The 71,478-nt window shown below is 43.5% G+C and overlaps 2 protein-coding genes across 3 annotated transcripts; both read right to left on the reverse strand.

The window, feature by feature from the left end:
• Positions 1–12,496: 12,496 nt before the first annotated feature.
• Positions 12,497–52,627, reverse strand: ephb3a (eph receptor B3a). 2 transcript variants are annotated; one of them, XM_006786853.3, is made up of 15 exons: positions 52,051–52,627; positions 46,277–46,341; positions 43,481–44,153; positions 41,237–41,392; positions 37,588–37,923; positions 36,715–36,839; positions 32,294–32,450; positions 31,999–32,107; positions 31,638–31,690; positions 29,937–30,059; positions 29,012–29,259; positions 18,917–19,132; positions 18,476–18,625; positions 15,830–16,023; positions 12,497–12,867 (listed from the first exon to the last, which is right to left on the reverse strand). In XM_006786853.3, the coding sequence occupies exons 1-15, from the start codon at positions 52,112–52,114 to the stop codon at positions 12,756–12,758; spliced, it is 2,781 nt and encodes a 926-aa protein (XP_006786916.2). In that variant the 5' UTR covers positions 52,115–52,627; the 3' UTR covers positions 12,497–12,755. The 2 variants fall into 2 exon arrangements, with proteins under 2 accessions (XP_006786916.2, XP_006786917.2); XM_006786854.3 differs by lacking the exons at positions 46,277–46,341; positions 52,051–52,627 and adding an exon at positions 45,480–45,586.
• Positions 26,304–27,202, reverse strand: LOC148097762 (uncharacterized). The gene has a single exon (XM_087832255.1). It carries the CDS (start codon positions 27,200–27,202, stop codon positions 26,507–26,509), a length of 696 nt encoding a protein of 231 aa, XP_087688381.1. The 3' UTR covers positions 26,304–26,506.
• Positions 52,628–71,478: the final 18,851 nt, after the last annotated feature.

Below are 71,478 nucleotides of genomic sequence, written 5' to 3' on the forward strand. Positions count from 1 at the left end.
AGGATTTTGTCAGGCTGTGGTGGGCTGTGGGTTTTTTCTGGTTTCTATGCTGAGGATGGATCCAACTCCACTCATCCACCCAGCCAGCCACCTCACTCTGGTAAACATCTCTCTCTGGATTATAACCTGCCCGCTCATTCCAAGGTACCACCGGATAACAGCCCGCCCTCTGACCACCCCTCTCTCGAGTACCTTTCCCTGGACTGCAAGTAAGAGATCCACTCAACCCACACCAATCCATATGGCCCCTTTCCATCCACCCTCTCTAACCATGTCTCTCCCATCTCCACAGACCCTCCCCGACCACCAGTTTCAGAAGTTTCTGCTTCTGTAAATAAAACCTCCAACCTTGCTCACCGCTGTCATTGTCTGCTTCTCAGGTCAGTTGGCGACATCCACGCACGGGAAAGAAGAGCCGCTTTGTTTCTTGTATTTGGCCCAAACAAACAAACAACAACAACAACAAAAAAAGCTGAAGTGAGGAAAGTGAGAAAGTGGTGTGTTCGCCCACTCCTGGTTCCCTCCTGATGATGTGACCTCGCGGAGGAGTTTGCACGGCCGCAAAAAACTGGAAGGCAAGCAACTGTCCACGCAGATCTTTGCACTCGCCATCTGATGATGAACTGCTAATATGTGTGGCTGCAGCTCAGTAGGCAGAGCGGGAAGGTTGGTAGTTCGATCCCTGGCTGCTCCAGTCTGCATGCCAAATATCCTAGGGCAAGATACTGACCCCAAGTTGAACTCTGGTGCATCCATCGGAGTGTGAAGATGATTAAAAAGTGCTTGTATATCTGGGTGAATGAGGGAAGCTGTACTGTAGTAGTCGAGTAGAAAAGCGCTATAAGACTCAGTCCGTTTACTATTTAATGCTATTATTAGCATCCATGCTAACATGTGCAAAATGATTGTGTTTACATGTTGGACTCAGAGCAGGGTGGGAAATTAATTAACCAAGAAGGCCACATGAGTAACTAGAACTGGTTTGAACCAGAACTGCACCAATAAGCTGAACTCAACTTTCTTCAATATTAATTTAATCTCTTTATAAACTGCTACCGACCGGTAACAGAAGACAGCAAAGCCAGGCACTAATTGTGCCCCGTTTGGAAAATGAATGACCCATCCTTGATGTAGATGAGGTGTTAATGTGCTAGTTAACTCTACAACAGAGAGCTGAGAGATAACTTCATCATGTACTTGTTCAAACACTGTTGCCTCATATTAAATAGATTAAATAGATTTTCTGCGCGGAGCACATTCTCCCCGAGCCTGAGTCACTGGCTTGACAGTGACGTCTGCTTTCAGACAGTGGTGATTATGCCCATCTTTTATATACAGTGTATGTTCTCATGACAATGGTGGCAGAAATGGCACGGCAAAGAAGCAGCAACTTTGAGTTCAGTGTCATTCTCCTCCATTTCAGTATGTGAAAGAGGCCGGGATTGAACCAGCAATTAATGATCGCTCACCTTTAGGGTATTTTCACACCAATAGTCCATTTCCTCCGAGCATCTGCACAAATGAACTGCACCAAGGGGGAAAACAAACCAGAGTTTGACTTAAACAGATTAAATGGGACTGGTGTGAAAACACCCTTAGAGGAACATGAATATCTGCATCAAACAGAGCTGAAACTCATCCATTTCTCCACTATAAGATCATTTGTTTCTCCCCCCCAAAAAAACATAGATGGACAGTTAAAGCTATTAGCAAAGGAAGCCTATTTCATAAGCACAAAAACACAAAAACTTCTGCACAATAGCAGCATGTGAACATGAGTTATTTTGAGATGAGACCAAATCCCACCTAGACTGATCTGTAGGCAGAAAGTTTCTGTGAAGCGAGAGCTCCAACCAGCCTGCACTAAGGGTATCGTGGTGGATGAAGGTGGGAACAACAAAGTCTGGTGCTGTTTTTCTTACAGCGGTTTAGGTGAACTTGTATTTATAGATGGAAGCATAAACTCTGAAGTGTTTAAGGATAGCAGCCACACGCTGAAAGAATATTTTCCCTTCCGAGAGAAATTCGATCCTTAGCTATGGGATTTAGGCCAGAAACGAGATCTGAACCACAAGGAGCATCTATGTGCCGCCATGGATGGAGAAAAATCTGTGTTTGTGGATGCTGCAGTGCGGGTGAGCTGAGGCTTTGTTGACTGAAACGGCTTGATCCCCTGTCCACATGTTTAGTGTTTATATATTTCAGTCCGAACCAAAGTGGTTGACCGAAGGCAGGCATTGCATATTTCTTAAAACCGCACCGCTTGCAATGCTAACGAGGAGTGGAAATTAACACGCGACACCTATGACGAGGGGTGGGCAGATCGATCCAAGTATGGATAGTATCGATGCATCGTTGGTATTGGTATCGGGTTCAGTGCGCTGTTCCTGTTCATCAGAAAGGAGACACGTCTGCACAAACTCCTCTGCTCTTATGCAGGAACTAGAGGAGGGCTGATCGATACCGACACTGGTACTAATATCGGATTGTTACTAGGGCGATAGGATCGATACTTTGTTTCTATCCTCCAAACTTCAGCATACAGCCCACTGAGCCCTTTAAAAGAAATTATTTTTTGGAAATGAAACGATATACCTCAAGCATGCATAATGAAAAATGTCTGAACCCTTTTGTGTTGACTGTCACCTCTATTTTAATTTATAGCCTACAGCACTTTCAAACCACAGAAGTTGACCCAAAATTCTTTACAGACAGGCACATTTTTGCCCTCCAGGTCTCTAATAACACCCATGTTTCAAAATACATGAAAAGCTGAAAGGTGTTTTTTTGTCGTATTAAGTAATTATTGTGGAAATTGCAAAGTCATCTCATAAATCATGACACACTGCTCTCTTCTACATAAATTGCCTTTTAGTTGAAAGTATGTGCAAAACTGGACGTATAATTACTTGATATCAGATCACTTCACCGCTGACTAAAACTGAGCGCGGTCCAGCGTCGACATAAACCCTCCAGGTCTCTACATCTGTCCCCTGGAGTGACGAGAAGATGTGTATGACTACATCCCACAAATATTTCCCCACGCTCGCTCCTTTCCTTCATCCCGCACCCCTTAGCCCTTTGTGAGAAACATCAATATCTCTGACAGATGGTAGAAGCACAGCAAGAGTGAGGGAGGGGGAAAAAATAACATCTTCATACAGTCTGACTATTTGTGCCGTGCGCGCATCCTCATCCTGTTTAATTTAAAGCCAAAGAATTTCCATTTCTGTTTGTATAAATGCTAAATGAAGGCCTGCTTTCTCGGTATCCCCCGCTGACTGATGTGAACCGTGGCGGCACATGAGAGTCAGCTCCATCTAACAAATTCACTTTCCCCCTGTCACGTTAGCTCTAACGACTGACAATTAATGCCAGGGGAAGAGCATGATGCAAGGCGACACGCGTGCGCGGCACATCGTTAGATTTTGAACGCGTCATCATGCGCTGACATGTTTTGTGTGGCTACTTGTCAGCGGCTGGTATAAAAAGTTGACTCTGACTTGTTGTTGTGAATATGCTGGAGTTTATATGGGCTGCATGATGAATAGCTGGTGTCAGGTGTTACCATGGGGATGATTACTTGAAAGCAGCCAAGGCAGTATAAGCATTTGGGATTTCTAGCCAACCCATCAACTGCTTGGCAGGCCATTTATTTCGAATATACAGGTAGTTTCGGGCGATAAGAATCAGCCTGTGTGTGTGTGTTTGTGTCTCTTTGTGATATAGGCAAAAAAAAAGAAGAAGAAAGAAATGGCACTGAATTTCAAACAGCCTCTTGCCATTTAATTACAAACCCACAGTGACACCCATCACTGTCAGCATCGGCACCGCTGACCCCGGTAACGGGACGAGACAGTGTGACGTACTGGCTCGTCGCCGCTCTCTGCGCGGATTGCGAGGAAGTGTTTTTGCTCCTTGTCTCTCCTCATCTTTGCAGCGAACTGTAAAGTCGTCCACATGTAGGGGGAAGAGTCCCCGGAGCCAGTCGGCCTCTCGGCCTTCTCACTCTCGGCCTTGTTGCTAACACGCCCCACAGGCCACAACAAAAGCGGCTCTGAAAACAAGCTCTCAAAACTTTGACTGGCAGCCTGGTGATGCGATCCGCCCTGATGCTCCGCGCAGACACTTTGCAGATTCACTGAGATAGGAGTTAAGCTCGGGAACCACCAATCCTTTTTGGTCTTCTTTTCTTTTCTTTGCCAATTTGGGACATCTGCTCTGAGACCACAGCACTGCACACCCCCTCTACGTTTACTCAAAAGCCTAAAGTCGGTCTCTTCCTGCTCCTCTCTATCCATAGCCCCTTTCCTCCCCTGGTGGGGGATTTGTGATTCAAACTGGGTTAAGGGACCTAAACCCCTCTATCTCATCGGCAAACATACAAATGCATAATCTGCTCTTTCTTTCCATCCATTCACATGCAATGCTAATGATCTCTGCTGGCCTCTCTTTTCACACAGAGCTCACTGCTTCAGGGCTTTGAAACACACACGCCCTGGCAGTCAGATGTGGTCTTTCACATGCTGCATCAGGCTTGGTTTTGTTTGTGTTTGTGTTTTCTTTATGCTGGACAATGGAGATTTGTTACAGTGTTCCCTGTGATGTTTCATCTCATGGCAACGTGACAGCGCAGTCACGGCCGCTCAGTCAAACACACAACTGAGCTGTTAAATGTTAGATCGTTATCCATCACAGATAGCAGCTAACAATTTAGGAAATACAGTTATTTGTTTTTGTGCTTAGATGGAGAAGCTTGTCATGCATGTAGGGCTGTGAGGGAGCTGGTATTCAGTTAGCCTAGCGCTGCATAAAAACCAAGCAGCAACGCCTGGAGCTAAAAAAATTAAGTCCCAGAATTTTGCTGCACTTCCTCTAGTTCTTCTAAAAGTGAGTCCCATTTACAAGTTAGCAGCATTAAAAAACATGTTTACAGCCCAATCCAAAAAATGGAGGGTTAAAATTGTCAACATGCCGCATTCCTTTTGAAGTGGGAAGTCGGAAATCTTGAGTTCCAAGTCAGATTTTCTTTTAGCTAGAATGCTCTCTCAAGCTGGGACTTGGGAAGCCGCACGACTTTGCTGTTCAGTTCAATTCATTTTGTATAGCGCCAATTCACAACAGTCACTTCGACAGGCTTTATATTGTAAGGTAAAGACCCAACAATTATACAGAGAAAAACCCAGATACTACTCCTTATCAGAAAGCACTTGGCAACAGTGGGAAGGAAAAACTCCCTTTAAACAGGAAGAAACCAATCCAAGAGAGCTGCAATAATAGTGGGCAGGGAGTGTTGTTAAGCAAACACAACAGTTATTGTGTTGCATTATGAGTGGATGAATCACTTTAGCCTGCTAGCTTGTGGACTCTAAAACCAAGTGGGTTATATTACAGTGGCAATGTATTGTCAGTGTTTTATATAAAGTATATCAAAAAGTCATAAAAAATCTACTGATTATATTTTTATTTGTGTAATGTAACAGGAACCTTTAGTTTTACGGTTAAACGCAGTTAAAGTTGTGTTATTTCTAGGTTTTAGAAACTATATGTCACCTGTAATTTAACATTTATTTGAAAGCCTTTAAAAAATGATAAAGCATGGTTCTGTCTTATGCCCGGCAGCTTCAACATCCTTTGCCCAGTATGTCCACTATCCCTCCTCTGCACGTGCACACATAATGGTAACCTTCCGGGCTTACGAAGAAATAAGTAACATAATAGGAACCTTATTTGTTTATCTTGCCAGATGGAAAAGATACTTGACTTCAACATGTAGCTGCACTTAAAACAGCATGCACTCGTTTTTTACTGTGCATGCAGAATATTGTGTGGCAATTGAAGTATCTAGTTTTCCTGCCAAGCTAGGGTGAATAAAGCATCACACGTAACAGACACAATCAACTTTCTGCTAGAGAGTGAATAAGCGTGAGTCTGAAAATGTTTAATACGGCGCAGCTTTAAACTGCAGCGATTTATCCCCAATCCCTCCTCATCCTTTACATTTCCTCCCCTCCTAAGTCTTCCCTCGCTCCCTTCCTCCTCCTGACCTCGTTCGCCAGCTCTGATTCCCTTCAAACTGTGGCGGCTGTGGCCCAGAGATCAGCAGCCCTGGCAGCAACAGCAGTGGAACGGGGGTGGTGATTGTGGAGGTGGCGAGAGAATGGGAGGGGGGGTTAGCAGCTAGCAGGCACTTTTCTAATGCACATGCATCCCGTCCTTCAAACCCAACAGGGTACTGACACCCGTTAATCAATGGCTGGGGCTTCAGAGGCCATTTAATGGCTCACACTGCAGAGATAGAGCCAGAGACTGGCAGAGGTGGGGAAGCCTTTCTGTGCACAAAATGCACTGTCATGCTAATCACCCGTCCCTGCAACACTGAGGGCTTTTATAGGGAAAGTGCTGGGAGGTAAAGGCGAAATTGGAAAGCATTATTTACTATCCCAGATGTGCATGTGTGTGTACGTGTGAGAGTTTCTGTGTAGCTCTTTTTTAATTAAATGTGAACAAATCATTTGAGGGGAAAATTGAATATTTCTGTAATGAGATATTCTGCAGCTCCCCATATATTTTTCATTAGGTGCGAGGCTGCAGCTCAGATTACAGTTGCATTTAGCGCCAGCTGCTTTGCAGAAATGTTCAGATATAATGGGCTACTTGAAGACCAGGGTGAGGGATTATCTTTAACAAGATTACAATAATCTGGTTACAAGAAATGTTAAACGTAATCCATTAATTTGGATTAAAAGAAGACGAATGTCACATAACTTTATAGCTTTATAATGAGTTTCAGATTTCGGTGTTAAATTGTGGGCAGATTGGGAAATTCTGTTCGTTTTCTAAAGGTTCTTAATGATGAATTAGTGTCTATCAGTACAGAAAATTTCATGCCTAGTAATACTGTTGAAATACGGAATGTGTTGACGAAGCATTTCTTCGTTTTAATCATAAAATATAACTGCAGCTATCAAACAGACCTTTAAGGATTTTTCTTATTTTGTGTCATACACAGTCAAGTAAAAAAGAAAGTTCTACACAAGACTCTATGAAGTGAAAAACTAACTACACCCCAACTGCTTTCATAGGAATTAAGATGGTAAGTAGCAGCCAGGTGCTGCTACTGTGAACACCTCAATAAAAGCAAAAGTTGTGTGGTCTGGAGCATTCAGGCTTGTTAGCATAAGGTCACAATCTTTGCCGGAGCAGACATCCCAGCAAATTCCCAGCAAAACCCAGAGTAACATCTCAGACTTTCCAGGCCTCAGTTAGCATGTTAAATGTTAAAGTTCATGACAGTACAATTAGAAAAACGCTGAATGTGTACAGCTTGTTTGAAAAGGCTGCCACGAAAAAACATCTTGTCTGTAAAAGAACATGGCAGCACAGCTTAGGTTTGAACCCCCCCACAAGACTTCTGAAAGAATATCTTTTAGACAGAGAAGACCAAAGTGGAGATATGTATAGCACCATTTGTATGTATAGCACCATATTTAGAGAAAGCCAAACACATCATATCAGCACAATGGTCTCATACCAACTATCATGCATGGTGGGGGAGGAGTGATGGAGTTTGTCTTGCAGCCACAGGACATGGGCACCTTGCAACAATTGCATGCCCTCCTCTGTGCTGATGTTTTGCAGACACGTGGCTGCTAACCACATGAGACTAACTTCTGTCACGCAGGCCTTGTGACCAGACCATGACTATCTGGCAACCACATGTTGCTGGGAAAAAAATATGTATTTCCAGCTGGGTGGTAAAATCTGTCTTGGGTTTAGTTGCTAGCATATTGCTGTGGTCATAGTTTGAATGGTAGTGAGTCTTATCTACAAACACCCGGCTGCTCTTCGAGGTGCAGTGAAACTGTGGAGACCATTTGCCTTCAACACATTTTTAAAACACTTTAAAGACAAACCTCCTCACTTTCTGGTCTGTGTTGGGGTTTTTCGAGCTTTGCTATTGCTTGGCTAGTAGTTAGCAAGCATTTGCAGACAATCATGACAAATTACAGGGATATTACAGGCAGCCATGGCAAACTGCTAGCAACCAAGTCAATAAGCAGGAGGTTTTTAGTGCAGCAACTTTTTTTGCAACCAATTTCACCCACCGACAGTCAGAAACCTCAAGAAACCACCGCCAGGAAGTCGGGAAATACATATTTTTCCCTAGCAACCGGTCCTTGTATCACGTCTAGTATGGGTGACGACTCTTGAGCAACGAGCGCATGACGTAACGTGAGAAACTTCAATACCAAAGTATGTGAGGCCATCTGCTCGACAGATAAAGCTTGACTGCAAGTGGGTCATGCATCAGGACAATAGTCCCAAGCACAGCAGCAAATCTGCAACAGCCCAGTCAAACTCCAGACTTTAACCTGTCTGAAATGCTGCAGTGGGACTTTAAGAGAGCAGTGCACGAATAAATGCAAATTCCAAAGATGTGTGACACTAAGAAAGTAATACAAAAAATAACTTGTCTTATTTGCTTGTTCTTAATTTTTCACAGGACTGCTTAGAAAACTGCTGCTGTGAAAACTTCCCTTTTCACATGGCTGCTATAATCTTAGAATAGTTGATGTTCATGATAAAAATATCCAGAGCTTGACATAATGATCTTAGCATGTGTACAAGTAATCGCTGTGAATGAAAGCTCTAATTGCGCCATCTCAGACATTTTTTTCTACTTTTGGATCTGTATGATGTCAGTAAGAGCACATATCCCTTATATGGTCATATCAGAAGCCCCGCCCACATCCAGTTCTGTTTTGTTTACTAGGAGCTGTCAATCAGAGGCAAGTCTGAACGTCACCAAGACTCAGTGTGAGATAAGAGATATGAGATTTTGCTCTGTAAATCATGTAAAGCTCTTCATAATAGGCCCCCTTGAATTTTTTATTGCAGATGGTAGTGCACATTAATAATATGGACATGGATTAGTCAAATCTACCACTGTGTGATATATATATGTACATACAAACAGGATATAGCTAATCCGTTTAACTATATAATTTGAAAAAATCAAATCAAAGCCAGTTTTAGTATAAAAATATATATATATAACTTTTGGGGAGATGAAAAGTTCTTTTTTTCCTTGACTATCATATATAATTAATGCAGCACATCCCGTGCTTCGTGTCAGTCTTATGCCAACTATCTTATCCTCTTGCACCCATTCCTTCATTTCGCTCCCTTCACACCCTTGACACTCTGCTGTACAGTATCAATTAAAATAGAGCCCGTTTTACATCCAAATGGCTGCTGAAAAGACTTTGATTTCCGTTTGTGCTTGCGGTGCAGAGATGCAGAAATTCCTCCACGCAGAGAGTGTGAAGAAACAGCCAGCAACAACTCGTTAAAAAGCCCGAGATTTCGTCTTCTTTTTTTGTCCTTTGTGTGTGTGTCTCCTCACAGTTTTGGCTTAGTGCTGCATGCGCTTCACCATAAAGAGGGTAGTTTTCCATTGATGAGCCGGCGCAGGCGGCTTCGCCACCACCAGCAGCAGCAACAGCAGCAGCAAGCAACAGCAAATCACTGCTCTGTTAAAAGGCCCTGATGCGTAGCAAACACTCCTGCCAAGCCGCCTCGCTCCAAATCTGCCTGCTTGCAGACCCCCTGTAATTGGAGGCATTAAACTTGCTTTGGACAGGATGGCAAATGAGTGCTTTGAGCTTGGAAGAGAACTGACTGCTGCATTCAGAAGGGCTACAGCAGTAGATGCAGCTAAATCTGACAAATCGCTGCCAATCCAGCAGATCTGAGCGTGAGCGACGCGGGTGTATTTGTAGTGAGCCTGTGTGTTTGTGTGTGTGGTTTTTTTTCATGTCTTCTGTGGGTCCTGTCTTGGCTGGTGTTCTCGTGTGATTATATACATCCAGTATAACGGCCGGGCTGGTGTTAATCTTTCAGTAATCGTTGGGATCGCTGCAGCGACGCAGCGATTTGATGTTGAACCGCAGACGGTCGGGGTTAGTGATGAGCAGCGAGCAGCCTGCGAAATAAAAACCTGCCTGTCATCCTGCCACCGCCCCCCCCCTTCCACAGAGCACGCTCATTAAAATCTCTGTGAGGAAGCGTTTCAGCTGATGGTACGACAAATCCAGATATTTTCCTTTAGGTTTGCTGCCGTCCTGCGTCGTCTATTAGGACCCCGCAGCAGCTCTGCTGTGATTGGAAGGGACGTGAAGGCTGGTTCATAGCGAGCAGCAGGCTGAAGCGGCCTGCAAAAACTGGAAACGCTTCAAAGGTTTTGATGATAAACAGGATGCAAATTCTCACTTTTGACACCGTGTCAGATCTCAGATGTAGCGGTGAAAACCAAGAGACCGTGATTAAAAGCAAGGCCCCCCCCAAATGCAGCTTCCCCCCGACAGACTTCCTCCTCTGCAGGCCCGTGTGCAGAACACTGCTCCCCAAGGTCGGGCATTTCTATTTCTTTGTTTTCCTTTTTTGATGTATCCATAAAAACCCCACCACAAAGCATCTATCTACCTTATCTACCTGAGAATCTGACGCACTCGATAAATGCCACGGGGCTGTGTGTTGACTGCTGTGTGCACATCCTGTGGGAGCTGCAGAGATGATTAGAGAACATGTGGAGAACACGGCAGCAGTCTTCCCTTTGGTGGCTGATCATACAGCAGCAGCCTGAGCTGTGAGTCAGAGATGGTTAAGTATGAACCCCCCGACAGTCGAGCTTCCTCTCAGTCAATAAAAACAGTGGGTGACAGCTTCACTCAACTGCGGCGGTACGCAGGGACCCGGTTTGTGTCCTGGCAGACAGATTAAAGCCAAATAACGCTGACATTTGGTGTGAAGCCAGATTAACTTTGCCTCCTTGAAGCCTCTCCAGCAGCAAAAGAGACTGCAAAATCCCCAGAATAGTCCTGTGGTCTCGCTAATTGGCGAGCTGTGCGGACGGGGCTTTGATTAATCTTAAATCTTAATGAGTTCATCCAAAGCCGCTGTGATATTCCGACGGAGGAGGTAAAACACGATCGCTTCTCGCCTAGTTTCATCCCACGGCTGGATGAGAGGAGACCGGGAACTTCGGCCTAGTGAACCCACGGAGAAATCAAAGAGAATACCAGAGATCCATTTAATAATTTATTTGCATATGATTATCGTAAAAATACTGAAAGAGAAATGCTTATTTTTGTTCTAGTTTTTCTGGCAAATTTTTTTCTTCTTTACAATCTAATACACCTTTACTTGCACAGGAAAAAAAAAAAAAGAGTCTGCCCTAACAGACACATTTTCTTTCAGCGTGACATATAGTTTCAGATATTTAATGACCATTTAACTGTAATTTTCCTCTATTTGTCTGCTCCTCAACATTAAACAAACAAGCATATAAACGAGGGTCATAGAGAGGCCAAAGTCAGGTCAGATAGTTGTAAATGCCGAGCAGGTTGGTCTAATACAAATATAGTGTTATATACAGGCAGTCGTTTTAATAGGAAACTGCGCTGAGAGCCGGCGTGCTGGAGAAAACACGTGAGGAGAGATGAACCAGCGAGCGGTCGATTTTACATCCGTGTTTGTAGGTCTGGTCGCTATTAAGGTCACCAAGCTATCATCTGGATAACGACCTTTTAGATTCACACTGACCTGCAACACCAGAGTTTAATGTACAACACAGCATTACCACAGGCGCTTTTAATTTGAGGAAAAAAAAAAAATCCCAAAATCCAACAACAACCAAAAAAAATGAAAAGACAGGCCCTTGAACATGTCTGCTCAGTGGGTTTAAAGGTAATGTACTCTGTGTGAGCAGAACTATTGATTCCTAATTCACCCATTCACGTCTGTCTGCTTTGTTTATGTCAGAAAACAAGTGATTAAAAAAAAAAAAAAAAAGCTAAGTCCAGGTAGGAATCACCTCTTCGCCAGATAATAAGTTAGCATTCAAAACAATGCGTCCGTGAGTCAAACAAGATTAAGAAAAAACGTGGACGTTAAAGCCCATCCAGCAAGATGCCGACAAAGCAACAGTTAAGGAGGACCGTTATTCATCCTTTTCTCGTGAAGACGTTTCCACTTTGGCATGCACATGACGTGTCCCGCACAGTGTCAGCTACGCCTCCCCTCGGACCGAGAGAGAGACGGTGTGAAGACTCGGATGCTTTGTACAGGTTTTGTAACGTCTCCCGTTACACACGGAAGACGGTTTTTAAGAGGAAGCGGATGAAAAGTGTGTTGTCTTTTTTTCTTGTTTCCAGAAAAAAATAAGAATAATAAAATATGCAAAATGAATGAACATATTTGGTTGGATTTTTTTTTTTTCTTTTAAAAAGAAAAGGAATCGCTGATTGGAGAGATGGTCCACAGCTGTCTTTGAGCTGGTTTTAAGCAAACGATTGCTTTATCTTGGCACTGTTGCGTCATCTGCGTGAAATTGCCCGCCCTGTCCTCAGTCGGAGGGTGAAGAGAAGGAAAAGACTGATTCCCCAACCAGCAGAAAACACATGCAGACATGCAAACACAACCTGAGAGGGAGCAATAAGAAGTCTGGCTTTATGTCAATAGTCACAAATCCACAAGTGTCAAGTAATGAACACACACACTGGAATGGAGAGTTCTCTTTAAACAGACACTGAGTCTCCAGTGGGAAAGAAATCTCCAGAATGGTCCTCTTTCGCTGTGTCGCCGGAGCTTCCATCTTTTTCATTTACTTCTTCTTCTTCTTTTTTTAATTTATTTTACATCAGCTCTTCGTCTCAAGAGTTTTTAGGTAGTTTTTAGCTAGTCCTTCCAGCTCACACCCTGATCGGGAGAGTTTGGCTCATCTGTTGCCGAATGATTTCCTGACTGTTGTCCGGACTCTTCCTGTTGTGTCCCGGCAGCGTTCCTCCCAGCCGCAGCAGGTCCCTGCCAACACAAAGCCACACAGGTCAGCGCCAAGTTCACGGCCACTTTAAACAAAAGGTGCAACTCATTATCGCGCCACTAAGTGCTCTCGCTGAAGGTGGATAAAGGCCTAATCCATCTTGGTGTCAAGCGTAGCTAAATTCTGCAGAGTCTATACACTTAAATCTCCTGGTTATGGACAATGAAAAAATACAGCGCCAGGAGAATGAGCTCAAAATTGCTGATCCGGAGATTCGTCTGCTACAAACAGCATCCAACTCAAATGCCAAGCCTGAATCTATTCATCGCATTTCCAGTTTTAATAAAAGTTCAACACATTTCTCGGCTATCTTGGAAAAAGCCCCGCGAGCCTCCGAGTGTCCTTTGTTCCTCGGCCAGTGTCCTTGTTTTTAAGGCCCTCGTGGCACAAGATACTCCACAGATAGCGCCGCATCTCATATCCTCTCTCTCCCTCCGTTATCTGCCCCGACATCACTGAGCAGCCAATGGCAGGTGAGCAGCAGCGAGCGTTCCGACGGCTCGCGCGCGCACGCGCAAACACGCGAGACGCTCTCTAAATCATGCTCTGACAACATGATCCGTTCCCTCTCCTCCTCTTCCTCCTGCTCCTTCTCCATCTATCTCTAGCTGCTGCATACAGATGAGGCCATAAATTAATCATTGGCATGTCATCGGAACACAACAACAGCACAACATGCATACACACACACACACACACACACACACACACACACACACATTGCCTTCCTATTTGCTCATCACAGCATTGGGTGCACCCTCCCCTGATGCATTAAAAAGCTCATTAGCAACCTAATTAAACACATTCCTCTCTTTTAGCTTCTCCTCAATCTCCCTTATTACTCACACTTCATCACCTCCTGCTTTTCCACATCAGCAGCTCTGGCTGCTGTCTGTCCTATCACCTACATTCCAGCATCCAGCCAAGTATAGGGGGAATTAAACCGAGGTCAGCCATTACATTTCCACACACAATTAGCTTCGCCGAGCCCAAATCCTGGCATAAGACTCGCCCTTGGGGCTCAGTGTTAGAGTGAAACTGTGAGCCAAGAAGCTGGCATCAGACCCGGATCCTCTGCGTACAATTTCTGCCTCATGTGACTCTGAAACAGGGTGCCATCGCCGACGTCAGAGGCAGGGGCTCGAGGACGTGTGCTCGTTTCGTTATGCATCGGTTAAGATGTAGGGATCTGGTACGTCCTAAAAGAAGTACTAATCATTAAAATTCAACAGTGAGAACAAGCTCGAAATCGAAGACGGGCGCCTACGAGTAAGCGAAATCTTTACACGTCCACGGGAAATGTCAGGGAAAAGGAGCAGTCTGCTGTCTGCTCGCAAAGGCCTTCAGCTCAAAGAGGCATCCTCCCAAGTCCCCCAAAAGCATAAAACAAAACCGAAGCCAACAAGCATGAACCCTGTTGTGCCTTTCCTTAGGCCAGCCATAATTTTCTTTACTGTGACATCTCATTCCCACAACCCAGAGGCGCGGCGCTGCTCGTCCCTGCACCAGTCTTCATCCTGCACTTCACAGCCGTCATATGCAATACAGAGGACAATTTCGCACAAGGTGAAAGAGAAGGAATTGCATCACTGCTTCCTTGTGTTTGCACTATTTCTGCTCTTTTTGCAGAAAGACCTCAAAAGCATTTTATGCCTCGGTTATACATCAGGTGCCAAGTCTGCCACAACACAGCTGGTATCATTTCTAATTAGAGTCCATGCTTCTGCATTTACTGTAAACTGGCTGCTGCTGCTGTGACCCGGGAATCCTCAAAACGGACACGAGCTGGATTCTAAACTTGCAGCCCCGAACACTCGTTTAGAACTTCCTGTGCATGGAAACCCACTGATATTTTATTTATTTTTTCTGTAGCAGCTACCAAGAAAAGTAAATTCAGCGAGTTTCTCTGAAGAGTTGCTAAATCTCGCGGCAAACTTGCCAAGGTGGTGACAGTGAAGCGCTTTGCTCTTTCCATAAAGGACTGAGACGCAACACTTTTCTAAAAGCAACACTCTCCATCCACTTTGCAACTTCTCTTCATCTACTTTAACATTAACTTCAACTTCAACATTGATCTTTAGCTAGAAAAAGAGAAAACTCTGTCTCAAAGTGCTCGCTGGGTGGTGGGGAAGTGTCTGAAACCTCCAGCCTTCCAACAAGGTAATCACAGTGTGTGATTATAACAGATCTATGACATCTCTGGATGGAAGAGAAAATTTAACCGAACTTACTTGTCTTCCTATAACCGACGGAAAAACCATACTGAAATCAGCCTGACTCTGACATGTCACATGGACATCTACTTTAAATTTATCCTGCATATACAGTTAGATTTGAAGAGCAACCTTTCAGATTTAATTCAAGAGGTTTTTACTAAATATTTGAATGAACTGTTCAGGAATTGCAGCCATTTTTATACACAGCCCCACATTTTTAATTGGACGTTTGACTGGCAATCAGTTTTAATAGGCGGGTGAGACCGGTTCTCTCCTTGTTATTTCACGGTAAATGAAGAAAACATAATAATAATAATAATAAACAAAATTCATTAAGAGGGAAGAGAGGGAAGCCATCAGTTCACTGAAGAACAATCTGGTACTTTCTTAAAAAGAAAAGAAGAGACTGGTCAGCTCAGCAAGACCAAAAGTGAACTAAAGTGGATGATCGCAGAGTTATTTACATGGTTAACAGAAACATCTTCAAAACATCTAAACAAATCAAAAAGAACTAGTTATTTCAATCACTATAGAGGATTCACAAAGTGCAGACCACTGGTTACACTCAAGAAACAAGAAGGCCAGATTAAACTTTGTAAGGGAAAAATCTAAAACAACCTGCACAGTTCTGAAAAAATAATCTTTGGACAAATCAAACCAAGATGAATTGACTGTTTGCCTTAATATATTCCACTGCAACAAATCACGGCCCTAACTGTAGACTCACCCTGAGTAGGTGCTGGTCACCACCTTGAGGCTTGCGGCGTTGCGAAGCAGCTTGTCCAAAGTGCTGACGATTCGGGAGAATTTGGGCCTCAGGTTTCTCTCCTTCATCCAGCACTCCAACATCAGCTGGTGCAGCACCATGGGACAGTCCATGGGTGGGGGCAGCCGGTAGTCCTGCTCTACTGCTGTCATCACCTGAAGGCAAAGGAAGTCAATCTTAACAACAGGCTTGTCCACACAGGGAGTGTTTCACTTGTTGTGCATCACTTTGAAGCTGACAGTTTACTCCTGACTGATGAATGGTAATCCTCTCATTTATTTACAATATCCAGTATGCTGCACTGTCATTGGTAGTCGCTTCGATCACTCAGCTCTAAGTTGAGAAAAGTTTATACTGGAATTGTCTGTCTAAGTCTGGCACTTAAATAATTTTAACCGTGCACGTAACTTAATGGTCACAAAAATTTGTATCTGTAAATCTGTAAATCTCTAAATACTGAATGAAGCTAAAAGCAATAATATAAAAGCAATAATATAGTATATTTGATGTCAACACTGACAAGGGTTTTATTACAAGTGTAAGATGGTGTAAAAAACTAAGGTGTAAACATGTTTCATCCTCAGTGCTTGCCAAGCTGTCTCCAAGGTAGGAGAAATGTGACCATCAACCAGTTTTCAGCCAGTGGGAGGGCACACCGACATCGCTAAAGTTAGCTAGCTAGTTAGTGCCAACGCAAGCTAGCTAACATTGGTTTGTTTTTGTCAGGTATTAATATTATACTTGTGGCATGATTTGATGTTTGTGGATGCTGAAGTATCTTGATGAAGTCTTTGATGTAAAAAAGGGTCGGAGGCTTGACGAGTTGTAAAGTTCTGCAAAATGAAGCAGCTAATGTTGATAATGGTCATTAGCTGCAATCGCCATTTTCAACAAGCGCATTACGAGCCGTCTTTGGATTTGAAACAACACTACCCTGTTCACGTACTATGCAAAAAGTACTTTGTACTATGCAGAAGTGTACTACAAGAGATAACTGAAAGAATACACCATAATAATGTTTAAAATGTTTAGGCTGTTAGCATTTTAAGAGGAGAATACCATTTGTTTTGCAAGTTTTTGATCATTTGCTAAAGAAATCTGAAACTTGTTTCAGCTATTACTCTTCATCCTTTGTATACTTGTAAGAAATTTTAATGGAAACCTATCTTAGAGTTTTCAGAGATGATTGCATTAAGGGATAAAGTTGAGGGGTCTCTGAAATCATTAAATTTCATCCTTTGAAGACAAAGAACACCGATATATTTGGACACATTTTATGGCAAGCTTTCTGATAATTGTAAACCTGTCTCACTCTGAGCACAGAGGTCCACAATCATTTCCGCCACAAACACATTCAAATGAAGATTAAATTTGAAATTTGCTATGCTAAATAAATATCAACCCAGAAGACTGTGCATAAGGATTTAGGCAAATTTCATGTGGCGCCTCTACAGAGTGTTACCATTTGGCTCTGAATCATTCGTATTATGCTCATTTTGTTTGGCCTTTGTTGTTTTGGTGTGAGAATAATCGGCAGTTCCTGTATTATCTCCTGCATTAGACAGTTCCTCAGCTCGTGCTGTCACACATTCCAATCTTTCTTTCAGCGTCTTAACAAAACTATAAAAACAATATTCTCAAATTTGTCACTTCAGAACTGGCATGATTGATGGGAGAAACAATAAACTGGAGGAAGAACACGTCGGCTCACGGATGCAAGTTCGCCTAGCAACTGCATTTGCCTCCGTAAGCTGCGTATGGGTTTTAACTCCCCACAACAATAAAAAAATGTCATTTGGGAACAATAAAACATTTCTGGAGCGCTTCTCGTCTCCCGCTGCTTGTTCCTTGATTTTTATGTCGTGCTTCTAGTCTGCGAGTACTTCTGTTTATATCTCGTATTTGTTGACTCTGTTGCTTATTGAGCGATGACTGTGGCACAAAGGCTATTGGGAACAATAGTGGGCTTCTACTTTGATGCTTTCATTACTGCATGTGGGTTCTGTTGTGAAAGTTATACATACATTACTGCCATTTTTTATTTCTGATCCTTTTTTTTCTCCTTTGCTTTATTGGTATCAGCGTTATAAGTCGCTTTTTTGAAACTCAGTACAGAGCAGATATTCCTCAGAGACTGAAGTGGAGGTGTACACATTGCTTCAGTACTTTGTTCAAGGAGGAGGAACCAAGAGATTTATTTTTTCTTTCCTTCAAGCTCACTGCTGCAGTTACAATGTCTGTGCAGTGCAGATAGCCTACAGGTACCAACGCACGTAAAGAAGAAGGAGAGAAAAAGCCAATCCTGAGTATGCCTTTGTGAGTGTGAGGAGGGAGGCTTTGCAGTATGGATTTGTAGGGGGGTGGGAAGGCCAGGGCCGTAAATAAGGTGGTAAAAACTAGAACATAGGCACGCAGCTGCAACCAGCATCTGCAGTGAGGAGATAAAGACAGCAGAACAGGCTCGAGTCCAACATGTCACGCTGGAAATCAAAGCCACAGCAGCCCGGAGAAACTCTCAGCCGGCCCTAAACTTAGACATGAAACTCCTTCCATGAGCTTTCAGGCTATAGATATACGTTTTCTCGTGAGACTCTTGTGCTGACTTACATCCTGGTTGCTCATGTCCCAGTATGGCCGCTCTCCATAGGAGACCACCTCCCACATGACGATGCCGTAGCTCCATACGTCACTGGCGGAGGTGAACTTCCTGAAGGCAATGGCCTCTGGTGCTGTCCACCGAATGGGAATCTTACCGCCCTGCACACACAGACAGGGGGGGATGGTATCAGCACTCTGAAAGATACTCCAATCCTATAAGCGCAGGCACAAGCAGCAGCACACAAATGCAAAAAAAAACAAACAGCAAATGCAAATTTCACAGATGGTGTCGCGCGCCAACGTAAATATTGGCACACGTGAACAGTCACACATGCATTTATGTGTACATGTGAAACAAGTGAGGGGGGGATCGAATTAAGACGCCCAATTAAACAAGCACAGCGTACACAAACGCACAGCGGCGCACACATTCACGCGTATTTCACCAACCAGAGAGCTTGTGTAAGTTGGGTCAGCGGAGGTGTCGTCCAGAAAGCGCGACAGGCCAAAGTCGGAGACCTTGCAGACCAAGTTGCTGTTGACCAGGATATTTCGGGCGGCGAGGTCTCGGTGAACATAGTTCATGTCTGACAGGTACTTCATGCCTGCAGCGATGCCGCGCAGCATCCCGACCAGCTGTGTCATTGTGAAGCGCCCGTCGTTCAGCTGCAAGCGAGGGAAAAAAAAAAACCCACACATACACACAGTCAGAGATAGAGCGGGAGAAGCGGGGAGGGTGCAGCAGAGGAGGCGGTTAATGAACAGGGAGTGGAAAATGAGAAAGAGAAAAGATGTGTTGAAACAGACGATAGGGGCGAGTACGGGAGATAAGAGGAGAACCAGAGGCAGGAGATCAGTCACCGAGGCCACGTAAACATGACATCTGTCATAGTGCTTCATGGCTCCTGCTGACAGTCACTGACAGCTGACCTTTTCATGCATGCTGTCCAATTAGCTGATTAATTAGAGTCTTTACTGTCGTACTAAAGCTGGTATGGCTCGCCATTGACTCAACAAAACAATATAATAATGGGAGCCAAAACACTGCAATCGAAACCAGACCACTGCAGGTATTTTCCCCTCATTCACTGACTGACAAACTAGTAGCAGTTAAAGGCTGAACATGGCTTTGCTTCTTCTTCCTGTGGACATGAGAATAAAATCAGCCTGTCAACAAAATCACTATGTCATGTTGCTCAAAGATCATTTGTAAAAATGGCAAAGTCTTCGAGAAGCAGAGATTTGCCCTCTCGTGCAACATTTGAGAAGCATGAAAGTAATCTTAGACGAGGGCTTTCAGGGTTTAATTTACAATTCTCCGCATTTGTGACGCGTGTCACATACTCGAGATCGCAATATATCAGTGCTCCTGACTCGCGAGGGCGCGTGTACCCTGATGTGTGGGAGCTGAACTAAAACTAATCAATTAAACTGTTAAAAAATGATCTGAAATTTCTGCAAAATTGAACGAAGCTACGGTGGGAGGTTTTCTCTCATGACCTGAATATCTAATCCGAGCGAAGGGAGTCGCAGGGGTGGGGAAAATAAGATTTTTTTTCCCAACATAATCAATTCCTTCTTTGGCTCTGCGATGAGAAAGCAAAGAACACAGGACGTGCCATCGCAAACCCATAAACATCCTGCCTTGTAGTCTGCACACTCCAATGAAGTCTGACAGGCAAACAAGCCGGGATGGATGGATGTGTAAACAGCCGTGATTCATAGCAGGCCTTCAAAGCCACGGTGGCATGACTGCATGTGTGTTATTTCTGTGTTTCTATAAAGTTTTCTACATGTGCATATGTCCACATGTCCGGGGGGAGTCTGAAGCTCCACTGCGGGTGACACGCTTGGACAGTTTGTGCATGTGTGCGTGCACGTGCACGTGTGTGTGTGCATTAACTCAATAGTTTCCTTGTTAGAGCAGGACTCTGAGTTCCTCTGAGTCACAGGCAGTGTGACATTGGCGGGAGAGCGGGGGTGAGGAGAGCACAGAGCAGGCACTTTTTTTGTTATCTGTAGGACAGCTGGCTGAGAAGAGTGGGTGAGAAGGAGGGGGAAAAAAAAGCTCAGGCTGCACTATCAGATGTGGAGCTGCAAATAATGAGTGTTGGCGTTATCAGTTCATTATTTATAAATTGAAAATTAACTTGAAAATTGTGAAAGTGTCCAAAATGCTTAGAAAGGAGACGGCGAGTTGACTTGATGATTGACAAACGAATAAAAATGACGAAATACAATAAAAACATATATCCTAAAACCCAAAGATTGATACATAAAAACATCTGAAATTGTCCGCAGTAATGATACAGATGATTACTTGATAACTAAGATAAGAACCAACAAATGTTATTTTAACTGAGCAACTGAGAGAAAGAAAAGAAATCAGAGCCTTTGATTATGAAAAAAAAAGACTGTAAAGAACAGGTTTAGTAAATCTCCAAAAAGCTGATTCTGTTCATCTGGACGTAGCGTTTTGTGGGAGAAATGTTTCGTCACTCACCCGAGTGACTTCTTCAGTCTCAGCTGACTGCAGGTTTCCCCAAATCTTATAAACAGCCCGCTGAGGAACAATGGGCTGGGAGGTCAGTTCCTTAATTCCCCAACTCTCTGTGAATGGTACTCATGGCCATTGATCCATTGGTCAGTGGTCTTTGATCAGTGCGTTTTGGTCAGTGGTTGTTGATTAAAGGTCATGAGAATTTGCATAATTAAGATTAAGGAACTGACCTCCCAGCCCATTGTTCCTTCAGTGGGCTGGTTTCAGTCATTATGCAAATGTACTGTTTATAAGATTGGGGAAACCTGCAGTCAGCTGAGACTGAAGAAGTCACTCGGATGAGTGACGAAACGTTTCTCCCACAAAACGCTACGTCCAGATCAAGGTTATTATCGTTAACGAAAACTAACGAAATAACGAAAACTAGAAGTGAAAAAACATTTTCGTTAACGAAAATAAAAATAAAAACAAAAAAAGGAAAACTAACTAAAACTGGAATGAGTGTTCACAAAACTAACTAAAATTAACTGATTTTATAGCAAAAATGTGTTTAGTTTTCATTGATGTGTGCGTGTCATACAATAGTCAAGGGTGAAAATGAAGTTTAGTTTACAGATTTTTTTCTTGCTGTGTCTCATTATGCCAGCAGGTGGCAGTACGTTAGTCGAGTCGTCTGTGTTGCTGCTCCGTCCACGCGCAGAATCATGTCAGGAAAAGTCGGAAGAAAGCGCCAATTTGGGATTACTTTGAATATGACTGTGTTTTGGATAAAGCAAGTGTCTTGTAGTGGAAACAGACAAATTATGAGGGACATTTCTAAAGGGAAAAAAATCCCACAAACCTTAAAGTGCACTTGAAAAGCTCACACAAGAAGGCTAACCTAGCTTACCTTGAGAAGGTAAGGGAGCACACTCAACCCTCATCCCCAGAAAACAGAAGCTAACCCCAGGCAAGGCAGCGTGATGCATCCCGAGACAACAGGACGGGGATATCTACATAACTGTGTGAGTCAATTCACTTGAACCACAATTACGAACACCCGGTGCTGCAAGAGTTAATAGTCTCATTGGGGCCAAGATAAACGTTTTATAGTTGCCTGGTATCAATGGTTGTTCATCTGCCTTTATTTATTTATTTATTTATTTAAAGAACCCATAGGTGGGAATGTGAGTTGTCGGTCTCTGCATGTTAGCCCTGCGACAGACAGGCGACCTGTCCAGGGTGCAGGGTATGGTAGCTGGAATAGCAACATACCCAAGGATAAGCAGGAGAGAATGACTGATATGATGAAACTGGGATTTTGTTGCACTTAATTATTGCAAACACAACTAAAACTATAACTGAAACTAATCAAAACTAAACTGAAACTAAGGATTTTCAAAAAAAATAAAAACTAAACTAAACTAGCAAACAATTGGTAAAAACTAATTAAAACTGATATGAAATTGAAAATCTGAAGTCAAAACTAAATAAAAATAAAAACTAATGAAAATTGCAAAACTATTAAAACCCTGGTCCAGATGAACAGAATCAACTTTTTGGAGATTTACTTTCCTGGATGATTGAGAATGCATCAAGAGGTTTAGAAGATATTTGTCACTATTTTCAGGTTCATGTACTTAAAAAGTGGTGCTGCACAAAGTAAATCTAAAGTATTTTAATGATATGCCTAAATTATTGACTCATTAATGTGCACATCGGTTTAATGTGGCAGCTGGACAGGAGTTTAATCACCGATACCCTGCTGAAATGCTTTATATATAATAACACAGCATCATATATTAGTAGATTTACAATCTAAAATCAGCATATTATATCATATCAGTCTGATCTAGATGTTGGGTAATGCAAGCTTAACAGCACTCTGGTCTGATAGCATTCGTGGTGTCACAATCATATTGGAGTGTGACTGTCACCGCCCAATGCCCCCTTCCCTTTATAGTAGTAGTAGTAGTAGTATCTTTATTTCAGACATATACAAAAACAAAAAAAAAACACAAAACAATATATACACAAGTACACATACTTGGATTTACTCTGTGTACACACACGTATGTGCTCAGATAAAACAAAGAAAAGAAAATAAAAAAATATATATAAAAATAAAAATAAAAATAAATAAATAAATAAATCAAACAGAGTCTCAATTACATGAAATGACAATTATTAGGTCTGAAATGGAGTAGGAAGAAGTATAACATACTTATTAATCCCTACCCCATGCTTAACGTTCTATTGAATCCCACTATTCACCTAATTCCCATCATCACTTACCCCACACAATAAACAAGGAGAACATGTATAAACATAGCTACAGTGATAGATATAATTTAGATACAGTTTAGCATAGTTATATATACAATGGGTGATCAACTTTATCAGTTTCATATTCTTCCAAAATCAGTTTTCGAAACATCTTTATAAACTGACTAATGCTTGAACATTGCTGTAGGTCCACAGTAAAACTGTTCCACAGTTTTACCCCATAAATAGTAACACAAAAGGTTTTAACCTGTGTCCGTGCTTTAAGAGTCTTCAGATTGAATTTTCCCCTCAATGCATAGTCCCCGTCTCTGTCAAAAAACATCCTCTGTACATTTCCTGGTAACATATTGTATCTGGCTTTGTACATAATTTTTGCAGTTTTATATTTTATAAGATCCATAAACTTCAGAATTTTTAATTTCAAGAACATGATGTTAGTGTGGTCTCTAAATCCTGCTTTAGTAATAATCCTGATTGCTTTTTTCTGAGTTTTACATAGTGGTTGAAGTGAAGTTTTGTATGTATTTCCCCAGATTTCCACACAGTATTCTAAATATGGCAATATAAGTGAACAGTAAAGTACCCGGAGTGATTTGGAAGGCAAAAAATGTTTAACTTTACTCAGTACAGAGATGCTTCTTGACAGTTTAGCTTGTATATGCTTTATTTGAGGTTTCCAGCAGATTTTGTTATCTATTATCACACCCAGAAATTTTGTTTCAGAAACTTGCTCTACTTCAACATTGTTTATTAACAATTTTGCTCCGGCATCTTTTTTACAATTTCCAAATAACATAAATGTAGTTTTTTTCAAATTTAGTGATAACTTGTTTCTGTCAAACCATGTTTTTAGTTTAATCATTTCTTGTGTGACAATTTCCAAAAGCTGCTGTGAATTCTCTCCAGCACAAAAAATATTTGTATCATCTGCAAATAAAATAAACTGCAATATATCAGATGTTTTACATATATCATTGATATAGAGGATAAACAGCTTTGGTCCCAATACTGACCCCTGTGGAACTCCGCAAACAATGTCCAGGCACTCTGATTGATATTCACCAATCTTCACAAATTGTTGCCTGTCTCTCAAATAACTTCTGACCCACTCTAGCACCACTCCTCTAATACCATAGTACTCCAGTTTATGAAGTAATATTTCATGGTTAATTGTGTCAAAAGCTTTTTTTAGATCAATGAACACACTAACTGTGCATTGTCTTTGATCTATATTGTTGGTGATATTTTCAATTAGTTCCATTAATGCCATAGATGTTGATCTATTTGGTCTGAAACCATACTGACTGTCCATTATTATTTTGTGTTTATCTATAAATTTGTCAAGTCTATTAATGAAAACTTTTTCCAGTATTTTTGAAAATTGTGAAAGTAGAGAAACAGGCCTGTAATTTGTGAATTGGTGTCTATCTCCATTTTTAAACAGTGGTATTACTTTAGCTGTTTTCATTTGTGTTGGGAATGCACCAGTTTGTAGAGACAAATTGCAAATGTGTGTTAAGGGTTTGGAGATGCCACTGATCACTTTCTTAACGATTTCCATGTCAATGTCATCAGAGTCTGTAGAATTTTTTGTTTGTGATTTCCCAACAATATCAATGATTTCCTTTTCTTCTACCACCGTTAAAAACATTGAATGAGGATTACAGTCAATGAGTTTAGTTTCTTTCTCTGCAGAATCTGTTATATCAGGAATTGTACCAGCCAAATCTGGCCCAACACTTACAAAGAATTTATTGAACTCATTAACCACATCACTCATGTTACTAATATTTTTATCATTGTTAACGAAATACGAAGGATAATTTGACTGCCTAGAACCATTTTTAATGATGGTATTTAATGTTTTCCAAATCCCTTTAATATTATTTTTATTCATATTTAATAATTTCTCATAATATTCCTTTTTACATGACCTCAAAATACTAGTTAATTTATTTTTATATTTCTTGTATTTATTTTCAGCTTCTGTACTTCTGATTGTTATAAATTCTCTATATAAGGTATTTTTCTTTTTACATGCATTTTGTAATCCTTTTGTGATCCATGGGCACGCAACATATTTTTGATTTTTACTATATTTTTTTACTGGGCAACAGCTATCATATAACAGTTTAAATTTTCCTAAAAAAATCTCATATGCTTTATCAATATTTTTTTCCTCATACAGCATCTCCCATTCTTGCTTAAGTAAATCACTTTTAAATGCATTTATGGACTCCTCTGTTCTCACTCGTTTGTATTTTGTTGTATTTTCCTGTTTGGCCTTCCTGTAATTGCTGTTATACACTACAAAAACAGGTAGATGATCACTGATGTCATTAATTAGGAGACCACTTATAGATCTGTTTTCTATTTCATTAGTAAATATATTGTCTATTAAGGTTGCCGACTGTGCTGTAATCCTGCTGGGTTTAGTAATCACTGGACAGAGTCCCATGCTATACATTGTATTAATAAACTCATCTGTCATACTATGTTTGTTTGGATTTAATAGGTCTATGTTGAAATCCCCACAAATGAACATAACTTTTTGATTTGTCCTAATAAATGTTTTATCTACCCACTCCTTAAATATTTCAATATTAGAACCTGGTGTTCTATATATACAACTTACAATGACATTTTTCTTTTTTTCCATACTAATTTCTATTGTTACACACTCTAATATGTTATCCACCACCACCGTCATTTTTTCCACCACCCTGTATTTTAAATTTTTATCCACAAACAAAGCCACACCCCCACCATTCTTATTCTTTCTGTTCATAACATTTAATTCATATCCGTCTATTTCAAAGTCCACTCCTTTCTCCATATTAATCCACGTCTCAGATACTGCAATCACACTGAATGGATGTGCAAATTTGCTTAAGTATTCTCTTATTTTGTGAAAATTGGCATATAAACTTCTACTATTAAAGTGGATTATGGACATTTTGCAGTCAGCCTTGACAGTTTTATTGAATTGATCTTCAGTATAATAGCAGCTGATGTTTCTGATGTTAAAAAAGTTCAATTCTGGATCAATGTCCTGCTCTGTGAAGTGTGTATTGTATTCCATGTTTTGTGGTGCATTTAACTCCAGATTCTCATAATTAGCAATCCTCTGTGATAGCAGTGTATAATTCCCAGATGTTAAATTAGTTGATTGTTCCATGATTTAATATGTTGTGCTTTAGCTTCCGTTGTTATCTTCTGTTACCTGCTTTGATGAATGTTGATTGTTTGTTCAGCTCCTTGCATTTGTAGTCATGTTAATATTTTTCCAGATCCTGGATGCGTTTGATGACCAGCACTTTGGCTTCCTCCGGTGTACCGTTGAGTTTAATAAATATTTTACAGTTTGCAGTCCATGTATTTTGAATTTTACCCAGTTTCTTTAGGTGTCGTGCTTTCTTAGCCATGTCAGCGTTGTATTTAGTTAGATGGTCATTCATGTAGACGTTCGATCCCTTTAGTTTTCTCCCCTGCTTCAGCAGTGCATTCTTGTTTTTCCTGTTTACAAATCTTATGATGACAGCTGGTTTATCACTAGCGTTTCTCCTGGGCAAAGGGTGGCATGCCTCGATGTTATTACAGTCCAGGTCGATCCCTTTTGACTGCAAGAAACCAGCTACCTGTTGCTCTGCAGAGCTAACATCCAGTTCTCCATGGTCCTCTTTGCTGTCAGCAGTCACAGCCCGAGCATATGACCGGGGTTTTATGTGTAGCCCTGTGATGATCACATCGTTCATTCTGGTGTATTGCTCCAGGTCCGCGACCCTGCTCTCCAGATAGACAATCCGTTTCTCCTTCTCCGCATTCTGATTGCGAAGCGACTTTATCTCCTCGACAATGTCCAGGATATATTTCTGCTGTAGCTTGATAGCTGATGTTTCTTCAGTTAAAAAGTCCAGTGACTTTTTGATGTCCTCAATTTCCTCAGCGGACGGCGTTCTCTTAGGCCCCATTTAGTTTGTTGTCTCGCTCGCTCCGTTTCCGTGTGTGTTATCGAAATATAAACCAGCTAGCCCCCGCTCGCCAATTTTTGGCACTGCCGAGGTTAGCTGAGCTCAGTAACCCACTCTTAAAGAACCGTTAAAGTGTCACCAAACGTATTAAGTTCAGATGAATAAGTCGGTCTCTACCGACTGGTTGGAGAAAAGCGTGGAAATCAACTAGAGCCAGCCGTTCACCGCCAATACGACGGTAAACTTGCCCCTCAAGTCAGCGGTTTCTGTAAAGCTACTTATTCAGACAACTAACCCAACATTTATAAATGTTATTAATTAGTTACACAGCGACTAAACGTAAAAAAGGAACAAAAAAAAAGGCGAACAGATTTTGAGTGATTAAATTTCAGAAGCTACGACTGATGAATATTTATCATTTATTCCATCTCGACAAATAATTATCAAAACTGATTAATTCCCCGCTGATCCAGAAAAGGAAGCGAGGGCTCTCGTGTGGAGCTGCAGCTATTATTCTTATTGATGATAAACCAGCTGGTTTTCAGGTAATTAATGAATCCTTGTAAACTCCGATAGATCTTTCACAGAGTCAGAGACGACCACGTCAAACTGCTTCTTTTTAAAACAAATATATTAGCGCTCTAAAATCCAAAAGGGTTTGAATTGAGAAAGATTTTTAAAAAGAGATCAAATTGTGCTTGACAATTAACATCCTGAAAACTGAAAAAACTGAAAAAAGTGACATTTTTGATTATTTTATTTTGTTTGAAATTCAAAAATATTAACACGTACATAAGTATTAAAAGTACTGCATTGATAAGTATTGAGAAGTTTGAAATTCTCCCTAGATCTGGCCACTTGACCAGTCCGAGCGATTGGGGTAGAAGGACCTTTTCTGCAGCACTCCACCAATCAGGCCTGTTTGGTAGAGTGGCGAGACTGAAGGTTACCTGAAGGGCTTTAAGACCATGAGAATCAAAATACTCTGGTCTGATGAATCAAACATCGAACCCCTGGCCTGAATGCCAAGCATCACATCTGGAGGAAACTAAGCAATACTTTTGCTCAGTACTTTTTTAAACTGTGTGACGAATTCTCTTTAAGAGAGAACCGACATCACACCAGGCATCAAACCCACCGAAACCAGCTCAACCAGCTGGTCAGTGTCGCCTGTCTTCAATATCATTAACAATATCCCCCGAAAACTGCCATTAATACCAGCATCAGAGCATTTATTCATCACAAGCATGAAGAATTGTCATTTAGTCAAAAAGCTGCAGTAGTCTTCTTCACAGTACAGCCACGCAAGAAAACACATTTTATTGGATGTAAATGACATGTAATAGTCCCCACGCAGCTGGAAATGTACCTTGTGACACCTCATTTCTCATCCCGCCTTTGTTCAGCGTTTTGTGTAGGTGGTCTGAACCGAAAACTCTGATCACTAATGTATTCTGCGGTGGTACAAAGACTCTCTAATACACTGAAGCAAACCTATCCAAAGGTCTGCGTGTGTGACAGTTTTCCACCAGGAGTTTGTGCACGGGAAAAGCCTGTCAGCATCACTCAGTCACGTCAAGCAGAGACACTATGCTTGTCTCCAGGCGTTATATTGCGCATTTAATCTCTATCACTCAGCAAGTAAAGAGCCTCGGGGTGTTTTACAGAGAGTAAAACATTCTGATAACCCAGAGGTATCGTGAATGACTGTGTGTGTGAGTGTGTGTTCCTCTCAGCTTTGATACAAACAGAAAGCAATCTTTTTTCTGTCAGAGGTGTTGGGCGGCGCACGCCTCCCGCCAAGCTTACCCTGAGGAAGGAATCGAGCGCTCCGTTCTCCATGAATTCGGTGATGATGAGGACGGGGCAGCTTCGCGTCAGGACGCCCTCCAGACGGATCACGTTGGGGTGGTCGAACTGACCCATGATGGAGGCCTCGGCGAGGAAGTCCCGCCTCTGGCGCTCGGTGTAGCCGGCTTTCAGCGTCTTGATCGCCACCACCATCTCCCTGCGCCCGGCCTGCTTGAGACGCCCGCGGCACACCTCGCCAAATTCACCTGGAGCGAGGAGAACGAGGTGGCGAGAGGAGGGGTGGGGGGTGATGGAGGTGGGCAGGGGTTGAGTGAGCAGAGGAATGAACGGGGAGGAGGGGTGGCGGGAAAGAGAGCGTCAGGGAGAGTGCGGGGAGAGGAAGCGTTACTGGTCGGACTCGGGAGTGAGTTGAGGGTCGACTTCGACTGTGGGAGAGAATTAGAAAAGAGAAGACGGGGGTCGCTAGTGGGGTCAGGGGTCGAAGATGTTGGGGAGAGAGGGAGTGACTGGTATAGATCGAGTGTGCAACCTGGGAGGGGTGCAGGGAGACAGAGGGTGGGCGAGGTACTTGAGGGTTTTGCATTTGGTGCCTGAGTACGAATGTTTACAAGGGAAGGAAAGACAGAGAAGACAGGAAGGTTGAACGAGCGGGAGCAGACTGTCATTTGAGGTGAAGTTAGGACACAACATGCTGCTGGAAAGACAAGAAAGAAAGAAATAAAGGAAGGAGGGGCGGAGAGCTACAGAGAAGTCCTTCCCACCCACAGCTCTCATGTGCACTCTGAATCCTAACCTTGCTCTCCCACAGAGGACTCTCTAACAGAGCAGAGCCCGGCCTTGATGGCATACTCTTGCTCAAATAAATGTTTAATAAAGGTAAATTATTCTGTCCACTTGGACGAAAAACAGCAGGGTTCTTTACCTGCGCCGATGACTTCTTCTATTTTTACACAGGAGATGTCTATTTCTTTGGCAAACTCGTGGACTGCGTCATTGGGGTCCTCGTAGGTGAAAGGGTCGATGTACACTTTGACCCCCGGAGAAACTAGAAAATAGAGAAAAATGGAAAAAATCTGCATCTTTAATGTCGTTCATATGAGTTCCTTTGTTAAAAGCGAAGCTTTGAATACGGCAACGGCTGAATAATACGAGTGAAATCAACGCTGCAGTATAAATAAGACATGTTCCTAGCTATGCTGTGTTTGAACCATGGACAGCAAAGCCAGACGATGAATCCACACTGATTTATCTCAACAACTTTGTGGCGAACTGCTATGAGACTCAGTAGAGACATTCATGTAATGAAAAGGATAAATCCTAATCCTAAAGATCGGTCCGACTTTTCATCTGATGCACGAGTGGACATTTTTTTACAGAGTGGCCACATATTGAATAAGTGAATCGAAATATGGCTACAGTGAGAAGATTTCTAACATACAAAAACAGAACATAAGAAAAATCCACTTAATTCCTACATGAACATTTACACTGATGTAGGAAATCGTAGGCATCTGCCCACATGTGAGTTAATCCCAGGATCAGGTCAAAATTTAAGGCCTAATCGTGTAATTTCCTTCTCGACACATACAAGGTTTTAATAATCACGCCACATGTTATTTTCAGAGACCTTATAGAGCCATCCTGAGAGCACTTCTCTCTCAGACTGAAGGTTTGCTTGTGGTTCCTACGGTATTTAAAAGAAGATTGGGAGGCAGAGCCACCACCACCGCATCCACCGCTCAGCATTTAATAATTAGCTGTTATTCATCTCTGGCTCTCTTCCACAGCGTGTCTTTTATCCTGTTTTCCTCCACTCATTCCCAACTGGTCATGGCAGATGTATGCTGGACATTTTCTTCCTTTTAAAAGGGAGTTTTTCCTTCCCACAGTTGCCAAGTGCTGGCTCATAGGGCATCATAGGATTTGGGGGGTCTTTACTTTATAATATAAAGCACCTTGAGGCGACTGCTGTTGTGATTTGGTAAAATTGAATCACCGAGTTTAGTTTATAATAACTGCAAGTGACACTATTGTGCTCAGACAGAGACTCGCAGCACAGCAGTAGATTCTTAGTCCTGTTCTCCTCCTGATAGCGCTTTGATTAAGATCTGTGCAGTGAGGCTGATGTTTTGCATTAGAATCTATCAAACCTATCAAAACAAAATATAGTTAACTAACAATTCATTTTGCTTTATTTTTGGCCTTCAAATCACAGCATCCAGTCCGCAGGCAGACAGAAAAGTGGAGAACTTAAATCACATTGGGGAGCTTGCAATTCATGCCATGTGTGTCTCAGGGGGAAAAAATAGAAACCAAACAAATGACTTTCCGCAGACTGAAATTTCATCAAGCAAAGACCTCGGAAAAATGTTGCATTAACAAATATTTTACATTTCAGTGTGTGGGCAGCCCCTCCTCGTCCAGTGTGGAATTATTTCCCGCTGCGCACGTATCTACTTCAACTGATGATCTGTGTGCTCGGACCTCCTCCGAGACAGCAGGGAAATGTTTTCCTGCCTCAAACGGGTGATTGGATAATTGATTGAATCAGTGGGCTAACTGTGCTGGCATGAGCAAAAGTAGCTCAGAGGAGACGGTTTCCGAGCTCAGCACAGAAACTTACTGTATTGTTGCAGTTTCTCAGTGTACTCCAGCTCTGACCCGCTGCGCTGCTTCCTGTAAACAAGAAGCACATGAGAAAAGTCACATTGACATAATCAGCCCTGGCCAGCTTTCCAGGTACAGTGAATCAAGCTAACGTCTAACTCCGCTATCAGATAATCACAGGCTGAGGAGGAAACTCCTGGCAGCACATCTGCTTTGTCTTTTCTTTGTTTCCCCTCTTTCGGAGCTGATTTGTAGCGGCTAACAGTTAACACCCTCTGAGAGCGTGTTAAAATTTAATGAGCGTCTTTGTTCCAAGTCTAACATACAAAGTGAAAACATGTAGTTCAGCCTGTCGGTAATGAAAATCAAACACTTACTTAAGGCAGACAACAGCGATAACCACCAAGGCAACAATGACCACCAGACCTGCGGACGCCGAGCCGATGATGAGAGGCAGCTGGTCCTGCACGGACTTCTGAGGGTCACCTGGGCCACGGAGACACACAAATGAATGCATAACAGCAGAGAGATTAAAGGGTGGCTCGCGCTGCATGCATAATGGCTACCAATTAGGGCAGCCATAAAAACTATCAAGTCTGAACCCTCATTAAGAGAACCGCTGCAGCACATCATCAGGAACAGACGGTAAAGTGGGAGAGAACGAGTCCGTACTGTGGAGGCTGGTGCTGAAGTCCATGGGGTTGCTGTAGCGTCCATACCCAGCAACAGTGCGTGCTCTGACCTGCACCACGTAGGGCGTGGCAGCCCGCAGCCCCTCCACCTTGGCTGAGCTGTGCTGGGAAGTTACAGTGTGTGACATTGCCTGGCCCTGAAAGAAAAACATAAATATTAAATGTTAGAGCAGCAGGGTTATGTGTGTCCATCGTTCTATCCTCGCTTAGCTTCACAAACTAATATCATACTTTGAAAAAATGGCGTCATAATCTTCTTCTTAAGGATTAAAGGATGAATTCATTATTCGTGGATGTGCCAGTCCTTCTTTTTATTCTAACAGACTAACAAGTTTTGCTCTTGCTGCTTTCTTTAGTCTATTACAGGCGTGGCAAACATACGGCACGGGGGCCAGAATTGGCCCGGCGAAGACTCCGATCCGGTCCGCTGGAGAATGTGAAGGAGGACATACACACTGTGGACTTTTGACTCATACATTTCATGGCTTGTAAAATGAGTTTGACATCCCTGGTCTGACCAGCTGGTTTATTGTTATTAATATATGAGCCATTGCTAGCTGAAGATTGGCAATTTTCTTCTAGCTTTAGTGTTATAGACCGTTTTACAGTTTGTAAACAGTGATTACGTAGGCAGTAAAAGAGTCTGTAGTTCTTTTTAGTATATAACATCATCCTGGAAGTGTCGCTTGTGACCACAGTACTTGGTGTTTAACAAAAATTGCAGTTATGTTTTAAATTCAGACGATAAGAGTTCTTTAAAACAAATACAGCTGAAGATGAACTCATAAAGAAAGAATCAAACCTGTGCTGATATGCGGTGTAGCATGAGTAGGTCTTAAAATTTTAAAATGACTTAGCATTTTCCTCCCCTGGCTCCTTTATCTGAAAGTCAGCAGATTTTTTTTTTTTTATTGGGCTTTTTCTGTGAGACGACTGAAATACGGTCTGCAGTTAATGCAAGCTTTAGTGGTAGTCACGTTTTGTACTACAACATAGAAAAATCCAAGTTAATACCCCTCTTGTGTATTCTGAAACTGCAACCAACCCAAGCCAACACAGAGGAGCCAAAAAACTACAGCTTCTTTAATGGCCACTTGAGCCTTGCTCTAAAAGTGACTCAATCCCCATAGACACCCATGTTAAAATGTCCAACTTTACAGCATTAAAAACACATGTTTACAGCCTGGCATTAAAAAAAAAACAGTTTGGGCCTCTGTGGATAGTTTCCCTCTTTGTTATAACTGTATCCACCGAATACGGGAGTTGCATTAATACAGTTTATAGACGCAGCTGCTGAACAAGCTTGTTAGTGTTTGCACTGTTAGCACTGTTAGAACTATGGCATCTAAATATTGAGATTTTGGAGACACATGACCTCTAACTACTTGACTAACCTGACTGTCATTTGGACAATGCAGGGTCAAGCGAACAAGTCCCAGTCACGCAGGCCTACAGGCTGGTCAATGACAAACACTTGTGTATGACTGGGTGGAAAAAGCCTCCTTGTGATTTCTTTGGTCACTACTATGTTGCTGCAGTCGTAGTTAGAAATTGAAGCGACAGACATGTGTACAAACACTGTCCAACTACTCTCTGAGCTGTAGTGAGACTGTGAAAAGAGCAACACAACACATAGACAGCAAAAAATGCAAATTGCAGGCTGCACTGATGAAGCACAACTTTTACCTAAAAAGTGAAAAGTTTTTTGTGATTTGCATCGTGCTTTTTCTTGTTTTACTGCTGCTGTTAATGATTAAAGCAATTGCTAGAAGATTTTTTGTGAAGTATCTTATTTTCAATCGATTTCAACCTTCAGGACAGGGGCGCCACCAAGGGTGGTTTCAGGGGGGGGCACTGGTCATCCTCCCACAATTCTCCTGTCTGTTCAGGAAGGCTGCTGGCATATTTTTCCATATATTTTTTTGGTTGTTGTATCACATCCAGGGTTTGGGTGTGACGCATTGGAAAGTAATACTTTAAGCTTGATTTAGATTTCTGTGGGAAATCTTCATCCTATCTTACAACATGACTGGAAGCCCCTCTTAACACTTAACCTTCCACATAACTTTTCTCCCAAGAAATTTAACTACATGCCAGGTCAAAGCTGCCCGGAAAGACTATGTTTCAGTCAGAAATCTACGTCAGTTAGTGTTCAGAGAAGAGGAAACTAGCGGTTTACAGCTTTTGAGGACTGAACATATGGGCATTAATTTTATTTTTTATTGCATGAAGCGACAACATCGTGATGGTGAAATGCAAACTGTAACCCAGACAGCAACAAACGCTAACACAACATCGACTCCTTGGAAGCGTGTGCACAGAGAGTAAGCTAACACAAAGCTAGCCAAGAACCCATAATGATGTTAAAGCTGAGTAAGTGCTGATCACAGCCCAGCAGCCAGACCCTGAACTTCAACAGGTAACAAAGGCGATGATGAGCAGTCGGGTTTCCAGCACTCTAGCCTTGATATCTCCTTATAGATAATTCTAAAGTAGCAATTGTGGAGATCCCTTTAAAGTCTCTTAGGGTTAGGTTTTAACTTTGCTTTGTGGTGTTAGTTTTTTGTTCATGCATAAAAACTAATAGAAAGTTAATGTCTCTTCATTAGGATGGGGATTTGTGTTGCTGTGTGGAGGTGTAGCCTCGGGTTTTTATGTGGTAATTATGTGATAATGCATTTTAGGTTATTACATGGATTAATGTAGCAGGTTTAAGTAGTGTAACAAATTACTTTCTACAACAAGTAATTAGATAGCACAAAGCATTACTTTTAAGAAATGTAATGAGTCATGAGTAATACACTACTACCCCAACATGTACCGGCATAGCCCTAAAGAATGTAGCCTCATGGGCAGTGTAACCCAGTTGTAAGTGAGCTATTAAGACTCGACTGTATGCTGTGTTCGTGTTTTTCTGCGAAACAATAAGTTCCATTGAAGCAGCCTTTCAATGCCTCTCTCTTGCTAGAAAGTATATCCGGACAACAAAGTAAAGCTAGTTTTCGGCTACGAGCCCGACACGGAACCCGACGTATTAGCCAGAGGTCCCTTTACTACGGTTCGGAGCCGCGGACCTTTTTTATATACGTGCGGAATAGTTTTCTATACGAGATCGCAGCAAAAAGTGCAGCCTTACCTAATGTCCACCCTACTGTTACTCATTTTATATCAAGATTTAAAAATCTAGTTGGTATTGGTATGACAAGTAACCTTCAGTAATAGTACTAAACCACACAGCAATAGTACATTCATGTAGTTGCAAAAAGCTTGATAATATATAAAGTAATCCAAAGTATTCAGAATACGTTACTTTCATTGAGGAACGTAACGGAATACGTTACAAAATACATTCTGGGGCATGTATTCTGTATTCTGTAACCTGTAGTGGAATACATTTTAAAAGTAACCTTCCCAACACGTTCAATATGGCGGATAATTTTGGACAAAACAACAACATGACAGCAGCTAACACACTTAAGCTATGTGTGCTCCACAAAATATGGCTACTGTGGCTAATGGTGCTACTATTAACAAACTAGCTATTGCTAGCAAACGCCACGGATGAAGTTCACAGCTCTAACTGAGCTTCTGTTACAATACAGTTTAGTATTTACTCTAACTGAAGGGAGAAGGCAGTGTTCAGCATTAGCACAGAAAAAAATAAAAGCTGCACTTTAGAAATGACACTTTTAAATCACAGATTTAGTTTATTGATGCACAGCAGCTGACTAAGTAATATGCTAACTATGGCTAACACTCCTAGCACCTACTGGATCCTTTTTTTAACTAAAGATTTATTTCTATGCATATTAAAGTTCTGAAGCACAATCATTTCTACATTCAGAGCCGTCCAGAAAAACATTGGACCTGCCTCAACTTTTCCCACAATTGAATGTGAAGTCATCCAGCAAAGCTAATCAAATACATGCAAATCACTTTGTGTACATGAATGGAGTAATTCTAACATTTGCATGACAATTGCAGAGATGGAGGTTTAAACGACAGAGAGATGATGCTGCTGTGAAATATTCATGAAATTCTCCCTGTCAGGCTTAGAAACGCTCCGTGGTGTTTTTGCCTGTAAAGCTTTAAAAATAATGGGCCTGGTACCAAACGCTGGACTTAGCAGAGCCATTGCAGAGCTTTATTCTTTTAATATAGGGGTGGCAGTATACTCGAATGTTTAGCCATCCGAGTTTATAAAATGGCCCTAGGGAATTTGATCAATGCAAGCGATGCAGCATCTCCACAACCAGTTGCTGAGTTTGCATAAACGCTTATAATATAAACGTCCATCTCCATCGCAGCATTACACCAGTGTCCAAAATATGATCTTGGTCAGAGTAAATAAGACACCCACTATGACCTACATAAGGCAGCAGCTATAAAGGCAGAGCTTACCCTCTCGTGGTATTTAATCTCATAGTCCAGGATGACTCCATTGGGTTTCTCCGGGGGCAGCCACGACAGGCTGAGCGTGTCTGAGGTGGAGCGCATTAGATGGACAGTTGGCACTGCTGAAGGTGCTGTGGGTGGACATCAGAGAGAACAGTATATTATTACACTGGTACTGGAAAGTGTGTTCATATCCAAGTTGGCGGGTCCTCACAGTAAGTTGCCAAGATTTTTCCTCTTCTGAAGTCACAAACCATCCAAGTAAGATAATTATTATTCAAAATTCTTCAACCTGAACGGTTAAAGAACAGAGCGACGCGATTCACCTTCACCGCTCTGCAGTTTATTGATTTGTGAGGCCTGAAGAAGACTCAACTGACAGCCATTGTCCTGGGCCCATAAACTGCAGTAAGGTGGATTAAGTGCAGGTTAACTGGGAAAGTAATTACAGCGTGTGAAAAGCGCTGAGCAGTTTGGTTGATGATGACACTGCAAATATTAAGTGGAGATGCTGAAAGGTGACATTGGCAGTGATGTAACGTAAGACGCCTGGTTGACAGTGGGCTGAATGCTGACGCTGGCGATATAGTGTGTACATTTTACATTTTATCTGCCTTTTCCTGTAACACCCTCAGAAAGGCTGAGCTCCTGCTCAGTCTGTCCATCTGTCGCTTTCAATGAGCTTGTTCAGCAATGTTTACTCTTGGTGTTAGCACCGCTCTGTATCCTAAAAGCTCATTAAGACACTCATAGACATTGACTGAACGTGGGATTCACTAACCAGCCTGTTTCATCGTGATGCTAAGTGGTATTGATTGGAGCTTCTCTATGAATGAACTTGTGGAAACATCCAGTGTCACTGACAGATGTTCTACTAACCGGCTTGGTTGGTGGTGATGTTGACGATGGAGTATCTGGGTGGGGTTGTGTTTTTCCCGGAAACCCCGTTGACAGCTTGCACCTCGAAGCTGTAGCGGGTGTGAGCCTGCAGGTTCCTCACCACCACCTTCCTCTGCCTCAGCCCCAGCCGGCGTGGAGCGATGTCCACGTTGTCGTCGCAGCGCGTGCACGGGCTCCGGTCTCGGAGGCATTTCTTGCACACGACGTTATAGACGAGGTCACTCCGCCCACCCGTGTCCTCGGGCTCCTCCCACTCCAAGGACAGAGAGGTCTCGTTCACGCTGGATATGACGTTGCGAGGCGCCGAGGGGATCGCTGCACAAACACAGACGCGCACGTAGGTGTTAAAACAGGTGGGCAGGCAGAGAATAAAAACACACAGTGAGGCTTTAGTCATGCTCCCTATGCAATGCTGGCATTATCCTCCCCAGTGGTGTAAAAATCCTTTAATATCTCAGGAAGAAGATGTGCTGCTAAGTCTACTGAAACAGACAACATGTTAAGAGAACAGGATTGAGAAAAGGGTGCGATTCATAATTAAATCAACACAAGCAGAAAACCAGCAGCCTGGTAGTCCATTCCTATGTATAACCACTCTCGGTGCTTATGGAACTTAGCTAATCTACTCTTGATAGAAATTCATGTTCTCGTGCCAGCATGACCCAAGGCCACCGCAATTCAATAAGCAGTGCTACGTTTTTGAGTCAAGAGCCTTTGAAACCTGGATAAATATGATAAACTAGGAGGGAGGCAACACAGATTGGTTCAACAGACGTGCTTTTCATCCTGTTACAGGGAGAGAAGAGAAGCTCTCTGCCTCTAAGCTTCCAGCAGCAGAAAGTCTAACCTGTCTCACAGCAGAAAGAGAGCGAAGGGGGGGGGCTCTCTCAAGCTATCAGCTCTGAAACCGCCTGTCCACGGACTTCAGCTTCTCAGCCGGCTCGCCCTGAGCTGGGTTTCACTCACCCTGTCCTTTCTAATTAGGCAGGCACAGTTCAGAGTGGAGGCTCTTTTAATTGGACACCCATCTAAAACACACGCTGAGTCCAAGCTGCCGGCCATTGACTGGCCGAGCCTCTCTTGTGCAACGCGCACAGCTTCCAACACAAAGCGCAGGCTGCCTGGCACAAGCCCTGACAGACCGCAGGGACAGAACTGTCAGGCCTGTGTGTTTGTGTGTGTTTGTGTGTGTTTGTGTGTGTTTGCATGTTTAGTCGAAGGCGGTGTTTGTGTCCCTGCCTGCCTGTCTGCACACACTGGTCGGTGTCAGAGTCCACAGTGTTCCTGTGACGAGGATCTGGGGGAGACAGTTGCGAGCCGTGTGTGTCACTTAACGTAGCGAAAGGCCCCCGGGGCCTGACTTTACACGGTCAAGGCAGCACATGTCGCTCTCCATTAGCACGACTGGGGCTGCGGCTCCTCTCCGAGGCCCTTCCATGCAGAACGGGCACCGACACCGCGGTCAGCACCAGACCCGATTAGTTACCACCGAACTACCGTTAAATTTGAAACGCTGACAGACGCGTGTTTGCCATTTTAAAGTCAAACTGAGTTTTGAGCATTGTGTATTCGGCTTCGCAGCCTAGAAAGAGAAAATGTTTGACATTTGAGAGCCCTGACGATTTTACTGACGCGTTACCAAGTGGAGCTTTTTATCGACCTGTAGATTGTTGACACATTCTTTTTTCATAATTTCAGCTCATAACATAATGTTACTTTACTATTCTACTACATTGCTACCAAGGTAGGCCCACCTGCTGCTACTTTCCACTCAGAAAGTGAGTTGGTCCTGTTATTATTTCAATTTTAATGAGGGAGAACTGAATAAAGATCGTTCCCACTAACTTGAATACATATTGCTTGCCTGGTGCATAAAGAAGAGCCCCAAAAATAACCCAGCTTCCAGCTCCCGTTCCATTTGTGTTTCCCCCAATGGCTCCGCCCTTATGCTCCCACTCCAACTAGGAAGACTTTGTGGTCACATGACTGCTAACCATGCGATGTTAAATCATCTGCCATTTAAGACATGTGAAAAACCCAGTCTAACATTCCTATTAAACCAGCAACCATCTTGGCGAATGGTTGTTGGAAGGCGCTGTGAAACTGATAACATCTCAGTCACACGGGATTAGAGACCGTTTAATGACCCCCTGAACCATTGATCACTAGGAAAAATGTCTTCCTCAAGCAGCTGGCTTGAAAACCTCTAGGCCAATGCTTTGGTCACTAGCAGACTGCTGCAGTCACCTTTAGTTTGCATAGAGGACGCCAACTTGTCTCCTATTTCCAAAGCAGCATTTAAAACGGTGACAAATGCAACGTGAAACAGAAGCTGTTTACCTTCAAAGTAAAAGTTGCACCTTTTAAAAGGCCTCAGCTGCAACGCTGAGCACAACTTTTACTCTGATGATGAACGTTCTTCTGTTTCTGGTTAACACTGAACTTTTCAATGCCTTCCATGTAAACTACGAGTGGCCGCGGCAAGCTGCTGGCGACTGACTTAAGCAAGCATAAGGAGGATTTTGGTGCAGCATCAATGTTTGCAACTTGCGATTTTACTCATCGACTGCCAGCAGCATCCAGGAACCACTTCACTGTCGGTCAGTAAATATACGTTTTTCTTCTCCTGACTGGTGGTTGTGTCGCGCACAGCACAGTGGACAACTCCTGCGTCACGAGAATCTGAACACACTGCAGTTGAGCAGCAATTAAAATCCTCTTTCTGTGCCAGTGGAAGATTTAAAAAACAAAGAATATGTTTCTCAGATTTTTAAAAATCTTGTCACAAAGCAGGCTGTTGCGCTGTCTTGATGTAATCATGTTTGAAACCCAGCACTGGGATTTGTCGTGAAGGCAGAACAAGCCCTAGCACTGGGTGATAGAGGCGGTTAGGTTAAGGAAAAATGCAACCCGACAGGTTGCCAAAGTGTTTGCTGGAGGTTGCTGGCTGCTGCTAGGTGAAACCAGTGCTGGAACCGGAAGTGGTTATCATGGGAGACCCCGAGTTGTCTGCAAACAACCTGCAGCTTGATCAGGTTTGGCTGCAAGAAACTGGAAACAGAAACCTTTAATTTCAAAGTAAAAATTAATTTTGAAATTTGCACTTTTAAGGCAAAACCTTTAACTGGCTTCACCGTTTCTCTTTCTGCTGTGGTGATAACCGCCAACTAAAACCAAACACAATCACGTGATTTGAGAAAAAAACATGTTAACATAGTCCAGTACTACAATCATGACAAATCGACACTGAAGTGTGCAGACAAGCCGTGCAGTTTCGTGTGCCGTTCTGCTAAAACAGAACCCAAAAATGTAATAATTTCAAGCAGCATCAATCTAAAAAGTGACAGAGTGTGCAGAAGCACACAGCAGCGAAAACGGCAAAATCCTAGCATCTTCCCCCAAGCTGGTTTTAAGCCTATTTACATACATTGTTCCAATGAAGTGACACTTTCATCAGAGTGAAAGATTTACACCCCACAGGGAGCACTAGTGTATTGGGCACAATCGCTACTTCTCTTTTTGGTATGAACAGATTAAAATGAAGCCCCTACAAACCAGTCACAACGAGCACCAAAGATATTCCAAATTCAGACTATTTTTCCAGTCTGTGCAGCGGAGAGTGACTTACTGGTGCAGGCGGAGTCAGGGGGGTCACTGTCAGCGCGGTAGAAGCCATTCAGGCACGGACAGATACTGGCTCCTCGTGCACTGGTGCGACTGTTGGCTGGGCAGGGAGCGCAAAATCCCTCTCCGAATTTGGATTTGAAGGTCCCGGGGATGCACGCTGGATGAGTGGGCGAGAAAAAATGAAAAGGACAATAAGAACAAAAGCAAAAAAAATATATAGATCTATCTAAATAAATAAATAAAGGAACAAAAAAAACAAAAACATGGTGGGCTGTCACTTATCTACAAGACCAGCGGCTGTCACATCTGTCAGAGAACAAAGTACCTGTGAAGTAGCAGCAAAGCTCAATATTTATGGAGGAAGCGCTGATACGTACGTGAGAAATGACGAACACTTAAGCACGAGGGCTTATCTATACATTTGCATCTGCTCTTTCATTTTCACTCTCTCGGCTAGGTGACATTAATCTCCCTAAAAAGAGAGTCGGGATGACAGCAAAGTTTCATGTTGAAGAGGAGGAAAAAGGAGGATAAAGATGAAGACCGACTGCTGACAGGAGATTGCTGTTGTCAGACAAACAGGGATGGAGAATGCTTCTGAGAAAAGGGATACACCCTAAACCCATCAATCAGTGTCTGCTCAGTCCTCGGTTCTCCGAATCCGCGCCGCGGAATACAAACAAGGCCTCCACGCGCGTGTGGAACGGCTCCGTAATAAGCCAATAAATCAATCCGAATGATCAGAGCAGACGAGCGGAGTTATTAGGAAAGCATACGAAAAGTACGGTTATCTCACACGATGTGTCCAAAGCGATTCGTTTGAATTCCAGAGCGTCACGCTGAAGGTTGCGTGAGATCAAGTCTTAAGAATAAAACCAGCATAAGCCGAGACTAAAGAAGGATTCAGATAAAGGGGATTAGCAGCAAAAGGTCCGGATATATCAGCCCCCCCTTGTTTTACTGTTTGCCACATTCCTAACCGGTGCTGTAAAAGTGGCGGTCTCTGGCAAACATCTGTCGTGTCAGCATGAGGGCTCCGACAGGAGGGAGAGGCTGTGATTAACTAGTTGGGTTAAGTGGTCTCTCGTTTTGAACTCAAGTTCCACCCTAATTCCCCAACAATGACACTTTTAGGAAAAATCAGCGCAGCTAATGACACCGCAACGGCGCTGTGCAATAAAAAGCCAAAGACAAGACGAAAATGTGTGTTTTTTTTTTAACTTTCACAATCCGAAGAGACCTTAAGGCTCTACAGTCTGTGATCTGATTTATTCTTTTTCACGTTAAGGGCTGCATTGTCATCTTCTCTTATTTGTTTGTTTTCCCCCACTCCTTTTCGAGAGGGTGCTGAATCACCCGGCGCTCTTTTCTCCAATCCATTAACCTCTTTGGAGGGCACCGTGATTTTCCAGTTTTTGATACACTTAATGTTTCCCCTCTCCCCGCTCTTATTGTGCCTCATCCCCCTCTCCTTTTCTCTTCTTCGCCTCCTCCTCCTCTCCATCTCATCCCGTGTTTGGCTGTGAGCGAGAGGCAAGACTGAGGTAAGAAATGAAATGTCTGAGTGATTAATGTTAGCGTGGCAGTGTTGGCTCACGTTGGTCTGAATGGTGTTAATGAGTGTGGCCGCCTGTAGATTAACTAACAGGAGGCCGCGGAGGAAATTACACTTCCTCATCACAACCGCTGGCTGAGGCCCTGGAGAGCTTTTTATCAGGCGCTGGCGGCAAGCTTTTAACCTTGAGCAGCCAAATGGCAACGAATGAGCTCTCAGCCAATGTTAGACACCATTTCTCACACCCAGGTGAGAGGAAGCCTTGCTTGTCTGTCTTTGACTTCCCTGCACCTTCCCTCCCTTTTCATTTTCTGTCCCGTTTTCTTTTTTTTGGGGCACATTCAACCCTTTTTACTGTACATCGTGCTATCTCCCTTTTCTCTGTTAATATCTCTCTTCTCCGGACTCCGTCTCTCCGCCTCTATTATGCGCATTTTCCTTGCCTTTCTGTTTCTGTGCCTTCCCGCTATCTTTCTCTCCCTCCTGTCCTGCCCGCACAATATTTGTATGCGGCTCCTCTCTACAACAGCTCATTAATTCATACTCTCCTCCACCCTCCTTCACCCACCCCCTCTTTCAGGAGCCACACAATAAATGCAGGGAAGAGGGCACAGACTGAGGTGACTTGCGCCGAGCATATAAAGGAGCTTTGGTTAAATAAAAGTCGAAATGTCTGTTAAATACACGTACCCTGGCACTGAGTGCTGTCTGCGGAGGGTTCAAAGCCGGCGTTGCAGGTGCACGAGCCCACGGGAACCATCCACTCGCCGTCCCCGTTGCAGTACAGCTTCAGCGGCACGGACAGCTCCATGGCGTTGTTCACGCAGGCCCCCGGGGCGATCACCAAGGAGGTGGCTTCTGCTCCCGTAGCGGTCTCGGGGAAGACGGCAAAGTTGGCAATGGTGGTGGAGCACTTCTTGAAGAAAACCCTGACTGAGATTAGAGACATGCAGGCTCCCAGGTCCTGGAAGGCCAGGTAGAAGCCTGCCTTGGAGAGGGGGCCAAAGCTGCGCACTTTGGTGTTGATCCTTCCCGCTTCCAGCAGAGAGAAACTCTCATCTGGGGCAATAGTATCCACCTTCACGTAGGGGTTCTCCCTCCACAGAGGGCTGGTGTCCGTGGCCATGTCCCCATCCGACTCATAGTAAAACAGATTAAAGGTCTCTTTGCAGGAGCCTGGGATGTTGGGGATGCTTGCACAATCGCGGACGGAGAACTTGAGCTCCACGTAGACGCGAAGCACGCCCTTGCGGGGTATATAGTCCGTCCTCAGCCAGTTGTTCTGGCTGGGCTGTTTGACATTGCACACCTGGTAGGTTCTGATTGGGCTCATGGAGTCATCGTATCCGCTGACCTCCTCCCACTGTGGAGACAACACGGAGACACTGCGATGAGGGGAGGTAATGACTGTAAATACTGTGCAGAAAGGAGCGGAACGGCTTTAAGAATTAAATGAGGAGAAAAAAATCCCCGTGATTATCTAATGCTTTCTCTCAACGCAAAAACAGTTCCATTTCTCGCTCAGCACCGACCGAGCTGCTGCAGAAGCTCAATTTTTAATACGCTGATAATTAATATTAAATAGTGTTAAATGCGGTGCATCCTAATGCAAACTGTTCACCCATAGAGAATGTTGAAAACAGCTAAGTGATGTCTGGCATAAACATGGTTGCACGAATATACAACACGCGCACACCAATACACACAGCGTCCGTGTGCGCGTGCACGTGGCCCGTGCAGAATAATTTGCAGCTAAAAAGCTTCTAATTGCATGAATCATTCAGAAAATTCTAATTATTATGGACTTTCAATAGAAAACATTTTCCCATTAAAACAAATTTCACACATTATGGCTGTTTGACGAGTTCTGATACCGATCGCGTGTCGCAGCTCAGATCATCAGCAGCAAATCAGTCACTTGCGGGGCTCCGTCAAAGCTCAACTTCAGTAGCTATTAAACAAGGTGCAGACACACCTATAGAAGGCAGCGCTCGCATCGATGTCTGTCGCGCTGCAATCGAAACAGCCCCGAAGGAAGACTCGGTTTCTGTAACAACCCCACCACCACCTTTCCTCCATATATGTATAATGCAAACAGTGAGTTATTTATTAAAACGGCCATCTAAATGCAATGCTTTCAGTGTGATTGCACTATGGCAGCACTCTGGAGCATTCCAGGTTACATGGACTCTTATATATATCCTCTTATGCCTACACACACAACACAGGAGCACATATTTGCATCTGCTTCGGTTTGTGTCCCTGCGAGTCTGATGTCTTGCTGTAGAAATAGTGATTTAGGGGCCCGGTGCGACACGGGCACCATCTATGGCTTTATGTGTTGTTAACAGTTGCGTCTCTATATGGTAACTAACATTAGCAGCTATGATAAATGTATCGGTGGGTCAATAAATTTAGTCCATTAGGAAATAACCTTGTGAGAAGTCAATTGTTTTGATTCCCCACCGCCGCCGCCGCCGCCGCCCCGCCCTCTAATTCCACGTCGGACTGAATGCTTCGTTTCCATAACAAATGAGCGTTCCAGAAATTGATTATTTCAACCGGAGGAAAATAATGCATAACTCATCTCACGTCTCTGAGCTCCCCGCGTGCAATTTATCCCCAAACGATGAGCCCAAGAGTCAGCATTAGGCGTCGTAAATCACCGGCAACCCCGCTGATGCACTACCTGACAAATATGATAATTGCCGGGCCTCCTTGAACGTATGGGCTTGTCAGGCGCGAGGAGAGGGGCTGCCTCGCCAGTCGTGACATATGACTTCATGGATGCTGGGACATTTCAGAGCCGGCCCTTGTTTGGTGGTGGGGGGGGGAAGAAGGGAGCAGGGGCTGCCGGAGATCGTTTCCATGGAAACCCACCATTTCCATTGACTGACTTTGCGCTCATGTAGCGAAGACAAATTACACTGGCCGAGTGTGGGGGAGGTCTGTCAGGCTGTTAGCCCTGGGGTCAAATTCATGTTGTTTTATTTTCTCACAATTCCTATAGGGGGTATCAGCTGAAAACCTTAATTTCTGTCTGTAATGCGCTCTTGGGCCCACATTATAAAAGACACATGCTTTCAGTTATCAGGCTACTCTATCCTAGGGAGACATTCAAGGTAAAGTCTAGCTAATAGTCCTTAAACGTGGCGGGGATTTGACTCCTGTTTGTGTGCGCTTGCTCATTAGTATGTTTAAAGTGCACAAAAAGCACAAAAAAGATATTCCTTTGCTGATCTTTTCACGTGGTCTGAAAACTGAAAATCTTTGATATCCTCCACACAATGTCTCACAGTGTGCTTCTCATTTGCTTTATAGAATCCGAGAAAGCAAACATACACTGCAAAAACAAAGCCATAAAGCAGCAGGAGGTGTGCTGTTCAAGCAGACTGGGCTCTATTAACAAGCAAATGGAACAAATGCTGTTAAAGAGCGAGGAGGAGAAAAAAAACACAACTAAGCTAAACACATGCGCAAACTCACCCCACTCTCTGGGAATGTGGTCCAAGCCAGCTCTGTGGTAGCCCACCGACTGTCCATAAGGGTTTCTGCAAATTAAGAGTAGGAGTAAGGTTCACAAACTGGGAATTCAATGGTGTGAGGAAGGATAAAAAACCAAAAAGTGTTGCAACACTTTAAAGACCACACACACACACACACACACACAGTTCTCTGTTCTCCAGAAACAGATGCAGGTAAAAATGACACACACACCCCTCGCTCCATAACCTCCACCCACATGCGTTCAGGTTTTTGAAAGCTCTGACAATTGTGGCATATCTGTGCTGCTGCCTAATTAAGGCTTTCTCTGCGTTTGGCACCCACAGATGCACTTCTTTCAAATATTCACTTGTGGACTAAAAGAACAAAGCCTGTTCAGGGTTTTCTTCAGAGGGGAAATATCCCAGGGGAATTGAAGGGGGGGTCACATGAGCAGGAATATATTGTTCTCTGAGGCAAAAACACAAAAAACTGTGACCTCTCTCAGGTGAGCAGATGCTTACGTCACCTGGCTGTTTACAACTTTGCGAAGAGGTGAGAGCCGAGTCGACAATCTTTTGGGGGGGGGGGGGGGGGAGAAGTTGAGAATAAACAGCAGGATCAATGAGCTCTGTCGTCTGGCTGTCAATCACACGTTTACCTGAGTGGGGGTGATCTGCTGAGTTCATCTGATACCTCACTCACTCTTACAGCTGTGTGGCCGTGCAAGCTCCCATTGTTCCTCTGCTGCTAATTACTGAAACAATTACACTTTTCTTCGCGGAGACTCAATGACACAACTCCCGCTGTGCACCATTTGCTCACAAGTTGTTGATAACAGTGCCGCAGAAGGGTGTGAGAGGCTAAAACAAATAGCGTGTCCTGTGTGGAGCAACAGTAGCACTTGGTGGCTTTGTTCCGGTGGAGCCCGCTGAAGACAGTGGTTACACCACAGTGCGTCCTTGGCTTTTGAGTGTCACTAACTAAAATACGTTGCATTTGGGTGACTAAATCGGTCGTCCATCTGTGGCTGCTGATATGAGCGATGTGCGTTATTCAGACAAAACCACAGCGGCTTTTCTTCTTCTTTTTTATCAGAGCATGGGAGATAATGGACATAGATCTATACATGCACGGGGATGGATTACTTTTCTGTGGTGGTCAATAGTGTGCCAGTGGAGATGCAAGATTACAATAGTTTTCATTCTAACTGCAGAATGAAAGACACACAGTGATTGATGGATATAGGAAATTTTACCTGGGGGTGGGGGTTTAGGCAGGGTGGCACATTCCTCTTTAAAAAGGTATTTGAAAATCCCCTATATGTTAATGGAGCCAACAAAAAATGCTTTAAAACTATTTTTGTATTATTATCTCTTCTAAGAAAACAAAGAGACAATAAATGAGACGAAAAAAGGTTCTCCAGAATAAATACAGAAATAAATAAATACAGAAAACAAACAGAGAAAAATTACTTAAATTACTGTACAGGACTAATAGAAGGCTCCACAGCAGGGGGACACTTGCCCCCACCTTGCCCCCCTGTAGATCCGCCCCTGAACTGATCTGTCTTTCATACAGTTACGTTCACATCGAGGATAAAGGGAAGCAAACAGACATCCCGATGTGGCGTTTTTATGCTAGGTAACGTTGGATGTGTGTGTAAATGATAACAGCTGCTTGATGTGCAGCGATAAACTGAGAGTTAAATCCTGTAAGGCTTCACTAATAAAATGCTTGAGACTGCAAAAAGTCAGTGAAGATGAAGCACGCAAGCTTAACATAAAGCTGGGGTGGGTGGTGCTGTGTCTCAGTTTGATCTAAAGCATGATTCATGATGATTCAATGCAACCATGCATCACGATTTCCTGTAGGTCACCGGTGTGATCGGATCCAGCCACTAAGAGTTTATGTAATGAGTTTATGCTCCCTGATTGATCAGTCGCCATCTGTGATCCTCGGGACACGTAGCAGCATTTTAGACACTTATGGGAACAGCTTTTCCCTTTCTGACTGGGATCCAGCTAATCTAGCCGTGTACATGTAAGACGTAACTGTGTATTAGCCGTCGCTAAATGATGGTTAATTAGGCATTCACTAATCACATAAACTCATAATGACTTGATAATTTTGAAATAATGGAGAGCAAGAGGAGTCGTGAGTCGCGCATTAGCTGAAGAAGAACTAAAAATGTTTTCCTTTACACCCCCTTTTTTAATTTCATATTCTGTTACAGTGGTAGATGCTCACATTAAGCACGGTCAAAGTTCAGTGAGGTGAGCATATGTGCAGGAAATCCCTCTGAGCTATATGAACCAATCACTTTTAGATAGCTTTTTTTGGTTCTTGGCTCTGTGTGATGTCAGCAAGAAGGACTGAAGCCCCACCCCCTTGTTATTAAACCTTCTGTATACCAGAGGCAGCCAATCAGAGGCATGCTGGCTTAAAGGGAAAGGAGCTAAAGCACATTGTTTCAGACAGAGAAAATAAGGAGCTGGACCAAGACCCAGAAAGAGGAAAATGAGGATTTTTTTAGAGCTAGGAGGTACTCCAACCCAGTCCAAGAATAAAAAACATGGTGCGGGAAATTAGCATAATAGGCCACATTTAAGTGTGGGATTTGTGCTTAAGCAGAATTTATTTAATGTACAGTACATTCAGAAATGAAAAGTAGGCTGCTAGGTTGGAATAAGCATATAAGTGGTGCTGCAATAAAGAAAAAATCATTTAATTTAAGGAGGAATAAGTGGCTGCTTCCATTTTTGTGTGTCTGCGTGTTGACAATAGAAATCCCATTTACCTGGGCATGATAATTAATAGGTAACATTTGCGCAGAGGGCAAATGCATTCTCAGTTTTCTGAGCTTTACGTGCGAAAGGGCATGAGCGACAGCGGTTAATAACTTCACTTGTCGAGCCCGAATGCACGTTCGTGTACAAGGTTGTTTTACTGATTAGCACGACTCGAGCCAGAGAGAGGGGGGACTAATCAGTGAAATCAGCGCCTGTTGTCTTTGCTTGGCTACACGCGGGCCCTCGGCGGCGCACAGCCAAGTGAGCACTGGACGGCTCGCTGCTGATCCGTGGATCCAGGCCCGTCTCCAGAGTGTCTGATCCACCCCCACACCTCCCCTTCCCTCTATCCCCTGTTCCCAGAGGCAACAGGAGACAGATCCGCTCAGCCTCAGCTAACCACAGCCTCGAGCTCATGCCTCTTTAAAACAGGCTTCACCTCACACGGCGCAACAAGCAGGGGCAGCAAGGTGACCAGCTCATATCTGTAAAAGCCCCCTCTGCGAAGGCAAGGACTGCACCCAGCTGATGGGGGGGAGGGGGGGTGTTTAAGAGGGGAGTGGGTGGACCTTTGACCTCCATGCGGAGCAGGAGGAAGACAATATGTCTACTGAGATCTTAAAGACGTGGACTCCTGTGCAGTCTGGGCTCACGTGCTGCTCGAAACACTAAAACTGCAGCGTGAACACGATTTTTGTTCCTCACCGGAGTGTGTCAACGTCCTCCTCCTCCTCCTCATCATCATCAAGCCACTGACTCCCAGAAACCCGCTGAAAAAGATCCCATTTGTTCCACACCTCTTTCCCCTCCTCACCCCCACCCCTTCTCCCGTTAAATTTACAATGCCTCTGAGATCTCCTAACTGCTATAACTCAAATCCAGAAATCTCTTCCCCTCCACCACCGTTACCACCACCTCTCCCATAAAACTACAGCAGCAGTGGAGTCGTTCTGCCCCCAGGGGTAAAAGAAAACAATGCTCTGCAGTGGGAACTTTAGAGCATCACCACCCCCGTGGCATTTGAGGTTCTTTCTTTCTCCCTTTTTTTTTGTATTTTTTATAATCGCCAAAATGCCACACAGCTCTGCGCTGTGGGAGCTCACACGCGCTGATGTTTTATTCACTTTGTACGAGCGGCCGCATCATGAAAGGGACCCCCCCCCCCCCCTCCTCCCCCTTGTACTACACAAGACACTCTGCCGACATGCAAACACATAAAATATTAACAGCCCAAAACATCATCATCATCGTCGTGAAGATCTGTAAATTCTGCAGGTGTTAATAATAATAATAACTTCACTCAGTGCACCTCTCTCTCTCTCTCTCTCTCTGTCTCTCTCTCTCTCTACAGGCTCACAGCTGAGTGCGACGCTCAGTTTGACGCCTGATGATGAGCACCTTTTTGTGCTGCTGACCTAATTTAAACACGCGCAGCTGCTTTTACAGGTCAACAAATAACGATTCTTGTTGACATTCGTGTGTGTGGGAAGCAGTGAAGGAAAAACAAATGTGAATGAGGCTCTTTTAATATGAAAATCCGCCGTTTTGCACCGCAGCCTTGCAGGGCGCGTTTGTAAAACGCTTTCTGAGCGCTCATCCATCTCGTTTACGAGCTTTTTTTAAAAAAGAGTACAGTAAACGCCGACTGTAAACGAGAGCATTAGAACGTAAAAACGTCACAGCTGTCCCAGGCTTTTACTGCAATCTGCTGGCGCGAACCGGAGATAAGTCATCCTGATCACTTTGGCAATTAAAGCGCACACTTTCAAGTTGCCAAGGTGGATCCAACAACAACAAGAGGCCCCACTGTTCAAGGCACATGTAATCCCGCCCACATCATCATCACCGCGACTTCTCATTTAAACCCGAGTGATGATCTGCCCTTCATGTTTACCCTCAGAGGACAAACATTAGTTAACCCCCGTGCTTTGAGTAACACTTAGTGGTCGGGCTGAGGGGGGGAAGCGGGGCTGATCACCTCGGCGTCAGATCCCACTGGGACTCGGGGAGTGCTGCTGCCGCTGCATTGATTTACTTGCTGACACCAGAATTGATGAGGGATCAGGGGCTGGCCACGGTCCAAGAGAGGCAGATTGGACGGGGAGGGGAGAGAGGGAGGCGAGGCGAGGCAGAGCAGAGAAATGTAGCTACAGCTCGGAGAGAGGAGCCCACGGGCGAGGGAGCAAGGGATGTGGGCGATGGTGGGCTTCTCCCCCCGGGGGAGGTGGGGAGAGAGCTGGAGGGGCTCCGGGGTGGGCTCGCAGCGCACTTGTTAAGCCGCTGACCTTTAACTCACACTTGTCATCTTAAAACGTTTCACATGAGCGTCCCAGCGGCATTGTCCGGGGGCCAGAGATTGAGCCACACCGGGACTTGTTAAAGCAGCCCCGCTTAACAGGACCCACAGCATGTCTGCACCTCTCGCACGCATCACACGAGGAGCCCTTTCTTTTTCTCCTCCGTGGAGTCCGTCTCTAACCTCTGTGGAGCTGTGGGGGGGAAGGAAGGTGGGGCAGGTGGGCATCCTCACCGGGCTCGTGGGTGTGACAACAAGGACAATAGCAACAGGGCAGTCCTTCAGCCGCAATGGAAACACAGGGGAGTAATCATACACAAATACACACACACACACACACACGGACTGGGGCGTTCTGATGCATGTGTGCATGAATTGCAGACTGACGCTCAGCCCAGGAGCCCGCCTTATATTTACAGCCGTAATTACGGAACACACGAATGCCGTGTTGCATGTAATCTCTCCGGTGCAGACAGCGTGCATCACTGATGTGGTGTTCAAACTGACCTCAACGTGATTCACACTGTCATGAAAAGGAAGCACGGTGTGTGTAATTGTATGTTTTTGATTTTTGTATCCCTCTGCCTGACAATGACATGGTTCGCTGTCAGTTTATAGCGCCTACAAACAGCCCATTGTTCATCCGCGGGGAGCAAAAAAGTAGTGATGAAAAATATCAAACGACCTACCTTCTACAGCCAGGACCACAGGGACAACGAGGCTGCACACCCACAGCAAGTAATCCATTGTCATAAACCAGGCTTTTGCAACATGAATAAAGGTGTGTAGACCTGGAGTGGATGGATGGACGGAGACTCAACCACGGAGCACCGCAGCCGAGCTTTTTGTTCCCCTCCACATTCTCATGTCTTCAGTTGTGATGAGGGCTCTCGCCGCCCCATTCAACCCAAATCCTCAAAAGAAAGAGAGGTAGCCGAGTGTGTCTGTATGTTTGCATTCACCCAGCTCCCCAGATCCTCCCCGGAGTGTAGTTGTGGATGCGGTGCTTACAGGACCGCTACGCTGCGCCCTTTTCTCAGTCTCATTCTCTTTCTCTGACTTTACCGACACGGAGCCTCGGTCCAGGGGCGCATCTCTGTGTTGCTTCCCCCCGCGGGAGAAGAGGGTGGAAGCCCGGAGTGTGAAGCGCTCTCCGCCCGCAGAGGAATCTGTGAAGTCCGACCAACTCCGTGCGGCTGTTGCTCCTCTGCGAGAGATGTGCGTCGGAATGGCAACACAGGGGCACAGACACACACACAGACACACACACAGAGGGGGGCTGGGAGCTCGAGGCGGCGTCAAGGCAGACTCCGTGAACCCTAGGCTTCCGGTAGGAACTTTCAAAACAAGAGCATGTCTTTAAAGACAACTGGATAGACATAAAAATCGATGAATGATAAATAGATAGATAGCTACCTTATTAATCCCACAAGAGAAATTGCTGTGTTTCAGCAGCAGAATTAAAATACTACACTCTACAATAAACAATAAATGAATAGCACAAAATAAATTATCATTATTATTATTGTTATTGTTATTATTATCAAAGAAGCAGCAAAAGCGGTGACGTGGTGTGTTATTACTAATAGAAATTCTTGAATTTGTAGTTTATTTTATATCATGTAGTTACCACAACCTGTGTTCACAAAACTTTATTTATTTAAGCAACTTCTATTCCTCTGTGGTCTAGTACTTATTACAGTTTCCTTATATATTACTGGTCACCAGTTCAAGACTGAAAGGAGGAAGGAACCCGACCTCAGTGGACACAGTACTCCCAGTAAAGCTTGGGTAAGTGGGAGGGGTTGTATCTAATGTAAAATGTATGTTAAATTAAATATGCTGATCCATTTCTGTAGTGTGGACATCCTTTTTGTAAATAAGGGGCCGCTTTTTTGTTGTTGTTGTTGTTGTTTAATTATTTTTATTCCCGGTATAAACATTAATAAATGACATCAGCTAAATTAACCACTGCACACGCTAGATCAGCGTTAGCTCCTGCTTTACTGGCGTTTTACCTATGGGGCCTTTTATTTTGAAGGCAAAACATCGACATTTCCGTTTTTCACCTGGACGTTTTCGAGTGGTTTAACGCAGCTGGCGGGTTGGAGGGAGGAGGTGGGAGGAGATGGAGGAGGAGGAGGAAGCTGGTTTGCCAGCAGCCACTGGCCCAAAGTGTTTGTCCGCGCTGGCAGCAGGTAATACCAGCCCGGACTCCCCGCTCATTGCCGTTAAGTGGCGATCAATTGTGGCATTAAGTGGACTGTGGTCGTACTGGTTGGAGGACGTCAATATGAGCTTTGATAACAATGGATAGAGAGCGCCTCTCGTGGGTTATTGAGCAGCCTTTGAGGCTGATACACTGCAATAATAACCAGAAGTGATTTGAGCTGCATGAGACAGTTTTACTTGGTCCCATCAGCCCAGTTCATCTTTACCTAATGCATCAATTGATCAATCCTACTATAAAAGTGGGGCCGTGCAGGGAGAGTTACTGAGGCCTCTTGGGAAATACTGCTGGGACGTATAATTGTTTCCCTGTGAGGCTTTCAGAAAGACGATACAGTTTACCGCTCATCAAAGTGTCATCTCCAGAGCAAAGTGGCGTCGTGACAAACTGCCTGCCCTCATTAGTTCATGCCATACTTTGACCTTTTGCAGTCTCTATCTTGCAGTCTCTCCTTTTAGGTCCTTTCCCACCAGACCCACCCGGCCTTTTGTTTCTTGACGGGCTCCAGCAGGGAGAGTGTGTGTGTGTCTGTGTGCTGGCTCGCAGAAGCTCTCAGCTTAGGGACAAGGCTCCCCTTCACGATGCCAATTCATCCGTCTGTGCGCCTCAGCTCCCTCTGCTTCATCCCTCCGCCTCCACCCACCCCTGCTGTACCCCACACAGGAACACACCCACACACACAAAGCATCCCCCCCCCCCAATAAGTCCCTCTGTGCCACACACTTAAGACTCCCCCATCCCAAATCTTCACCCACCACTTCCAATCCGCCCTCAGCTCCCTTAAACTTTCTTTGTCCCTCAGGCTTTGTGTACTAATTAACTACAGTTCAGTTCCCAGCAGGCTTGGGTCAGCTTCCACTACAGAAACCAGTGACAGACAGCCTTTTTTAACCAGTTATATTCAAACTAAGAAAACGACAATGACGACGACAAAGGACACTGTCGCTGCCGGCAGCATCACTGGAGTCATGATGAGAGGAGGATATAAATAATGAAATGTGGCAGTGCAGAATTTAACTGCTGCTGCTTCTCTTTTTAATTTCCCTTCTTGTTTTTGACATCCTTCATCGGCTGCAGATTGCTTGTTGTTTGTTTGTGGTGTGTATGTGTGTGTGTGTGTTTTCTAAGAGGCTCCCAAGAGACTGAGAGAGTTTTGGACGAAAATTTACAAATCTGCTTTTGAATTCAGCTTTGCTACAGTCCTTGAATTCTCCACGGTATCTTAAAGCGCACAGCGCGGGGAGGAATTTCAACCCATTAACGGGCAGGAAAAATCCAATATAATTGCGGCTCTCATTCTTCCTCTTATTTTGAAATATCCTGACAAGCCCGCATAAGACTGATGGTGATTGCAGAGTGTGCCAAACCCATTTTGCTTTTAATCTGCAACGGTTCTAGTTGTATGTCTTTGACTTGCAAAAAAAGGCTCGTGGAGTCATGCCAATTTCATCCGCGTGATACCTTCAGGTGTTGTTTCAGAGCGACCTCTCGCCCTCCCTCCCCGCTCTGACATGATGAACTGGCAGGCAAAGTCTTTAGAGTCGCTGGCTGGATTTGGATTGTGCGTGCTTCACTTGTTGCAGGTGGAGTAAAGAATTGCCGCTCTGGAGAGGATTCCTATCCTCCCGCAGATGAGAAATCAGCTCTCAGACTCAGGGGAGAAAATATATATTTTACAGAGCATGGAGTGAAGACATGAAGAGCCGAGGATGGAGGAGGAGGGGATGGAAACGAGCTCTGTGGGACAGCAGTGTTAAGTTGACAAGAAGGGATGACAGAACATCTCCACAAAGCCAGACTGTCTCCTGTGAACTACTCGTGAATTATAGAGTCTGTCCAGCTCGGCTCACTCTGTGTGTGTGTGTGTGTAACAAAACAGGCATGTGCACACAGAGCTTCATGCGCACTCAGGGATTTATGTCAGACACATGTAGCTGTTTGTTTTTTTTACTTTGGCTTCCAAATAAAATTTACATGAATGCGGCAAATTCTTGAGATGTCTTGCACGCTTATCTTCCAGCTGTTTTGTGTGTTTTTTTCTTCTATCACGAGAATAAAAAAATGCAAATGATAAAAACGACTCAGATTTATATTCATACTTACGATGCATAATTAATAGCATCAAACAGTGGGGAGCAAATGGTTTATGTAAGTTAACCTTGGGGATCCTTCCAATACATTCTTTTCGATCCATAACAGAACAGATGCTCAAGGAATGCAGACACGCAGCAAATCTGAGGGAGAAGAAGAACATTACCCAGCAAGGAGCAATTGTCTTCTTCTTCTTCTTCTTCTTCTTCTTCTTCTGCTTCTTCTTCTTCTTCTTCAGCAGGGAGGGCTTCTTTTTGATCCCAAAATGAATCTGAATTTAAAGTCTGACTTCAAGACAACTGCTGGAACTTCACTGGTAACACACACACACACACACACACACACACACACACACAGGCAGAGTGTTGTGTTATCAGTCAGGAAAAAAGAAGGAGCTCTGAAAGCAGAGTTATGTGTAAGTTTTTGATGCCAGCATGCTAATGAATCTTCAGATAATGCTGCCTATCCTTCTTCTTGCCAGTCAGATTTAAATAAATGAAGATGTGAGCTGGTGCATTTTAAAAAAAAGTCACCAAAATGCAGGAAATGATGTGTCCGGTGCTTAAATTTGCCCCCTGGATCCAAATGCTCAAACCACAACCTACGCCCACAGTATCGCCATCATTAGGCTGTAGCTGAAGGACGCTTTAATCTAGTCTCATACTCTTGATCTGAAGAGTTTGTAGAGATGTAAAGAACTGTCATCAAACATAATTTTTTCCCTCTAGATGCTTTTTTTAAATCACTTGATGGAAACTAATGATGAAGATTGTGTGTAATCTTCAGAAGGCCCAGTAAAGTGACCATGTGCTTAGACTGTTTTACAACTAGGAAAGAATAAACCTCAGCTGAGCATTAAAGTGTAGTTAAGCTTGTAGCAAATCATTAAATCTGGCCTTCATCTTAAACGGTGTCATAAGAGCGGGCTTAGTTGTCACGAGTGGACATTTTAGCCAGTTTGCCCCTGTTGTGCTAATACTGTCATACAAATATAGCAAACAATAATATGCTCGCACTGCATGGGCAGTGTGTTTGGGATTAGCCTTTGTCAATTAGACTCTTTCCAGATGGTATTGTATGGTGGAACGAAATCTGACTTTTCTGTGTTTATAATTTCAACAATTTTGACAAGATCTCCAACACCACTGGCTGAAATGGAGCCCCAACCATGAGTGCGGTTCCACCGTGCTATAGACACTCACTGTTGTACCTCTCTTCTGACTTCCTCCGTACATACTGAAAATGATTTGAACCATACATTTTAAATTTGCATTAATCACTCCATCAAACCTGTTTCCACTGATTTTCACTCCTGTTCTTGTGTAATTTGGCATACATCAACCTTTTCCCTCTGCTTCCCTTCCTTAAGAACGGCTTGTTGGCAGCCGCCTTTCCACAGAGACAATTTCCAAACAGTAGATGGATCAAGTGAAGGAGCAGATTCATCTCTCAGGTTCTGTATCACATCTTTGCTGGAATTTTCCCTATTTTTTAAGGACTTTCAGATACCGTTCACCATAGATACTTTTGTAGGGCTTACACATCTTCTTTTGTCTTTGGCCTGTACTGTTTCCTCAAAATTTTAAGAACACTGCACATCATGCTGAGATATGCCAAGTTTTAGACTAATACCTGCCTGGGAATCACCCTGTTGGTGTAAAAATAAATGTTTTATTCCTGTCAAACTGTGTTATCTTTGGCATTTTGTGTGTAGGCAAAACACTGATCCATCCCTTGAGGTAGATGCCTTTTTATGCTTGAATGATTCATAGGTCAGTTTTAAGTGGCTTACCAAATAAGGTACAAATAAAAGGAAAAGACTTCACATTTACAAGAAAGTGTGGCCCTTATATATAAAGAAAAGCCCGGTAGCTCAAGAATGCTACATACTGTAACTGTATATAACTGTAGCTTTCTGAAAGTAAAACCTAAAGGACGAGCATAGTTTTACAGCTGTTAGCATTAGCTTAATCTTAGCTTAAAAGAAAGTCACAGCACCCACCAATAAATAGACTAAATATAATAATAAAAACATATTTTTTTAGCATTTGTCCTAAAATAGCTAAAGGTTGTAGCTTTGCGTGGTAAGTAATACTAGAACTTGTTTTTTGTTAGTTTTGGTTTTTTTAAACTTAGCTAAGCTAACAGGCTAACAGAGCTGTAGCTATGGCAGCTGTGGTCGCCATTTTTCCTCATCCCATTCTTGGCAAGAGAGTATGTCTTTAACTACAATTTCTATTTCATTTCTCAACTGGGGTCTGCGGGTCCCAGCGGAAACATTAGCAGAACTGTTGCAAAGACGCTGACTAAACACACAAATGTCACTTTTTTTTTCTCCCCAGGACCGAAAAACCTGTAGATAATCTATTTTCTTTAAGGCTGCTGATGTGAGAAAAAACAGAAAATGATCTGTCAACAAACGTTGGGAGACGACACTGACAGATAATGAGGGGGAAAACAATCAGGAAAAGACGTCGCCCGAAGAGATCGCACATAATTCTGCATATATTTGAATATCTGTCATTGTCTGTCTGAGCTTGTTTGCTAACAAGACCAAAATAAAGAGCTCAGAGGCCTCAAGAGCTCCGCTGAAACAAGACATGAAACAGAGCAGGAGGGGCATTTTGCTTCATTGATTGGAGAAGTAATGATACATGATTATGTTCAGACAGGGATCTGGCTGTTAGCTGGCGCTTAAGGGCACGAGCACTGCTGGGCTTTTCACAAACTGCTGTCAGCGTGTGGTTGTGTGCACCGCTGATTGATTATGAATCCGTGTTCTGTTTGGGGCGCTTGACGTGTTTGTCTCACAAAAACAGCTCCTGAATCAACTCTCGGAGCTGTCACTGCTCCGGGTTAGGGCAGGCTCTGCCAAACGCCCGCCGCACTCCCTCCGTCTCCCGAACTTCCCGAGATAATGAGTGGAAATCTGTCAGTTATTTTATAGGATGTTCAAAATGACTACAACTTCAGTGGGAGATTTCAGGATCGCAGGTAATCTAAGCTGCCGAAATTGTGAAATAATGAGCGCTCACGCGGAGAGTGAGGCAATACACAGCAAAAACTAATTAAGAACAATTTCATTTTAGTGGGTACAGACAGTTTTTCAGCAGAAGTCTTTTTCCTTCAGAATTATTCACAGGAGGCGTTATTGATGATTCGCCACATTCGGCAATTTTCCCACCATTCTCCTCCTCCATTATTCATCCACCTCTACTTTTTAATCTCCTGTGAGCTGACTCAGAACTCCACTTCCATTTGCAGACTGTTCCTCCTCTATGCTCATGTCTGTAGCATTGATTAAATGGACCCCAGTGGGCTGGGGGATTACATTGGGGTCTATTTGAAATGGCATTTCCACAGTGTTTTTCCATTACTGAGCATACTATTGGAATTTAGATAAACTGGGTCCTGGTAGGCTATGTTGATTTCTGAGTTTATTCGTCTGGTTCACATGGGGTCCATTTGCTGCAATTTAACAATTACTGGCTTTGGCGTGCTTACTAATTTTCTGTGTTCACATCCCTCAGCAGCCTAGAGCGCAGCCAACCGGGCTCCCACAGGAAGGCAGAGGAGAGGACGGGGGGAATAGCGGAGGCAGAAAATGAATACAGACAATTGTTTTTCATCAGCTGAGATGGAGCAGGGACACGATCAAACGGGACTGAGACAAATTAGATAACAGAGGAAGGAGACTGAAAGACAGCCGTGCCTGCTGTTCCCATCACTGCTCTGTCTTGTGAACGTATTTGTAGTTTTAACCATGAGCTGGCTCTTAACGGTGTTTGTTTTTGTTATGCCCCCTCTCCCCTCCCCATAGCTTCAGCTGGAGAAGCAGGTTTCACTATTTGCAGCCATATCTGGTCAGAGTGGCGGTTCCCCGCGTGAGTTCGCGGCCTTTAAATCTCCATTTTTGTGTTTACTCACTAAATGCAAATGCGTTAAGGAGAGCCCTTTCATTGCAGAATTAACTTTCCGGTCATACTACAACCCTGAGTTGACAGAAGTTAAGAAATGTGACATTCGGAGGCTTTTTCTACATCTATTATTAACACCAGTGTTCTGGATCTAGGAAACCTCGGGGCGTTTGGCCTCTTTGTCATATATGATTTTCCCTGACAAGTGTCCAGGTAAGCGCTGTCTGCCACACTCTCCTCCAAGCTCCTCCGCCCCCATAGGTGGAGTAATTGGTGTTAGACAGTTTTGCTTCTTACACTTCTCATTTGGAGGAAAAAAAAAAAGAGAAAACCTGCCTGGCTTGGCAGTCATTCCAGCTAAAGGGCCACACTTTAACAGAGCATTTCATCACCCGTCGTGGACTGCAAACTGATTTCAGTCAGGCGGCAGCATCCTCCACTCTTCAGGTTCTGCTCAAGCATGAAAATCACCTACGAGCTGAGCAGCTTGCTGCTGCAGGAAACGAGTGCAAAACTACTTACTCTAAATCCTGGACACCTGATGAACAGGTCGACTCCCAAAATGCTCCAGAAATTTCCAGTATCATCAGTCCCATGGGTTTGTTTTGGTCACTGTGAGAGCACTGATGAATATTTCTGGTAAAATTAATAAAATATCACAACGACTGATAATCAAAATCCTTGACAGACAATATGAAAGGTGTTGCTCATACCAATTAACGTACGGAGAAGGCTCAACTCAATCATTATTACTGTGCGTTTCTAAATCATCCATTTTTACTGCGCCGTTTAGCTGTATTTAGGGAAGCTGCTCATTACCTGCTGGCCGCACATCCAGACATAGATGCTAGCTGGTGAACTGCGGAGTATTTAGCAGGTAATGAGTCTGATATTTCCCTTGGGAGTTTGGGCGAGATCAAGAACACAGCAGAAAGCTAAATATTGCACACAAACAAGATTTCAAATGAAGTGGAGAAGCATCTTGTGATGGGACCACAGCACCTGCAGTGCAGGAGATTTCTCAGTCTCCCGTGTTATGTGATTGTGGGCCACATAGTAAAAGATAAATGATACCTCATATTGGAAGTTAAAAAGGAGACTATCCAAATTAAAAAGAATGCAGCAGTGGGCCCCTTAATGGGGAGCTGGGTTGAGTGAGTAACTAAACTCAGCACCCAATGGGCACCCAAGCCCATTTACTGTGTTTTCCTCTTGTTCTGCCTCAATAAAGGCTAAAAAGCTCTTAATAAGAAGTAAATAGCCTCCTTAGCTTGGTTTTTCCTGGCACCCTTACTCAGTACTAACAGATCAAGCCATTCCCATCCTCCAACCTGACCTTCACTTTGATCTTACCTAAGCACCTGTACACTTTTATTATCGGCAAAGGTCTACAAACAGCAGGGAGCAGTGAACCTGAAAGTGTAGCTGCTTCCTCATCTTCTGTGACTGTGTGTAAACTCACGCTGAAAACCGTCTCCTGATGAACGATCTCACAGTAACACAGCGAGAACCTTTCAACAGCAGGATGTGTTTTGTTTACTTGAGACTTTTTCCAGGACTGTGCTCAGTATTTTAATCACAGGGCAGTCAGCTCAGTCGCCTCCGCGTTACCTGAATGAACAGCAACCGAAAGCGACTTAACAAGCATTTAGTTGCACACACACACTGAAGTGCAGAATATTTCATATATATATAAGAACAAAAAGTAAATCAAATAAAAGCACTGATTGGATGTCACACATTAATGAAGCATTGCTGGTTAACCTTGTAGGTGCAGTATTCTGTCTTTCTACATTTGCAAAAACTGTGTCGGTCACATTTATGTTCGAGGAATTTTCTCTTTTTTACGTTAGAACATGGAGACGTCTCACAGAGTCTGCAGCTAACTGAGCATTTTAGGTTCTTTTAGTGACTGGTTTTGGTTTTCTGGAATGTTTTCCTGCATGTTTCAGCCTCCTACTGCAAACTACTGCATGATGACTTCCCAGCTCCAAGACAGATAAGTTGGCAACAAGCTCAGGAAAAAGCCAGTTGACATCAGGAGTCGGTTGCAGGACCAAAACAGAGGCAAAAGGTGACTGAATATAGCTTTACATTGCAGGGATGACTGCAGGGATGTACTGTAACTGCAGGAGTGTGAAAAGCAGCTGTTTGCTAACACGTTGCTGCTAATAGAAATCTATTTTTTCCTGTTTTTGAAAATTAAATTGAAACATCTCCCTCTGAGATTGACTAAAAAGGAAGCATGGAAGACTATAATTGATGCTCAAGTAGCATTAAATTGTAGAGGATACATCTTTACAGCACTGTTTTTATTCATTTCCTGATCTAATACCAGATGTTGTTCATGTCGTTCATCATTTCAAACTGTAAAACTAAACTTTTTGTTGACTGAAGAGTCTTTTTCTGCATTTTCTCTCAAACTTCGACATAGTTTGTTCCCACATAATACTCCAACTTCCTCTTCTAACGGTTGAAGCTGTCCATCAGACACTGCTATCCCCCGAAGCCCCACATAGCATGACCTCGTGAGCCTCGGCTCGGAGCAAAAAAAGCAGAAAAGTCAATTTTGGGTCGAAGGCTCTGAGAAACCTTTTCATAATGAGGTCAGGGTGATGCTGCGTGCCCTGTGAGTGTGTGAGTCAAACCGAGCGCCCGGAGTCAAGTTTAGCTCGTGTCTGAGCCATATAGCTGAGACCCTCGGGGGGCTGCATGCTGCTCCAACTGTTGGGCAGTAACAGTGAAAAAACCCCCACAAAAAAACAACCTTACTTAAAGGTAGTGGTGATGATGATGAGCACTTGTGACCGTCTCCTCCCTTCAACCCCTCCACTCCTTCTCACCCGTGCCTGGTGGTGTCACGGAGCAAGAGGCAGGGAGGAAAGCCTCATTGCTACACAGACTGAGGTTTGGGTTGGTGACTCAGTAATTCCATGTGGCATGAGAATACATGAAAAATATTACATCATGATGCAACCTGCTGTATGCTCCAGTAGGTATCTGCCTTATGCCTTCAGGGTGGGACCATTCACACAGAACGTGAGTGCCTCCTAGTGCCCGAAAGTTGAAGTGCAATTACAGAAAAAGAAACCCCTGTTTATTCTGAGCAGGTCTTTCAGAGCTAAGCCTTTTCACAGTGGAAAAATTGCCATGAAATAACAACTTTGGATACTAAGCCCCACTTGATTTTTTGGAGTATTGTCACACTGTGACTTTCCAAGGTTCCAGTTTAGTTTGTTTTTTTCATCAACAATCACAGAGATATGATTTTACGCATGCGAGGAGCATAAATGATCAGCAGCACAGGCCTGCAGCTAATATGAAGGATCCTGAATTTATTGGGTTTTCTGTTCAGTTTTGGAAATGGAGACATTTATACAGACAGAAAGCGGCGTGAGCTTTCTACAAGTGCACAAACACGGCACTGGGCTGGCATTTTACAGGATGAAGATACGAATCGCATAAAATAAGTAGAATTTTCCACTAGAATGACGTGAAAGCAGAGGATGTATAGAGTCACGATAAAAAAAAATAAAAGTTGAACTTAACCTCAGGGGAAGCTGAGTGCAGTGGGGTCGAGGTGCTGACCGGGAACTGCAGGATTGTTGTATTATGTCTTGGCCAGGGATTATAGATGTCACTCTTCACCATCCTCTCTCCACATTTCTGCTGTCCAGCTAAGAAAGCAGTGCTGCCAGAGTACTTACTGACTAGCAGCATTTTTTCTAAACGTCTTCACAAAATGATTTATATGTTATGATGGAACTGGAGGCCACCTGTGCAGATGCTTCGATTTTGCATTTGTTTCACATTTACTGCAAAATCTTTTAATTGCAAAGAATGAGTTTCAGAGAAATGTTGGCGATAGATCAACATGCAGAAAAAGAGGCGACGCTTGTATTTGTTTAATGAGGAAGAAAGCATCCTTTGGTTCAAGATCCTTCACAATAAAAGCGTGCCAGTTTTGGAACATGCTTCAGTAAAGATATACAGATTCAGTGACTCTCAGCATTCCTTTGCATGTAGTCACAAAACCTTATTATCCAGTGGCTATACGCCTGCCTTTCCCCTGCTTTTTCTTTCTTTCTGATGTTGTAAGATCTAATTAAACACCAGACCAGGTGACACCAGTTGAAAATGATTCATTTGGCTAAATCTGGCACACTTAGACTAATGTAATTATCCCTAAAAATGACACAAATCAAACACTAAATATCAGCTTAATTTGAGTGTCTGGAAAATGTGCATGAATTTATGGAGATATTAGTATTTGTTTGCCTCCTTATTTGCTTTAATGACAGCTCCACTCGAGCTGCGGGGACTCTGCAAGTTTATTCAACCCTCATTACCCACATTATCTCATTGGACAATGTTTCAAAGAGTCTGCTCGTCTTCCTCTTCCTTAAAGTGCCCCCAGAAATGTTCAGTCACGCTGAGGTCGCGTGACTCTGGAGGAAAATCTCCGGCTGTCTCCACTCCTGGGTCCTCTTTGGTCCTCGAGTAGCTCTTGGAAATATTTACTTTACTCATTATCCTGCTCCAGTATCAATCTCTCTATAAAGACTCAAACCAGAGGGTGGAGGCTGTCTCTGAAAGATGGAGTAGCAAACCCCACCCCAGGAGCCACATTTCAGTGGTTCTGATACATACTCAAAAAGCTCCAGTGTTAAATGAAGCTTTAGAAACCTTCACTCTCGCCATGATTTGAGTCTGTGAAAGCCCCTCACCCCACTGCATTTGAATTCGTTTGGCTGTTTTTCATTGATGTTTGTTTCTCTCTGTCTGGTCAGTAAAGTTCCTCTATAGAAACTGGAAGCGCAGCCATATTTATAAGAAGTCCTAAATGGAATCTGCATGTTCTCCTCCTGCTTGCAGGAATCTTCTCCCACCTGTGGTGACACTCTTGCAAACACATTAATCTCAAGAGTTTCACTTTACTTTATTAAATAAAGCTGAAGACTGCTGAACCCTGATCCGAGAAGTTTGCAGAAGAATGCCGAGCTTTTTCTAAAAAGAAGATTTTTGCAATATGATGGAGCAAAGTGTAGATTAACCCTGTAGTTACCCGAGCCGTAGCATTTTACCATATTAACCAGAGTTCTGTCTTATCCAATTTTCTCCTGTTGGCAACAGGAAATGCGTTTGGCTGTTCCCCACACTGTGATTATTTGTAATGATGTCAGCACATAGTTTATCATGCTGTTGTTTATCCCGAGCTTTTACAATGCCGCTCTAGCACAGATGGGAGCGGGCAGACCCACACCAGCAAGATAAACGGCCCGGTCGTCTCTCTCTTATAAGTGATCCTGGACAGACCTTTGAAGAATTCCTTTACAGTCCTTAGAGTGTTTGACAATGCTGCCAGTGATATCGCTGGCACCATTGCTATGTACTATAAACTGTATATAAACTGCAGCTGAGCCTTAAAAAAAGCCTACACCCAAGTTTGGGGAGACAGTAGTGCTGCAGCTGTCCTTTCCATTAAGTCAGCAGCGATGACATAAAGTCTAACAACCTCTGCAGAAGAGGGGATAAACATAATTATGGATTACACCGTTCTGAGCTGTTGACGCAGACAGATATCTGAACCGCACCACCAGTCTTGCCCCACCGAGTCATTTATCTCCAGCATTTATCCTGAGCGATGCCGGGGTTACGTGAGGTCAGCCTGGAATCGGCCTGTTCACTGTCACGCAGTTTTCTTCCTCCGACGCGTTCTTCGCTGGTTTCTCTCAGCTTAATGAGCCAGCAGCGAATGTATTTAACTGTCAGACGAGCAGCCCCATCAGCTTGAAAGCGGACGCATTATTTATAATATGCCTGTTATTGTTGTTGTTGGGCTGACGTGCAGCATTCGCGTTGTTGCTGTTTTTCAGCGAGCCTCGCGATCGCCGGGCGGCCTTTTTTATGAAACATTTACACACTACAAAGTGCTTCTCGTCATGTAAGCAGATGTGAGCTGTGCTTTGAGAGAAGTGACAAAGCAAACCAGTAAAACCAGTACCCGGAGATTTTCACGAAGAGGAAAGCTTTCCTCCCTTCCCTGGAACTTCCCTCCTAGTCTTATGTACCAGTCTGTAAACAATACTTTTGGGTCAACCTGCTAATGTTTGCTATGAAACTGGTAGCGTTGAGTGATTGTGCAGAATTCCCAATCTGAGTTCATGCAAGATGTTCAATTTACCCCTCGCAGGGAGTGTTGGCTTGTTAAAAACAGCCGCACGATATCTTCTGTAGCTCTGGAGAAGCTTTCCAAAGTTTGAAAAATAGAGCCATAACAATGCGCTCGTGGTGCCGTTTCACTCGAGCGTTTTACATTTTAATAGAAAGCCTGCATTTAATACTGGATGCGTTTGAAACAAGTTCAGGAGGCAAGGGACTTTAATTAAAGATGCTATCAACGTGCATTAGGGGGAAATGTATGATGTTACACCACACTAATTCTGACTAATTCTCTCTCTCGTGAATCCTCCAGCTTTATTGAATCAGCTGTAATAACTCACTGTAGGTGAGGCGCAATGAATTGTGGTTGTTGCTTATGACTCTGTTGCACGTTGTTGTTATTGGTTAGAAAAATCCTCTACCGCTGCCCTGAGCCCCCCGCGCACTGTACGTCCAACCTCTGACTAACAGGGGCTTTAGTGATCTCTGAAATCATAAACTGCTGCACATCATAATTACTCAAACCAGTAAACCATTTTCCAGCTTCTTCTGATGATGCATTTACAAACCTTTATGCGTCCCTCAGCTCTCAGATATTAACTTGCTTTTAATGTGCTTTTTTTTTCTTTTCTTTTTTTAGCTTAACACAACAATACAGAAGAGAACACAATTGTTCGGCCTCCTGATGTTGACCCAGACCAAGTCCATCATTTAGTATGGCTTAAGGTTTTCTTTCAATGTATCCACACATCTTCCCTTCTTCTTTATTCCCTCCACCTTGACGAAAATCCCAGATCCAGACACACTGAAGAATCCCCACGGCATAAAACTCCCACCTCCGTGTTTCGCTGCGGGTTGTACGCCTCTCCGTTCTTTACTCAAACATAAGCAGCATCTCTTCAGCCAAAAAGCTCCGGTCTTATCTCATCTGTTTAAAGCACATGAGTATGTGTACTGATTTTCCAGGTTGTGCAAAATGAAGATGCTTGAAGTTGCCTCTTCTCCAGAAGTGGGTCCCAGTGATTGTCTTCTCTTGGTTTGTCTTGGCTAAGTCATGCACGTGTGTCTTGGCAGTTGTTCTGGGGGTCTTCAGACACATCTCTCACCAGTTTTCTTTCCAGAGGCGTTGAAATCTTTCACTTCCTACCTCTGCCGGGCTTGTTCTGTACTGTTTGGCTCTCTGAATTTCTCAATGCTACTTCTCTAGTTCTTGACACTTAGAAACGCAGTGATAACTTTGAATATCCATTTCCTGCTTTGTGAACGCCGACAATTCTTTTTCTCAACTTTAAATTGATGTCTTTTGCATTTGTCGTGATGTTTTCTCAAGTGAAGCTCAAATCCTCACCAAAGGTTTTATACTGTGTGTAAATTAGAAGATAAACCACAGTTTGAAATTGACTTTGCAAGCATTACAAAGCAAAAGCACAGCGGCGGCTCGTGCTACGGCTCAATAAAATGGATGGTTTTTCAGGGGGCTAATAATACTGACCCTGGTCAGTTTGAAATTTTGAAAATCCCGTCTTTTGTTAAAAAACAAACAAAAATGTTGACAAAAATTCTGAATTTCCTTCTCATCTTTACCTTCAACGTTTAAATGAATTGCAACAAAGCAACAAAGAAAAGCATAAAAAATGAAAAAGTAGGAACCAGACCCCCGTGTGTCTTATCGGGTCTTACAAGAAAAAAAAAAGACATGATTAAGCTCTTTGCTATCAGTACACTGGCATTCACAATCAGCTGTATATGAACGACCATTTGAATCAGTGCAAAACAGCCCAAAGCCCTGAGAATAGTCACAAACCTGTTTTTTGTGTGCACATTATTCTCCGTGCTCTGCTCAGCAGCTGCGCCTCTGAGGAGCCACTTCTCTGTGTGAAACAGGGCACGCTCCAGCCGCCTCTCCAACCGTGTCTCCATCAGTGGACGCTGCGATGAAGGTGTGCTGCTGGGACTGTGCAAACTCGCAGCTGGGATTTAAGAGTCAGAGAGCATCGCCGCTGTTTTCTTTAATGCATCGGCTCACTGAACAGTTCACACACACGTACTTAAACTCGCACACAGTTGCAGATGCACGGCAAAGATGCAATTAGAGAACACCCAGAGTGCTCTTAACTTTCACATTTGTTTAAAAGGAGCTGCATTTACTGTGCTATACAGCTAAATATGGAAAAGGACATTTTTTAACAAGAAAATGAACCCTTTGACTTGATTTCCAAGGTAGCGATTTCAGTGCAACTGCAGCTCTGTCATAACTGCATTAAAATGAACGTGCACAAGAAGAGCTCACTTAGTTTATTTTTTGTACAGAGTTCACAGTTGTTATGACTCCAATTCAGGTTAAACCACCATGTCAGCTGGAGACGCTACACTACTTCGCTTTGTTTTCTCTTCTCTCTCCACTGGTACAGCCTTGGAAAAGCTGCATAAGGTTGAAATAAATGCTCTTGACAAAAATCCTCTTGATATCCATTTAAATTCGGTGCTGCGAACAAAACTGCGGCGACACGGAGGAAATGTCACACTGCGCGCTGCTATCAGCCACCGTGGGCTCCTCCACGTCCCTGTCGCCTCACATGCGAGGGTTTGCCTTGACGTTCCTCGCAGTAGCGACTGCACCGTGTACACCGTTATGTACGACACTTCACGCTGCCGTTGTACAGCAGAGGTATGCAAACGGTGGCAGAATCACAAATCGGGTTTGTTCCAGCATGTTTGCTGTTCTTCAGGTGCACGGTGCAGGTTCCTGTCAGCGTGACAGCTGGGGAAACTACGTGGCAGAATGTAATGTGAGCGGGAAAACCTACTACAGGCTGTGAGGGTTTTTTTGTTGTTCTTGTTTTTCTGAAGCAACACTGCCTGTGATGCAGATTAGAACCTAAGGCTGGACCTGAGATGCAGAAGGTAGAGAGAGAAAATGAAAAAAGTGTCATATATCCAGTTCTCTGCCTCTCCTGAATAAATCCCCACGAGGTAATCCCTTCTGCTCAGCTTTACCAAATACAAGAAGGGTGCAGAGAGACTGAAGACACAGCCTTCTGTGAGTTCAGCTAAGGTATAAACATTGATTTATTTTATATGGCTGCTTCATTAAAATCAGAACGTGGCGTGAGCCATGGCCATGCTTTCACACACGTACTGCACAAAGGTTCAGTGAGCAGTGGGGACTGATACAAGGACACGATACAATATTATTACATACAATGATGATGTGATACGATGCAAGGGGATCTGATGGTGCTGTGGCAATGCCTCGTGATACAATATTACATTTTACAATGACTGTTACATTTCACTGTGTGTTACCTGTATATGCATGTGATGAATAAAGAACCTTGAACCTTGAAGAACCTTGACTGCGTTCTCAGCTACATCACATTTTTAAAAAAATTAAGTTGAAGATTGCAACTTAAATCAACATCGGGCAGCATGATCCAGTATAATCCATGCATTCAGAAGCCTTCAGCTTGGCTGTATTTTTGGTTTGGATGGATCCATAGATTCTCCGTGGAGCTCACATCAGGTGAGTTGGCTGACCAATTAAGCACAGTAATAACATGGTCAGTAAACCATATGGTTGCCATCTTGGCACTGTGGGACCTCTAAAGTCCTGCTGGAAAAGGAAATCTGCATCTCCGTGAAGCCTGTGAGCAGATGGAACCATCAAGTGCTCTAAAATCTGCTCTGTGGCAGTGTTGACTAGACTTTTTTGCCACCAGCCTCAGTCCTCTCCTTGTGAAGCTCTCCCGAGTTCTTGTTTCGACTTTTGTTTGCAGTCTTCTCAAAACTGCAGCCGTCCCTGTTGTTTGTGCACCTTTCCTACACTGTTTTCCGCTTACAGTCAAATTTCCATTAATGCTTTGACACTTCTTGTCCTTGTCCTTGAGTTTATATATATAATAATCATGTGGTTGCAGGTACTGAACTAGACAAAGAGATAGATGGATTTGTATTGCTTGAATTGTAATTTACTTAAACCCAAAATTAAATCTTCTAATGATGCATTATAATCCATTCCTGATTTTAATGAGCTATAATCATCCAAATTAAAACAAAAAAGAGCTGCACTAATACACGATCCATTTAACAGGGTTATAATGTTTAACAAGTTGATATAAGAAGGTGCAAATACATTTTTAAAAACCCTGAAGCAGAATTTTAGTTTAGTCTACATTTTCTTGCAGGGGGTAAAAGTTCACACTCTTAATAGGGAATATGGGATGGATCAGCCAGGATGTTCTCTGCTCCCCTGAGCCCAGACTGCTGGTATATAATGTAGATCTAAAGGATTGGTATTCCGGCTTCTCTATGACCTTGACGGTGGTCTGGACGAGATGGGCAAAACTAGATTTTAACTGCGCTGAGAGGTTATGATACCAGGCATGTTTCACATACCTGATTAGGCTCTCCCACTCTGACCGCCAGAACACATGCAACCATTTCTGTTCAGTGTTATACACCATGAGGCTTCTCAAGAAAAGTTAGACCTCTACTTTAGCCTGGGGCAGATACTGCCAGCATGGGCTTCCAAGGCAAACATGCCATCACTATGGGCACTAAGACACTTGCTGCTCTTTTTTTCACATTCACAATGAGGTGGTTATCGTTACAACAGTTTATAACAGGAGGGGGATGTAGAACTGGCCGTGCTATCACATGAGGGATAGTAGTGTCATCAGAGAATTTAAAAATATTTATTCAGGTATGTTCACATGCTAATTTCTATAAACCACTAGAGCTGAAACTGTGATGCGCTGGGACAGTGTATATAAGATCTGCTATTAGAAGAGGTAAAGTTTAAAAATAAAAAAGACGGAAAATGATTGTGTTTAATCAAAAGCAGCAGGTAAGGTTGAACCAAAATCAACAGAAAGCAGGCCCATATAGAGTTTGTGTCAACCACAAGCTTAAGACTCAGATGGCTAATGCTGTTAACAGCCTCATCAGTGCCTTCCTGTGTCTGCACGCACACTGGAAATCCTCTAACAATAGAATTATAACAGCTTTAAATACAAAAAACATGTATTTTTCCGAGCATTTTCCTACAACTGTCACTTTCTGGGAACTGTGTAATTAAATATTATTTATTCGTTTACTTTTCAGAGGCCCCTGCCTGTTGGAAAATATTGTAGCACTGGAGTCAACTCATTAGCAAAGCTGAGTTGATTTGAACTTAGTCAATCTGATCTTAGCTGATATGCCAAAGATTATTCCTTAAATATCCTGCTGAGCATTTAACATTGACCATAATAGGATGCATCCATGATACGGCTAGCACATTCACAAAAGCTCCAAAAGGGGACAAAAACCCAGCCCGACAGGGTCACAAGCTAACGTACTTCCGTGCTAGTCCCAAGACTGGATAAATGGAAGAGTTGTGTTAGGAATGGCATGTGGTGTAAAAACATGTGACAAAACAAATATGCAGGTCCCTCTGCTGTGGCCACCTCTTGGGAAATAAGGGAGCAGTCAAAAGTAGCTCAGCATTAACACTAAAGAGCACACAGCTAACGCCCGAAGCCTCTTAGCGATGTTAGCGAGACGGTTAATTTGTTTTATCGTCTTGTTTTTTTTTTAACCATCTTCCCACTTCTCACCTTTGGCAGTGTAAACGATGACGTAGCCACCATGATGGCACCCATTAACTTGTAAAGTTCCTCTGGGTATTTTTACCGTCAGCACCTTGGCAACATAAGAGGTCCACTCTCAGTAGACGG

This window comes from Neolamprologus brichardi, chromosome 18, assembly GCF_056152115.1.
Source record: "Neolamprologus brichardi isolate AB-2024 chromosome 18, ASM5615211v1, whole genome shotgun sequence".
In the NCBI taxonomy this organism is placed as follows: Eukaryota; Metazoa; Chordata; class Actinopteri; order Cichliformes; family Cichlidae; genus Neolamprologus; species Neolamprologus brichardi.

Bases quoted from the DNA above. Each gene is read 5' to 3' on its own strand.
- LOC148097762 (XM_087832255.1), bottom strand. From the start codon at position 27,202: ATGGGGCCTAAGAGAACGCCGTCCGCTGAGGAAATTGAGGACATCAAA.
- ephb3a (XM_006786853.3), bottom strand. From the start codon at position 52,114: ATGACAATGGATTACTTGCTGTGGGTGTGCAGCCTCGTTGTCCCTGTG. The intron at 41,393-43,480 runs GTACGTGTATTT...CCACTCATCCAG, and splicing joins AGACAGCACTCAGTGCCAGG to CGTGCATCCCCGGGACCTTC. The intron at 29,260-29,936 runs GTAAAGAACCCT...TCCTCGCTCCAG, and splicing joins AGAAGAAGTCATCGGCGCAG to GTGAATTTGGCGAGGTGTGC.